Source organism: Ovis aries, chromosome X (genome assembly GCF_016772045.2).
Source record: "Ovis aries strain OAR_USU_Benz2616 breed Rambouillet chromosome X, ARS-UI_Ramb_v3.0, whole genome shotgun sequence".
Lineage (NCBI taxonomy): Eukaryota > Metazoa > Chordata > Mammalia > Artiodactyla > Bovidae > Ovis > Ovis aries.
Genome location: NC_056080.1, coordinates 56492622 through 56562546, shown reverse-complemented (window position 1 = coordinate 56562546; position 69925 = coordinate 56492622). Strand labels below are relative to the sequence as shown.

The 69925-nt window shown below is 46.2% G+C and overlaps 4 protein-coding genes across 20 annotated transcripts in view; all 4 read left to right on the top strand.

Moving 5' to 3' along the window:
• Positions 1–3030, top strand: part of FTSJ1 (FtsJ RNA 2'-O-methyltransferase 1) — a 9699-nt gene extending 6669 nt beyond the window's left edge. For 8 of the 9 annotated variants that reach the window (XM_060407596.1, XM_012106769.4, XM_012106771.4 and 5 more), the window contains one exon: positions 1371–3030. The gene's annotated coding sequence lies outside the window, so the exon portion shown is untranslated. The other variant, XM_060407598.1, reaches the window with a different exon arrangement.
• Positions 3031–36746: 33716 nt separating this feature from the next.
• Positions 36747–52759, top strand: PORCN (porcupine O-acyltransferase). Of its 7 annotated transcripts, none has more exons than XM_004022117.6 (16): positions 36747–36890; positions 37545–37717; positions 38890–39082; positions 39420–39463; positions 39864–40045; positions 40126–40256; positions 40372–40389; positions 41746–41760; positions 41859–41984; positions 42145–42245; positions 43283–43359; positions 43453–43516; positions 43642–43727; positions 44881–44991; positions 47044–48700; positions 49687–52759. In XM_004022117.6, exons 2-15 carry the CDS (start codon positions 37582–37584, stop codon positions 47143–47145), a joined length of 1386 nt encoding a protein of 461 aa, XP_004022166.1. In that variant the 5' UTR covers positions 36747–36890; positions 37545–37581; the 3' UTR covers positions 47146–48700; positions 49687–52759. The 7 variants fall into 7 exon arrangements, with proteins under 7 accessions (XP_004022166.1, XP_060264266.1, XP_060264265.1 ...); XM_060408283.1 differs by having other exon boundaries at positions 49638–52759; XM_060408282.1 differs by having other exon boundaries at positions 48973–52759.
• Positions 48652–52759, top strand: EBP (EBP cholestenol delta-isomerase). 3 transcript variants are annotated; one of them, XM_012106766.4, is made up of 6 exons: positions 48652–48700; positions 48973–49029; positions 49687–49998; positions 51137–51173; positions 51295–51425; positions 52046–52759. In XM_012106766.4, exons 3-6 carry the CDS (start codon positions 49698–49700, stop codon positions 52267–52269), a joined length of 693 nt encoding a protein of 230 aa, XP_011962156.1. In that variant the 5' UTR covers positions 48652–48700; positions 48973–49029; positions 49687–49697; the 3' UTR covers positions 52270–52759. The 3 variants fall into 3 exon arrangements, with proteins under 3 accessions (XP_011962156.1, XP_004022164.1, XP_027818898.1); XM_004022115.4 differs by lacking the exon at positions 48973–49029; XM_027963097.2 differs by lacking the exon at positions 48973–49029 and having other exon boundaries at positions 49638–49998.
• A 2576-nt stretch (positions 52760–55335) lies between these two features.
• Positions 55336–68143, top strand: TBC1D25 (TBC1 domain family member 25). The gene is made up of 6 exons (XM_004022114.5): positions 55336–55556; positions 57378–57487; positions 58505–58659; positions 65842–65969; positions 66114–66302; positions 66547–68143. The coding sequence occupies exons 1-6, from the start codon at positions 55437–55439 to the stop codon at positions 67906–67908; spliced, it is 2064 nt and encodes a 687-aa protein (XP_004022163.1). The 5' UTR covers positions 55336–55436; the 3' UTR covers positions 67909–68143.
• The last annotated feature ends 1782 nt before the right edge of the window (positions 68144–69925 follow it).

Genomic DNA, 69925 nt, shown 5'->3' with positions numbered 1-69925 from the left:
GGCAGATACCCTGGCCCTCAGAGCTTCTAGTTTAGGAAAGAGGTAATAATTCACAATCTAAATGCAGGAGTTTCCAACCACACATACACGTATTATTTATCTTGCTCTCTCTATGTCCACCCATATGTATATAATATGTAAAAGTAACTTGGGGTATGAAAAAATTTTAAGGTAAAGAGATAAGGGCTTCCCAGATGGTGCTAGAAGTAAAGAACCCACTTGCCGATACAGAAGACATAAGAGACTCAGGTTTGATCCTGGGTCGGGAAGATCCCTTGGAGAAGATCATGGTAACCCACTCCAGTATTCTTGCCTGGAGAATCCCATGGACAGAGGAGCCTGGTGGGCTACAGTCCATAGGGTCATAACAAGTCAGACACAAATGAAGAGACTTAGCACATAGCACACAAGAGATCAAGAATTCTGGGGTCTGGCAGTTTGCAGTTTTTAAGATGGTTACCATGGAAGGTCTCACTAAGGTGATGTTTGAGCAGAGACCTGAAGGAGATGAGGGAGGGAATCCATGTATTAATCTAGGTAAGAACATTCTAGGGAGAGGAAATAGCAAATGCAAAGGCCCTGAGGAGGAATGGTGGGGGGGGCAGTGAGGAGCCAGTTTGCCTGGAACAGTCTGGGCTAAACCTGTCAGTGCCGGAGGGCTTCTCATCCTCAGGACACCACTTTAGAGGACATCCCCGTCTGACAGTGGCTTTTCAGTTTATTCAGACCAAGTTTACCATTAAAATAAGTAAAAAAGACACCTTAAAAAAATGAAATGGCAGATCACAGTGGGAAAAGATATTTATAATCTGTACATGTATAGTATCCATGATATTTAAAAAGCTGCTATAAATCAATAAGGAAAAGAAAATTGAGAATGCCCAGTAAGTACATGAAAAGATGCTCTTCAGAGAAATGCAAGCCAAAACTAAAAAGATTAACAATACTAAGTATCTGAAAGGACTTGCAGCCTTGGAACCCTTGTATATACCAAGAGCAGCATATAATGGTGTAACTGCTAGATAATTGTTAGGAATTATCCGCTAAAGCTGCATGTGTGTTTAGTTCCACTAAGAAAGCAGTACTTGAATGTTTCTAACCAGCCTATTTGTAGTACCCCCAGACTAAATACAGCCCAAACACCCATTAGCTATAGGATGGATCGTTAAATCCTGGTTTATTCACAGTGGAGAACTACACATCAAAAAGAATGAACATTAAATGTTTTGTGCATTTTCTGTGTGTTATGGTTCACAATGAAAGTAGAGGGAAAAAACTGCACAAAAATGTAGCTGAGAAAACAATGATTATAGTAGAAGACAGTAGGAAACATATTTTGGTTTAAAACTTCTTTTACTTTGATCTTTTAGTTAGCTGGCAATCTGATAAGGACTCGGAAGCTGTTTGCTGTCAGGAAAACCAGAACTTGAGTTGATGAACTTGTTTTCAAATACCTCGTCAACCCATCCTAAATGTACAGGCTCTGAGTAGGAACCTCCAGCAACCACCACAAACACAAGGAAAGAAACATCCTGGCGTGTCCATCTGCACTGTAGAGGGGATTCTTGAGTAGGGTCTTGCCTTTCTCTAAATCTTTCCAGCCCTGTCTCTTGAATATGTCCAGAACTCACCCTGAAAGCAGGGCTTCTTAACCCTGGGTAGAAGTCAGGGGTATTTGTGAACTTGATGGAGGGAAATAGTTCAGTTTTACTAACTGAAATTTTAGCTTTACTCCAGAATCTGAATGCTGGCAGCAAATCAGTATTGTAAAATTACCTTTACAGTAGTAAAAGCAGTGCCTGCAACTTTCCCACCGATACATATCAAAGTTACTTGTTTATGTTGTTACAGTTGTCATGGGCATCTTAAAATATTGGTCACCACTTTGGATAAGATCTTTTTAAATTTATTTTTTTAATTGAAGGATAATTTCTTTACAGAATTTTGTAGTTTTCTGTCACAAATCAACAAGAATCAGCCATAGGAACACCCACGTCCCCTCCTTCCCAACTTGCTTCTCATCCCACCCTTCTAGATTGTCACAGCGCCCCTGTTTGAGTCATGCAGCAATTTCCCATTGGCTATCTATTTTACATATGGTATTGTAAGTTTCCATACATCTCACCCTCTCCCTCCCCTTCTCCCCAGCCATGTTCTTAGGTCTGTCCTCTATGTATGTTTCTCCATTGCTGCCCTGAAAATTAATTCATCAGTACCATCATTCTAGATTCCATATATATGCATCAGTACACAATATTTACATTTTCTCTTTCTGACTTACTTCACTGTGTATAATCGTCTCTAGGTTCATCCACCTCATTAGAAGTGATTCAAATGTGTTCCTTTTTATGGCTGAGTAGTATTCCATTGTATATTTGTACCACAACTTCTTTATCCATTCGTCGGTCAGTGGACATGTAGGTTGCTTCCATGTTCTAGCTATTATAAATAGTGCTGCAGTGAACATCGGGGGTACGTGTGTCTCTTTCAGTTTTTGTTTCCTCAGGGTACATGCTTACGAGTAGGATTGCTGGGTTGTATGGTGGTTTTATTCCTAGTTTTTTAAGGAATCTCCATACCATCTTCCAGAGTGGCTATCAGTTTATGTTCCCACCAGCAATGCAAGAGGGTTCCCTTTTCTCCACATCCTCTCCAGCATTTATTGTTTGTAGACTTTTTGATGATGGCCATTCTGACTGGTGTGAGGTGGTATCTCATTATAGTTTTGATTTGCATTTCTCTAATAATGAGTAATGTTGAGGATCTTTTCATGTGTTTGTTAGCCATCTGTATGTCTTCTTTGGGGAAATGTCTGTTTAGGTCTTTTCCCCACTTTTTGATTGGGCTGTTTGTTTTTCTGATTCTGAGTTGTATGAGCTGCTTGTATATTTTGGAAATTAATTCTTTGTCAGTTGTTTAATTTGCTGTTATTTTCTCCCATTCTAAGTGTTGTCTTTTCACCTTGTTTGTAGTGAGTAAGGTCTTATAATTTGATGTACTAATTAAAGTTCATTTATTGTAGCACCTCAATGTTGTTTCATTTTAATACGATACTTTTTCTTTTATTGGAACTGTAATTGACATATTGATATAATATGTGTAATTTGAAAGTACATAACATAATGACTTAATATACTTATATATTGCAAAATGACTCCCACAAGTTTAGTTAACATCTATCACATCACATAGTTAAGAGTTTTTTCCTTGTGATATGAGCTTTTAAGATTTGCTCTTGGACTTCCCTGGAGGTCCAATGATTGAGAGTCTGCCTGCTAATGCAGGGGACACGGGTTTGATCCCTGGTCCAGGAAGATTCTACATGCGGCGGAGCATCTAAGCCCATGCACAACTGCTGAAGCCTGTGCTCCGTAACTACAGAGTAGCCCCCACTCACCACAACTAGAGGAACCCCATATGCAGCAACAAAGACCCAGCACAGCCAAATGTAAACTAATTTTTAAAAGATTTGCTCTCTAAGCAACTTTCAAATATACAAAATAGTATTGATAAGTATAGTTACTATGCACTATTACATCCCAGAACTTATAACTGGAAGCTGTACCTTTTTACCACCTGCCCCCATTTTTAGATTCCATATTTAGTATTTGTGTTTTCTGACTTCATTTAGCATAATGCCCTTGAGGTCCATCCATGTAGTCACAAATGGACTCCCTCATAGCTCATTTGGTAAAGAATCTGCCTGCAATGCAGGAGACCTGGGTTCGATTCCTGGATTGGGAAGATCCCCTGGAGAAGGAAATGGTAATCTACTCCAGTATTCTTGCCTGGAAAATCCCATGTACAGAGGAGCCTGGTGGGCTACAGTCCATGGGGTTGTAAGAGTCAGACACGGCTGAGCGACTAAACCACCACCACCACCACCTTTTTTTTATGGCTGAATAATACTCTGTCATATGCATATGCCAAATCTTCTTTATCCATTTGTCTGTTGACAAGACACCTAGGTTGTTTCCATATTTTTGCTGTTGTCAATAATACTGCAGTGACATGGGGTGCAGATATCTCTTTGAGTAGTGACTTCATCTCCTTTGGATACAGACCCAAAAGTATATATGTGGGATCCAGGGATAGCTGGATTATATGGTAAGTTTTTTTTTAATTTTTGAGGAACCACCATACTGTTTTACTTGGTATCCATAATAATTCCTGTGTATTTGAGAGAGAGAGAGTGTGTGTGTGTGTATGCACACGCATGCTTTTAAAAACATTCTATGAAGGAGTTCACAGACTTGATCAGATCAGATGCCATAGGATTCCCTAGAACAAAGCTTTCTTGGGGAGGGGGTACTGTGTCACATGGTTTATGGGGATCTCAGTTCCTCAGTCAGGGATTGAACCTGCACCATAGCAGTGAAAGCACAGAATCCTAACCACTAGGCCGCCAGGGAACTCCCCAGAGCAAATTTTTCTTTTTTATGTTAAGAAACCCTTTCTTAAAGGCATGTCAGAAAGTTTGTCATGAGTGCAGTCCTGAATTTACATTTTAGCAAACAGGAGCTGACAGCTATGTAGGCAGGTCTGGTTTCTGCAGCTCACTCACATATCTTTAGAAAATCACCATCCTCTGTGCACACCCCCATCCACTGAGCTCAGGACTACTGACATCCCAGTCTGTAACCCCAGGTGTTTGTACCTGACTTTGTGAACCTGGGAGTGTCCATACCAATTCCAACCCCAGGGAGCCCACACCACAGCTCGTTAATGCAGGAGTCTTCTCATTCACATCAGTATGACCACAGGAATGTCCACACCCAAGTCTGTGTGACTCCAGGAATGTAAAACAGAAGTATCCACACAAAAGGTGGTGTAACGTCAGAGTATCCACCCCCGTCACCATGTATATTCAGGCAGCATCCACGTACAATCAGCAAGAGCCGGGGAGTATGGACAATCCCATTTGTATAATCCTAGGAGTGTCCATGTCTCCATTTCGAGGAGCAAAAACACAAGCCTTTGGGAACCTGTGAGCATACTCACCTCAGGCCGTGTCCCTAGTTATGTCCATCCCATCTATGTTACATCAGAAGTATACACCAAAAGTCTCTGATGGGAGCAGTGTCTAATCCCCAGTCTGCAAGCCAGCAGTGTCTGTACCCCCAAGGGTACAGCCTAGAAGGGGCCCATCTGGCCTAGGCCTGGTCTCTGACCTCTCCAGAGTGCCTACTCTCCACCTCTCTGGCCCTAGTCTTGTGACTTCAGGAGTGTCCACACCCCTCTGTGTGACCCCAGAATTTTCCACACTAAAGTCAGTTTGTCCACAGAGGTGCATATACCCCAGACTGTGTGTCCCCAGTGGAGTACTTAACATTAGTCTGAGTGACTCCTGGAGTGTTTCCACCCCAACCTGTGATGACAGTAATGTTTATTCTCCACTCTGTGTGATCCCAGGCTTTCCACAACACAACCTGTTTTACCACCGAAGTGTACACATTCTGTTCAGTTTGATCTCAGATTTGTCAACTGCCTGGACTGTGTAACAACAATGGGTGCCCATTCCCCTGTTACCATAACCCCAGGGGTTACCACACCTCAATCATTATCATCCCCCAAAGTGTCTACAGTGTAGTCCATGTCACCACAGGAGGGTATACACTTCAGTCCGTGTGTCACCTGGAGTATTCAAAACATAGTCTGACACCATAAGTGTGCATATCCTAAAGCTTCTGACCACAGAGCTGTGAAAACTAGTGTTTTACAACAGAGATGTCCACTGCCAAGTATGTCAGTCAGCGGCAGTGCCTGTGTTTCAATCTGGGTGACTTCACCAATGGCTGTATTTCTGCCTTTGTCACCCCCTGTGTGTGATTCCAGGAGTCTCCAGACCCCAATAAAATGGAGCAGGACCATATGTCCCTTGCCACACCCCCCACCAAGTCCTCTGCCTGCCTTTTGCCTGTGGAAAACTACAGTCAAAAAATTTAATCAGAGAAGTGAGAAATACTGAAATGAAAACAAAGGAGACTAAATAATAATAATGTAGTCATTCAGCATAGTCAGGGACCTTTAGTTCTCTCTCAAGGGCTATAGATAATATTTGCCATATCCTGTGAGCTGTCTTACTGATACCAAAACCCCAGGTGGAGAAGTTAACTACATGATGACCAGACTGTACCCAGAACATGAGCTGCCACAGTTCTGAGAATTGACTGCAAAGAAAGGGGAAAGAAAGGTTTCACTCTGGAACTATAGATGAACTGTACCTGAAACAACCAAGGTGATGCTAGTCAGGACACTGATGACCAGTTGAAGATGACTGTACTGTTTCTGCTTGTAACTGCCCCCCACTCTGTCTATAAAAGCTCTCCCTTTTTATCTTCCATCCCCTGATTGTCAGGGGGTGGAAATCTGCCTTTGCACAGATGTCTGCCACCCTCCCCCCCACCTCAGTTGCTGGCATGTGAAATAAAACATACTTTCCTTTCCACGAACCTGTCCTGTTCACTGGCTGTTGAGCGGCGAGCAGCCAGATACCCCCTCACACACTCTCCTTTCGGTAACACCAATGTGTGTCAGAGGGAAGCACACCCCTAGTCTGCATTATAGCAGCGTTGTCCACACCGCAGGCCTGTCACTGTTGACTTTTCACCTGCCAGTCAGTATCCCCTTGCTGCTGTTCAGTCACTCAGTTGTGTCTGACTCTGCGACCCCATGGACTGCAGCACGCCGAGCCTCCCTGTCCTTCACTATGTCCCGGAGTTTGCTCAAATTCATATCCATCGAGTCAGTGATGCTATCTATAACCATCTCATCCTCTGTTGTCCCCTTCTCCTGCCTTCAATCTTTCCCAGTATCAGGGTCTTTTCCAAGGAGTCAGCTCTTTGCATCAGGTGGCCAAAATATTGGCGCTTAGCTTCAGCATCAGTCCTTCCAATGTATATTCAGGACTAGTCAGAGCTAGAAGGACCTTTGTCAGCAAAGTGATGTCTCTGCTTTGTAATACACTGTCTAGGTTTGTCATAGCTTTTCTTCCAAGGAGCAAGCTGTCTTTTAATTACAGGACTGCAGTCACCAAAATGGAGCCCAAGAAAATAAAATCTGTCACTGCTTCTACTTTTTCCCCTTCTGTTTGCCATGAAGTGATGGGACCAGGTACCATGGTCTTAGTTTTTTATAATGTTGAGTTTTAAGCCAGCTTTCACTCTTCTTTCAACTTCATCAAGAGGCTCTTTAGTTCCTCTTTGCTTTCTGCCATTAAAGTGGTATCATCTTCATATCTGAGATTGTTGATATTTCCCCCAGCAATCTTGATTCCAGCTTGAACTTCATCCTGCCTGGCATTTCACATGATGTACTCTGAATATAAATTAGATAAAAAGGGTGGCAATATACAACATTGTCTTACCCTTTTCTCAATTTTGAACCAGTCAGCTGTTCCATGTAAGGTTCTAACTGTTGAAAACCCCATGAGCAGTATGAAAAGACAGTGTTCCCTAGGAGCGATCATTCCTCAGACTGAAATGCAAGGAGTATCTACACCCCAGGGTATGTACCCCAGGAGGACCCACAGTCAGCCTGTGTTTCTCCAAAAGTATACACATAATAATATGCATGACCCCAAGATGATCAACTTTCTGTATGACCACGAGTGGCCACCACCCAGTCTGCATGTCTCTAGGATGGTATACCCTTGATTGTGTGATCAATAAAGTCTCCGTGCCCCAGGATCTGTGACCATTGGGGTGTCACTCCCAAGCCTGCAATTCCAGAACTTTCCACCCAGTGTGGGAACAAGGAGTGTCTCCACCTCAATTTCTCTTGCCCCAAGCTCATTCACTACATTGTCCACATCACCCTAGGAGTAGCTGAACTCCAGTCTGCATGAAGCCATGTGTGTCCACATCCCAAACAATGTGAACAAAGGGGTGTCCACATGCTAGTATGTGTGACCACAAACACATCCTCCCCTTGTCTCTGTGACCCCAGATGGAGCCAGTGGGTTTTATCCTGGCTGCATCCACATCGCAATGTTTGACTATAGGAATGTCCACAGCCAAGCCTTTGTGACCCCCAGCAGTGTTCACCCCACAGTCAGAGTCCAGAAGCGGCAATAGCTTAGTCTGTGTGATCTTGGAAGTTTTTGCAGTGCAGTCTGAGTGGCACCATGAGTATGTGCATCTCAAACTGTGTGATCACAGAGGTGACCTCACTCCAGCCTCCACGGCCCAGGAGTGTCCACACCTGTTTTTGTGACAGAAGCAACCAGTCTTGAGTGTATGTGACCCCAGTGTTGTTCAAACCCCCCAGTCTGTATCTGTGGCCTCGATAGAATGTGTTCCTGTCAGTGTGACCACAGGAGTATGAAACCCATGCCTGTGACTGCTGGCTGGTCTCCACTCCGGTCTGGGTGACCCAGGGGGTGATAACCCCCCATCTGTGTGACAAAGGCGTCTACGTGCTCCAGTGTCTGTGACCACAGGGGCACTGGTCCCCCATTCAGTGTGATTAGAGGAATGTGTGTTTGTGCTGTGTTTAATTGCTCAGTTGTGTCCGACTCTTTGTGACCCCAAGGACTGTAGCCCGCCAGGCTCTTCTGGCCATGGGGATTCTCCGGGCAAAAGTACTGGAGTGAGTTGCCATGCCCTCCTCCAAGGGATCTTCCCAACCCAGGGATTGAACCCAGGTCTCCCGTATTGCAGGCAGATTCTTTACCAGAATGAGCCACCAGGGAAGCCCAATTAGAGGAATGCCTGCACGAAATTTGGTGTTTGTTACCACACCTGTGTCCACCCCCGTCTGTCTGCACTGAGAGGCATCCCTGCTTTAGTTGGTGTGATCCCAGCACAGACCACACTACAAGCAGCGTGACTACAGAGGTGTTGCCAGCAGAGCATATGATACTCCAGTAGTGGTCGCACCACAAGCATTTGACCGCAGTGGCCCCCCAGTGAATGTGTCCTCAGTCATGTCCTTAGTCCCAGTCTGTGTGATCCCAGGAGTGTCCAGATCCCAGAGGGTGACTCCGAGGGTGTCCAAAGTTGAGCCTAGGTGAAACCAGGAAGTACCTGATCATAGTCCATGTGATTGCAGATGTCCACACACCAATCTTGAAGGACTCTAGGAGAACACATCCCAGCCTGGGAACTTCAGGAGTGGTCATGCCCCATCCTGCATGACTTTAGTCATGTTCACATTGCAGGAAGTGTGACCACCTAGAGCCCTCACACCCAAGTATGTGACCCCAGGAGGTCCACATCCCAATCAGTGTGACTCCAGGATTGCTGGCACCCAGATCTAGCGACCACATGAATGTCTATATCCTCATCTGTTTGATCCCAAGACTGTCCACACTCCAGGCTATGCAACCCTGGGAGGGTCCATGCACAAGTCAGTGTGACCCCAGGAAGGGTTACACATACAGGAATAGTGATCCAGACAAAAGGGGAAAGCCTGTGCAAAGGCCCTGAGGCAGGAGCATACCTGGCATATTTGAGATACAGTGAGGAGACCAGTAGAGCTGGAGTAGAGTGAGCAAGCGGGTGAGTGACAGGAGGTGAAGTCCAGGAGGTGATGGAGCCTGGTCCTGTAGGGCCTCCTTGGCCACGGGGAGGACTTTGGCTTTTTCTCTGAAAGAAGTGGAGCAGGGGTCTGAGCAGAGGAGGGCCATGGGCTGCCTTGGGTTGTAATAGGATCCTTTGGCTCCAGTGAGGACAGGCTGAAGTCCTTAATCAGATCAGAGATCAGGCTGGGCCGTGGAGGGTGGGGGCCCCAGGGGCCAGGACCATGGCCACCTGACAGGCCTCCCCAGGAGGCTATACATTCTCTCTGGGGCATATGGCAGCCCTCCTCCTGTGTGCCAGAAACACCGGATATACTGAGGAGAAGCCATGGGGATTGAGTGGAAATGACCTCACTGTGAGACCTCAGGCCAGCCCCTCCCCTTTCCCTGGGCCCTGGGTTTCCACCTTTGGCAGATTAGTATAATAATTCTTCTCCTGCCAATCTCTCCAGCGTCTCTACTCATCTATTCTCTCCATCAACATCAGCCTCCTTGATAGTTCCTCAAACACACCAAAGCATTATTTCCACTTTAGGGCCTTTGGTGCCTGCTGTTTCCCCTCTGCTTGAACTCTCTTCCCAAGACATGTGCATCGCTCACAGTTATATGGCTGCCCCTTCGCTTTCTTATCTCTGCTTAAAGATCATCTCCTCAGGAAACCTTCCCTGACTATCCAAAATAGTGCCCCTGTATCCATGCATCCTTCTTGGTTTTTCTTCATAGCACATCCTAGTACATTACATATTTACTTGTTGAGTCAGCCAGAGCCCTGCAGTGCACGTGAGGACACACAAAGCACACACAGGTGGAATTTTGAAGAGACCTAAATGAGAGGACCATTACAGAGGTGCAGAGAGGGTTCAGGAAACCCTTAAGTTTGCCAAATTATCCAGGGACTAGCATCAGAGGGGTCCTGCCACCATTCCTAGGTCTGAATGGGCAAGAAAGGGAACAATCTTCCTGAAACCCAGGAAGGAAGAGCTGGAACTCAGCCCCAGCCGATGAATACCCAGCTTTCTCTGTCCTTGCATTCTCCAGTCACCTATCAGGGTCTCTCATTGGCCAGCCCAACTAGAAGCCAGATGGGGCAGGACATGGCTGATGACGTCACAGGGACACAGGGCAGGACAGGGAAGGTAGGAGAATGGATTGGGGCAGGAAACAAATAGAATACCCAGCATGTTAATATAGTATTTTTCATTACCTATTGAATAATACTGAGCATGGGAGGTTGCTAAAGACAGATGTTTATGCTTGCTGGGTTTCCTGTGTTTTTGGTACCTAGAGCAGTGTCTGGCACATTTAATGAATATTTGTTGAAAGTATAAATGAAAGAAAGGACTGATGCTGAAGCTGAAGCTCCAATACTTTGGCCACTTGATAGGAACAGCTGACTCAGAAAAGACCCTGTGCTGGGAAAGATTGAAGGCAGGAGGAGAAGGGGGCAGTAGAGGATGAGATGGTTAGAGAGCATCACTGACTCAGTGGACATTGGTTTGAGCAAACTCCAGGAGATAGTGAAAGACAGGGAAACCTGGCATGCTGCTGTCCATGGGGTCACAGAGTCAGGCACAACTTAGTGACTGAACAACAACAACAAATAAAGTAATAGGTATAAAATAATGCAAAAGTGAAAGCATGACTTCAATAAGTGGTTCTGGGAAAACTGGGCAGCTACATGTAAAAGAATGAAATTATAACACTCCCTGCTGCTGCTGCTAAGTCACTTCAGTCGTGTCCAACTCTGTGCGACCCCATAGATGGCAGCCCACCAGGCTCCCCCATCCCCAAGATTCTCCAGGCAAGAACACTGGAGTGGGTTGCCATTTCCTTCTCCAATGCATGAAAGTGAAAAGTGAAAGTGAAATTGCTCAGTTGTGTCTGACTCTTTGCGACCCCATGGACTGTGGCCCACCAGGCTCCTCTGTCCATGGGATTTTCCAGGCAAGAGTGCTGGAGTGGGGTGCCATTGCCTTCTCCGATAATACTCCCTAATAGCACACAAAAAAAACCTCAAAATGAGTTACAAGACTGGACATTATAAAACTCTTGCAGTAAAACATACACAGAACACTCTTTGACATAAATCATAGCAAGATCTTTTTTGATCCACGTCCTAGAGTAAAGAAAATAAAAATAAACAAGTGGGATCTAATTAAACTTAAAAGCTTTTACACAGCAAAGAAAACTATAAACAGAAGACAACCCTCAGAATGGGAGAAAATATTTGCAAATGAAGCAACCAACAAGGGATTAATCTCCAAAATATACAAGCAGCTCATGCAGCTAAATATAAAAACAAAACCCAATTTAAAAAATGTGCAGAAGATCTAATAGACATTTCTCCAAAGAAGATACACAGATGGCCAAAAAGCACATGAAAAGATGCTCAATATCATTAATTATTAGAGAAATGCAAATCAAAACTACAATGAGGTATCACCTCACACCAGTCAGAATAGCCATCCTCAAAAAATCTACAGGACTTCCCTGGTGGTCCAGTGGGTAATAAATGCTGGCTAGGGTATGGAGAAAAGAAACCTACACTGTTGGGGGAATGTACATTGATACAGCAACTATGGAAAACAGTATGGAGGTTCCTTTAAAAACTAAAAATAGAACTAGCATATGACCCAGCAATCCCACCCCTGGGCATATACCCAGAGAAAATCATAATTCAAAAAGATACATGCACCCCAGTTTTAATTGCAGCACTATTTACAATATCCAGGACATGGAAGCAACCTAAATGTCCACCAACAGAGAAATGGATAAAGAAGATGTGGTACATGTATACAGTGGAATATTAGCAATTAAAAAGAACAAAATAATGCCATTTGCGGCAACGTGGATAGACCTAGATATTATCATACTGAGTGAATTAAGTCAGACATAGAAGAACAAATACCATATGATATCGTTTATATGTAGAATCTATAAAAGAAGAGAGGGTACAAATGAACTTATTTACAAAACAGAAGTAGAGTCATGGCTATAGAAAACAAACTTATGATTACCAGGAGATAAGTGAAGTGAAAGTTGCTCAGTCGTGTCTGACTCTTTGAGACGCCATGGACTGTAGCCTGCCAGGCTCCTCTGTCCATGGAATTCTCCAGGCCAGAACACTGGAGTGGGTAGTCTTTCCCTTCTCCAGGGGATCTTCCAAACCCAGGGATCAAACCCAGGTCTCCCACATTGCAGGTGGATTCTTTACTATCCGAGCCACCAGGGAAGCCCAAGAATACTAGAGTGGGTAGCCTATCCCTTCTCCAGCAGATCTTTCCAACCCAGGAATCTAACTGGGGTCTCCTGCATTGCAGGCGGATTCTTTACCAGCTGAGCTATGAGGAGATGGGGTGGGGGGATAAACTGGGACATTGGGAATGAAATATGTACATACTATATATAAAATCACTTCCCAGGTGATGCTAGTGGTAAAGAATCCACCTGCCAATGCAGGAGATGCAAGAGACACATGTTTGATTCCTGAATTGAGAAGATCCCCTGGAGTAGGAAATGGCAGCTCACTCCAGTATTCTTGCCTGGGGAATTCCATGGACAGAGGAGCCTTGTGGGCTACAGTCCACAGAGCCACAAAGAGTCAGACACGACTGAGCAACTTTCACTTCACTTATCTCCTGGTAATCATAAGTTTGTTTTCTATAGCCATGACTCTACTTCTGTTTTGTAAATAAGTTCATTTGTACCCTCTCTTCTTTTATAGATTCTACATATAAATGATATCATATGGTATTTGTTCTTCTGTGTCTGAACATGAAAGAGCAACTGAACACACACACATATAAAATAGATAACTTATTTATACCTCTGTATAGCACAGATAACTCTACTCAATATTTTGTAATGGCCTATATGGAAAAAGAATCTAAAAACAAGTGGATATAGAGACTTCTCTGGTGGTCCAGTAGCTAAGTCTCCAACATCTTAATGCAGGGGGCCTGGGTTTGACCCTCATCAGAGAACTAGATGCCACATGCCAAAACCAGCGTTCACATGCTACAACTAAAGATCTGCATGCTGCAATGGAGATCAGAGATCCCCTGGGCTTCCCTGGTGGCTCAGTGGTAAAGAATCTGCCTGCAATGCAGGACATGTGGATGTGAAGGCACATGTCCCTGAGATGTGAAGATCCCCTGCAGGAGGAAATGGCAACCCACTCCAGTATTCTTGCCTGGAAAATTCCATGGACAGAAGAACCCGGCCAGCTACAGTCCATAGGGTCACAAAGAGTCAGACACGACTGAGCACACGCAAAGTGGAATGCCTGGGAATAGCAGACAGATCAGCAGTCACCAGGTGGTGGTTAGGAGTGGAGGGAGAGGCTGACTTCAGCATGGCCACACAAAGAACTATCTTGAGTGAGAGAATTTCTTTCCTACTAGTGGCAGTTAACCAATTAGCTTTTGTTTAGCAAGTCTCAGAGAACTGGTATGGTACAAAGGAGACATTTTACTGTATGTAAATAAATATACCTCAGTAAATGTGACTTGTTTTAAGTGCACTACTTCACAAGCAATAAAGAATTCTATGTCTACAAGAAGGGCTGTGATCATGCTTGTTGGTACTCCCCCTCTCCATCTGGTTTCTGCACATCTCAGGAACACATCAGAGGAAAAGAAGGAGTTATAGCCATCCTGCTGCACCTCAAGGTAGCACTTTGTTAACTGTTAGGACCTGAATTGTGTCGTCCCACAAATTCATAGGGCTTCCCTGGTGGCTCAGCTGATAAAGAATCTTCTGCACTGCAGGAAACCTGGGTTCGATCCCTGGGTCAGGAAGATCCCCTGGAGAAGGGAATGGCAACCTACTCCAGTATTCTTACCTGGAGAACTCCATGGAGAGAGGAGCCTGGTGGTCTACAGTCCATGAGGTCACAAAGAGTTGGACACAACTGAGCAACTAACAGACACACAAATTCATACGTTGAAGCCCTCATCCCCTGTGTGACTATTTCTTAAGATAGGGCCTTTAAGAAAGTCGTTTTAAAATGAGGTCATAAGGGTTGATCATAATCCAATAGGACTGGGGGCCTTATAAGAACAGGAAGAGAAACCAGCGAGTTCTTTCCATGTGCATGTGCACAGAGGAAGGACCATGTGAGGACACGGTGAAGAGGTGGCCATCTACAAATCAGGAAGAGATGCCTCACAAGAAACCAACTCAGATGGCACCTTGATCTTGGACTTCCAGCCTCTAGAACTTTGAGGAAATAGTATCTATTGTTTAAGCCACCCTGTCTGTGATATTTTGTTATGGCAGCCCTAATACACTGATCAAACTAATATATTGCCTCTCAGTTTCAGATTTGACTCCAGGAGACACATTTTGGCCATTGGGGAGGGCGGCAGGCATTTCAAATGAAAGAAGGAAAATTTGGCCCATCTTCCTTGTCTAGTTGAAGGGAACTCTGAAGCTCAGAGAAGAGAAACACAGGCTGAAATCTGCAGCACTCCCATGGATCAGATTCTGGGGGCTGCATCCACTAGACTATGAGGGCTACTCCACTTCTTCTAAGGGATTTTTGACTTTAATTCATCTGAGTGAAATTCGCCCATTCCAGTCCATTTTAGTTCACTAATTCCTAAAATGTCAATGTTTACTCTTGCCATCTCCTGTTTGACCACTTTCAATTTACCTTGATTAGTGGACCTAACATTCCAGGTTCCTATGCAATATTATTCTTTTTTTTAAATTTTAATATCTTTAATTCTTACATGCGTTCCCAAACATGAACCCCCCTCCCACCTCCCTCCCCATAACATCTCTCTGGGTCATCCCCATGCACCAGCCCCAAGCATGCTCCATCCTGCGTCAGACATAGACTGTCGATTCAATTCTTACATGATAGTATACAATATTATTCTTTACAGCATTGGACTTGACTTCCATCACCAGTCACATCCACAACTGGGCGTTGTTTTTACTTTGGCTCTGACTCTTTATTCTTTCTGGAGTTATTTCCCCACTCTTCTCCAGTAGCATATAGGGCACCTACCAACCTGGGAAGTTCATCTCTCTGTGTCATCTCTTTTTGCCTCTTCATACTGTTCATGTATGAAGAGGCAAAGCTCAACATTCAGAAAACTAAGATCATGGCATCTGGTCCCATCACTTCATGGGAAATAGATGGGAAAACAGTGGAAACAGTGTCAGGCTTTATTTTGGGGGGCTCCAAAATCACTGCAGATGGTGACTGCAGCCATGAAATTAAAAGACGCTTACTCATTGGAAGGAAAGTTATGACCAACCTAGATAGCATATTCAAAAGCAGAGACATTACTTTGCCAACAAAGGACCGTCTAGTCAAGGCTATGGTTTTTCCAGTAGTCATGTATGGATGTGAGAGTTGGACTATAAAGAAAGCTGAGCACTGAGAAATTGATGCTTTTGAACTGTGGTGTTGGAGAAAACTCTTGAGAGTCCCTTGGGCTGCAAGGAGATCAAACCATTCAATCCTAAAGGAAGTCAGTCCTGAATATTCTTTGGAAGGACTGATGCTGAAGCTGAAACTCCAGTACTTTGGCCACCTGATGCAAAAAACTGATTCCTTGGAAAAGACCCTGATGCTGGGAAAGATTATAGGCAGGAGGGGAAGGGGATGACAGAGGATGAGATGGTTGGATGGCATCACCGACTGAATGGACATGAGTTTGAGCGAGCTCCGGGAGCTGGTGATGGACAGTCCATAGGGTGATGACAGTCCAGTTGGTGATGCAGTCCATGGGGTCACAAAGAATCGGACACAACTGAGCGACTGAACTGAACTAATCCACAAGACACCCACAGCCACACTGCAAGATGGGTAAGAATTATTTGGGGAGCTTTTAGAACTGCTGTATGTTTCCTTCTAAAGCCCCACCCACACCTCGTTCATTCCAAGCTGTTCTCCCAGGGAATACATACGCAGTGTAGAGCCACTGGTGCTGTGGTTTGGGAGAGTAGTTGTAATGGTGTTATCTCAGGCTTGGTGGCAGCCCGAGGTTAGGGACAAATGTCTGAATCCCTCTAGAAGGCAGGAGCTGGTGAAAGCTGAGGTGGATCATCAGTCACAGCCCTCATCTCATGAGAAAGTTCTGCCAGATGCAGGAGCTGAGAGTACTTACCTGCCAGACAGGAGGTGGTGAATGAAAGCTTCCGCGGGTAATTGGGTGCACGTGCCTTCATGGATGTGTGTGTGTGCACATGTGTGCATTCCAGCATATATGAAGTAATATGCAAATGTGCCGGGTGTGCCTGTGCCTTGGAGTGCACATTTACAGTGTGCGCACATGCATGCGTACGTGGTATGTGGTGTACTCAGGATGTGCTGGTTTGGATGTAGGTGTGCATGTGCATTACACAGGTGCGAGTGCATTTTCATGGAGGTGCTAGGGTATGCATGAGCCCAGGAGGGACACAGGGGCCTGTACCCTGCCCAGGATGCTTGTGAAAAGCAATTGTGTACATGGGCGAGGATGTGCTTATGCCTGAGAGTCTGAGTTCAAACCCCTACTGCCACAGGTGCAAGCCTGAGTGTTTCTTTGTCTGTGTGTATGTGTATACCCCAGGGTGCACACACGTGGCTGTGTGTAAGTATACAGGTGCAGGGGAGCCCATTGGCCCAGGCTTGTGTGTCTAGTGTCAGTGTTCATATACCCCAGGTGCTTGGTATTTGCCAGTGTGATTGACCAAGTGCACGCATGGGGCTGATCCTGGGTGTCAGGACACACATACCCCTGAGAGCCTAAGCTGGGCATGTGTGTGGGCATGGATGCAGGTATTTCCATCGACCTGGGCATGGCTGGCTATGCTCATGTCCCCTGGGGGACTCATGAAGGCACATGTGTGTGTGGATGGACACACAAGTGCACAGGAGCCTGGACTGTGATGTCTGTGCACATGGACCTCCAGGCACCCACGAATGTGTGTGTGCACAGGGGCATATTGGTCCACAGGCCCTGTATGAATGTGCGTGCATGTGTGTGTGTGTGTGTGGTTACAGGTGTGCCCATGGTCCTGGGCCTCATTACCTGTGCCTGTGCAACTCTGGGGGCCCATGCACATGTGTGTGCATGGTTTCATGTGTGGATGTGGGCCTGGGTCAGGGAATGTCTGTACGTGTACCCCTAGGGGCCCAGGCACAGCACATACTCAAGTGTTCAGATATGCTCCTGAGCTTGGATCTTGGTGTCCGTGCACATGTCTCTTTGGGGGCACACATATGGCATCTGTGTGGGGGATGGATACACTGCTTCCCTTCCCCTCCACTTGGCTGGGGATTATAAGAGAAACCAAGAAAGGTGCTTTCTCTAGGAATCCAGGTTATGGCAGAGCCAGGTGAGCGGAATTCGTGACCATTTTGCTATTCTCCACCCTTGTTACTTGGGACAAAGCTGAAGCTGGGAAATCTCCCCTTCCTTCATTCAGCTGAGCAGGCTGTGCCCTAACTGGGGACACCTGGCCAAGGAGGAAAGTGGGGCCAGAAATGCCCTATGTGAGCTAGTGGCCCCCCTCAGCATCCAGATCTTGAAAGCAAACAAGTGAAGGGATAGATGAGTCAGAAAGCAGATATAACCCCAGGGGCTGGGCTTGCCTCAACCCAGGAATGCCTCTGAGCTGGAAAAAGTCTCAGCCAATGTCTAGTTCGGACCTATACATTTTCAGGAAAAAATGTGAAAGACTTTTAAAGGGGCAGAACTATTCTTAGGTGTTGTTTCCACGGAACAGTGGTGTGTCTAGGTGGCCTTTATGGCTTATCTGATCCATAGGGGCAGCACCCTTGTCCCTGACAGCACCATTTTGAAACTACAGAGACAGGAGTTAACATGCACAGACCTGCAGAGTCCCATTATTAAACATGCAAGTGAATTTTACAACTGATTTCTGCCCTGTAGAAAGGATGATTCCAAATATCCTAGCACATCGATTGGCAAATTTATCTATATATGTCTATTCTGCAGATTCTCCTTTGAGCTGATTGGAACATCTTACCCGTTCTCTCATTAATAAAAGCCCTAAGTAAAATCTTTGACATGTGTTCACTCTTTATGTGTATGAGTCATGATATTACCATTATGGAAATTTCCCTTCAACTGCATCTACCAGCTCATAGTATAGATGAGGTCACCGAGGTGGGAGGGGAAGGGACTCATGTGAAATGAACGTCAAGGGCTAAAGTGTGGAGACAGAGCTGAATGCAGGCCATCATGGGTTCTGCCCTGGTCCTGGAGGGAGGGGCTATACTTCACACAGGGTGTAGAATAGTGGGGGTAGGGGAGGTTGCTGTGATACTCCCCCACCCTGAGGATGTGGAATGACCCTCTGAGGTGAGTGGACGCCCCCCCCCCCCCGCGCATTGATACCACCTTCAGTGCTGTGCTCTGATTCAGATATAAGACACAGCAAGCTTCCCATTCCCATCTCGGACAGTGGCCGTCGAGGTGGGCTTATTCAGGACATGAAGATGTTCAAATGCCCCGTTGCCATCCTAGGCTGCTGGGCTGTTGACACAGGTAGGAATGGCTTTGTTCTCAGACAGATTATTTCAACTGCTGAGCCTCAGCTGTCTTATCAATGAAACCCAGGTAATATGGTTCCTGCCTTACAGTGGTTTGGAGTAGATTAACCAAGATAATGGATGAGAAGCTTTCTAAATAGTCCAGCACAGAGCAAGCACTCAATAAATGTCAGCTGCCAGTCATTAGATCTGTCTGCTTTGCAGAACTTACAATGGCCGACATCTTACAAAGGATACTTGGGCCCTCTTCTTAGCAGGACCCAGCTGCTCCATCCTGGGCTAAGACACCCAGCAAGTGCTCCCTGCGTGATGGATAGGTGAATCAGATCCTTGTCCTGTGAAGACATGTCTGGCTTGCAGTCTCTGGCACTCCCCTGGCTGCCACCAGGGGATCATGGGGCCCAGAGGACAAAGGGGAAAGGAGCACAAGGAAAGATGAATTCCCATCAGGTGACTGTGGGGCACCCTGGGAGAAGTTACCTCTTAGGGCCTTGGTTTCTCCATCTGCACAATGGGCACATTGGAGCTGAGAATTGCTGAGGACCTTTGTAGCCACCTTTTAGAGAATAGATGGTCTCTGAGAGCATAACAGCCAGGAGCTGAAGCTCTCCCTCACCCCAGGCCCTGCTTTCAGAGATAAAGCACTGCAGACCAGAGTGGGTAAGGCACATTCCCTCCACAACAAAGAAGTTGCCCAACAGGCTAAGAGACAGAACTGGCCAAGAGCCCAGGTGCCCAGGTGCTCAAGTCTCATGTAGAGGAGATTTTGGTCCAGGTCACTCCCAAGGCCTGCCTGGGGAACTTGTAGGGGCTGAGGGGATGGACTCAGTGGCCAGTTCTTGGACCTGAATCCTGGCTGTGGCATGCTCTGACCTCAAGCATCCATCTTGAAAATGAGCAGAGAATCTCACTGGGGCAGGGGAGGGTAGGAAGGTGGATGTATTCTTCAGAGATCTGTGGGTTGTAAGTGACAGAAAGCCAAGTCAAAGCAGCTGAAGGAAAAGGGACTTCCTTGGGTAACTGAAGAGACCTGGCCTGGGCAGAGCTAGTGTGGGGCCTGTACCCCACATCTGAGGACTCCTCCTCTCACCAGGAGTAGGCTCTGCTTCTTCTTTGACAGCTTTACTCTCAGCTGGCCACTGCCGGAGTCACCACCTCACCTCCACCTGAATAGCTAGGAGCCCCAAGGGGGAAAAAGAAGTCTTTTCCCCTGTAGTCACAGCTTTAGGTCATGTTGCCTAGCTCGGGTCACATGCTCATTCCCGACCCTGTCATCAGGATGACAGATTGCTCTGAACAGCCAAGCTAGTCAGAGGTCCACTTTTGGAGCTCTGGGCAGGGTTGGGGGTTATTAGCCCCATTAGAACTAAACATGCTGTGGTGGAGTGAGGTGTTTTGTCAAAAAGAAAATGGAAGGTAGTGTTTAATAGAAGAGGGGAAGGCTGCTGAGTTGACAAAAGGAATGCCTGCCTACTACAATTGGCCATGACTGAATTCTTAAATAAAATCACTGGCAGACTTAGTCCCCTCTCTGCCCACTGTTTGGAGGGCCTCAGGCTTACACAGTAAACTTACCTCGTCCCTCTCAGCCATCAGAAATTCTGCCTCTCGTGACAGAATAAAAGATTGTTGTTTGTTGTTTTAGCTGTTCAGTCTTGTCTGACATTCTTGTGATCCTATAGACCATAGCCCACCAGGCTCCTCTGTCCATGAGATTACCCAGGCAAGAATACTGGACTGAGTTGCCATTTCTTTCTCCAATTAAAAGGTATTTTATACTAAAATGTCAATGTCTGGACTTCCCTGGCAGTTCAGTTGTTAGGACTAGATGCTTTCACCACAAAGAACCTGGGTTTGATCCCCAGTTGGGGAACTAAGATCCCACAACCCACACAAGTGTGACCAAAAAAATAATATTAAAATAAAAAATTAAAAATAAAATGTCAGTGTCTTCAAGAAGCAGCGAGAATGTTTATGGCAGAGGCAAAGCTTCACTGGAAATGATTTGATCCAGTGGTGGAATTTAGGGCAGTATGGCAATAAGAAGGGGAGATCTCTGGGGAGACCTCCAAGTACACAGTGGATCTAGAAGCCCCAACGCAGTGCAAGAGGAAAAGAAAATTTCTTTCCTATCTTAGGTCTCCATGCAAGGCAGATGGCCCTCCCAGGCACTTCTGTTTCCTTCCTCTGAGGGCTCTGTCTGCCCAACTGTCAACCTGTCACTTCAGTTCTGCTCCAAAGCTATTAGGTTGATGTGTATTCATCAAGCACTAATTTCTACTGCTGAGGAAGTAAAAGTCTCTGAGTCATGTCCAACTCTTTGTGACCCCATGGACTATACAGTCCATGGAATTCTTCAGGCCAGAATACTGGAGTGGGTAGCCTTTCCCTTCTCCAGGGGATCTTCCCAACCCAGGGATCGAACCCAGGTCTCCTGCATTGCAGGCAAATTCTTTACCAGCTGAGCCACTAAGGAAGCCCAAGAATACTGGAGTGGGTAGCCTACCCCTTCTCCAGCAGATCTTCACAACCCAGGAATCGAACCGGGGTCTCCTGCATTGCAGGTGGACTCTTTACCAACTGAGCTATCAGGGAATGCTGAGGAAAAAACCTTCTAAAGAGGGAGGTCTGCTCTTCCAGACAATTACAGATAAGTTCTGTGTGGGAGGGTCAGAGGGGAGGCTCCAGAAAGCAGATAGGGCAGGTCAAAACACTAGTCATCACCCACTCTTCCATCCATCCATACACTCACCCATGACCCAACCACTCACCTAGCCTTACTCCCATTCATCCACCCATCGGTGACCCACCTACCCACTCATTCATTCACCCACTTATCCATCCACCCATCCACATAACTGGAGACTGTTATGGATCCAGTCCATACCATATGCACTGGGAGCACGGAGAAGAATCATGCCCACCCCCTTGCTTTCAAGCAGCCCCTAGTCTAGCTGGAGAGACAACCATGGGCATATCTTAATGCATGACTCTGTGATCAATGCTGTGAAGGCCTCAAGAGAGAGAAGAAGGAAGGGCATTCCTGGAAGTGGGAACAGCATGAGTGAATTCTGGAAGATATAAGAGAGATGACTGTGGTAGAAGAGTCAGGTGGATGAAGGGCCAAGGCAGAAGGTGACTCTGGAAAGAGGAGCAGAAACCTTTCATTCCTGGCCCTAGGAAGCCAGGGGTGACATTTGAGCAAAAGAGCCAGAACCCAGAGGGTGTGGCTAAAGACCTTTGGGTGACCAGCCCGCTATTGCTTCAGGCCCCAAGGAGACATGCATGTCAAGTCCAGCCTGCAATTCAAAGGAAAAAAAGACTCTAAATCTCAGAAAGGATGCCTTTGTGGGAACTGTCTCTGGGATGGATGGATGCATAGATGGCTGGTTGGTATGCAGATGCCATCATGAATTCTGACTCATGCCACATGTTCTGGGGACATGTGAGGGACCCAGCGTGGTTGAGGGCATTGGGCATGTGCACTGCAGTATACCCAGCTCTGCAGGGCTGAGGGCCTTGAAGGATGCCTGGCCACATCGCCAAGGGACAAGGAGGGAGGGGAGCACTGGGTGTCTCTAACCAGGAGGTGGAGGCCACTGCTAGCTGGGGTTCTAAATAAAAATTTCCTGGCGAGAAGCAGCTTCTGGAACTTCCTGAGTGTAGCTGAATCTTTATCTAAGAAACCATCCTAGGCCCCTTGTCAGGAGCACTGGTCTCTGTTGACTCTGTGGGATGGCATTGTCTTTCACAGGGAGAACAGTCGAGGATGTGCCATAGAAATGATATCCCTGGCAGGGGATAGGGCTCAATGGCTTAACAGACACCCATGCTACAGCCTTCCAGATGTCAGGCTCAGTTAGCACAAAGTGAAAGTGAAAGTCACTCAGTCGTGTCCAACTCTTTGCAACCCCATGGACTGTATATTCTCCAGGCCAGAATACTGGAGTGGGTAGCCTTGCCCTTCTTCAGGGGATCTTCCCAACCCAGGGATCAAACCCAGGTCTCCCTCACTGCAGGCGGATTCTTTACCAGCTGAGCCACTAAGGAAGCCCAAGAATACCAGAGTGGGTAGCCTATCCCTTCTCCAGCAGATCTTCCCAACCCAGGAATCGAACCAGGGTTTCCTGCATTGCAGGCAGATTCTTTAACAGCTGAGCCGCAAGGGAAGCCCACAGCTTTAACAGCTCAACATGAGATCAGTGCTTTCAGATCTGGGGCACCAGGGGGACCTGAGGTAAGGGACAGTGTGCTGGGAGGCCCTGGGGTGCCAGGAGCTATGGAGAAGCCCACATGGACTCTGGAAGGAACAGAGGCAGCAGCTGGCAGGTGGAGTGGAGCAGGAAGCGGAGGGCAGGGGTCCCTATGACTGGACAGGGAGCCTCAGTACCCCCATAAATCCAGAAGATCCTCTTGGCAGCCCTATCCCAAGCACACTCTGGGCAGACAGAGGCCCGCAGCACCTCCCTCCTTCACCCACACTAGTTGGCTGCTCGATAGAGTCCTGTAGTCAGTTGTTGCTGGACACCCCCTGGAAGCCCAGCTCAGCCCAGCACAGGCACTGGGGGCCCCAGACAGAACAGATGTGCAGGCCCTGCCTAGTGGGGAAACAGGCACTCTTGTGTGATAAGGCTTATGAAGGGAGTGTCTGCCCAGGGTGTGGGAGTGCCAAAGGCAGGAGGTGGGAACGATTACCCCCACACCTCACAGGTGATAGCAAGCTGGATCTTGAAGGGAAATCAGGAGAGCTCAAGGATGACAAGTAGAGGAACAGCATTCCAGGCAGAGGGCATGGCATGGGCAAAGGCAGGGAGTATGAGAAGGGAAACAGATGAGAATAAGGTATGCTTCCGGTGACTGTGAGGGACCAGGCTCTGCGACTCAGAGCAGCTGGACCAGGGAGGATGAAACCCTTTGGGCTGATACCTCACTGCCTGAAATTCCTCGAGGGCAGTCCAGAGGTGGGGGTTCCTTTATCCCTCACTTCAACCTGGGATCTTACTGTTCCAATATGCAGAGAGAAAGCTGGGTCAGGGAGGGCAAGAAGCCATCCTTCAGACACAATCACATTAGAGTGCTGCTGGGAGTTCTGTGGCCTGTGCTGAAGGCAGGGGGCGCTATTGACCTCCTCTTGGGGTCTGGCTGGGCCGGAATGGGCCTGGGGACAGGTCCCATATCTGCTAGACATATATCGCTTCCTGGGCCCAGCCACCATGGTTTCCAGTTGCCACCCAGCTACCAGCTCAGAGGAGTGCTTGAGGAAGTCCGTTCATCTGTCTAGACCTCACTTTCTCCAACTATTTAATGACATGACCAATACTCTAGCCACAAGGCCATTTAATTAAGAGTCCGTGGACTAGAGGTTCCAAAGAGTCCTTGAATTTGCTGTGAAATCTCTGCTGCTGCTGCTGCTAAGTCGCTTCAGTCATGTCCGACTCTGTGTGACCCCATAGACGGCAGCCCACCAGGCTCCCCCATCCCTGGGATTCTCCAGGCAAGAACACTGGAGTGGGTTGCCATTTCCTTCTCCAATGCATGAAAGTGAAAAGTGAAAGTGAAATCGCTCAGTCGTGTCCGACTCTTAGCGACCCCATGGACTGCAGCCCACCAGGCTCCCCCGTCATGGGATTCTCCAGGCAAGAGTACTGGAGTGGGGTGCCATTGCCTTCTCCGATTCTATGATTGGGTATCAGTAAATCTTATCTTGAAAGAGGGAAGACTGAAGTGAGTTCTATTTGGTGAAGAACAGCATTTGAACTAGGTTAGGGGATCACTTGGTCATTTTTATGACTTGGATAATGCACATGCTCTGTCTGTGTTCAGATGTGATTATGACATGGTCTTGTTTGTGTCCTGATCTATGGCGGCTGCAAAGTGGCCTTGTCTAAGGCAGATATGCTACAAAACTGTTCACATTCAACAGGAGGACACCAGGCTCTGGTTGTGAGTGTGAGGCCAGCTCCTGGGTGTGGGGGGCTGCTTTTCTCTTTCTCAGTGTGTTCCTAAGGAGAGAGCTTTAATTGGAGAGGGCTTTAATTAGATTTTCTAGAAGATCTTGGACCTCACAAAGAAACAAATCTCTAAAATCGCCTAGGGGTCTTCCCTGGAGGTCCAGTGGTTGAGACTCTGCCTTCCAAAGTATGGGGGCACAGGTTCGATCCCTGGTCAAAGAACTAAGATTCCACATGCTGCATGGTGTAACCAATAAGCAAATAATTTTTTAAAATCACCTAGAGCCCAGACAGGTTTTAAATCACCTTTCAAGATGGCCCCACATGTGATTTGTCATGTGTGACCTCAGTTGCTGCCTCTGGAAAATGAAATTGAAGTGAAAGTGAAAGTCGCTCAGTCGTGTCCGACTTTGCAACCCCACCGACTATACAGTCCATGGAATTCTCCAGGCCAGAATACTAGAGTGGATAGCCTTCCCTTCTCCAGGGGATCTTCCCAACCCAGGGATCGAACCCAGATCTCCCACATTGCAGGCAAATTCTTTATCAGCTGAGCCACAAGGGAAGCCCAAAGTGAAAGCATTAGTCACTTAGTCATGTCCAACTCTTTGTGACTCCATGGACCTTAGCCCACCAGGTTCCTCTGACCACAGAATTCTCCTGATAAGAATACTGGAGTGGGTAACCATTCCCTTCTTCAGGGAATCTTCCCGACCCAGGGATCAAACCCGGGTCTACTGCATTACAGGCAGATTCTTTACCATATGAGCCACCAGGGAAAGAAGCTTCTATAGCAGCATCAGGTTGTGTGGGGGAGGGTGCACCCACCTGCAGAGGCCCTGACAATATCAGCGAAATTCAATGACTGTTAAAATCAGTCTTTGGGTAATTAAATCCCTCAAATCCAATTGGACTATTGAATGGCTGCAAGAAAGATGATTTGGTTTCTCTTGTGAATAGTAGTTTTTCTTCTTTGTGCTTTTAAAACAACGTTTTTACAACCCCAGTGCAGGGGAACATGACATCTAACAAAAATGCACGTATGTTTCTCTTTCACCCTAGCAGCATTTGGCCCTAAAGATACACCTCCAACAATGTGAAAATACGTATGCATAAGGTTATTCACTGCAGCATGATTGATAATTGCAAACTCTTGGCAACAGTATGATTTCCTATACATAGACTAGTTGAACAAACTGTGGTATAGTCACACAACAGAGTCCTAGGTAGCTGCAAAAAGAGGAAGAAAGTTATGGATGGATGAGGAGTGATTTCTAGGACATACCGTTAAGTGGAAAAAAAGCAAAGTACCCAAAAGGATCTATAGTATGCAACCCTTTGTGTAATAAGAAGATGATATAAGAAAACACATGTAAACTTGCTTACCTTTACCAAAAAGAAACACACGGAGGCGAAACCATCAAGCATTGAAACTGGTTGCCTAGAGGGGTGGGTGGGAGCGAGCTGGAAGGAACGGGACAGAGAAATGCCACTTCTTGTTGTCACAACACACTTGCTGATATAGTTCTGACTTTTGAAACCATGTTAATATTTCACATACTTTAAAAAATAAATGAAGTTAACCAGGGTAGGGGAAAATCCTAAAACAGACAGAAACAAGTGAACCTTAATCACATTTCAAACACAGCTTCACTGAAGGGGATCAGGAAGAACAAACCCAAGTAATATTTTTTAACATCTTAGTTCCCCAAAGTGAAAGTGAAAAATGTTAGTCACTCAGTCATGTCTGTCTCTTTGTGACCCCGTGGACTGTAGCCCACCAGGCTCCTCTGTCCATGGAATTCTCCGGGCAAGGATACTGGAGTGGGTTGCCATTTCCTTCTCCAGGGGATCTCCCATGCCCTCTGCAGTGACAATGCAGAGTCCTAATCACTGGACCACTAGGGAAGTCCCAAACTGAAGCAACCCTTGAACAGGTATCCATCAGGCTACAGACAAAAAAGGACTATAAAAAATACTGACCTCTAGTTGGTAGACTTCTCTTCCACAGTGAATCAGGTTAGTAAATCTGAAACTACTGAATGTGTATTTTAGGGCTGAGCAAATAAGTAAAATTCTTGTGGCTAATAAGAATCAGGTTTCTTACTATTGGAGAAGGGAGTTACAAACAGAAAAGGGAAAGGCTCAGATGAACGCTCTGGTGTGTTGGATTGGTATTGTAGATGTCAGGAATTCAAGGATTTGAATATATAAGGAGAAAGATAGATGTGTGTATGGATTTACAAACATATGTATATATGGATTCATAACATACACATGTCTATATTTATATCCTAATTCTGTCCACTGAGAGGGCCTAGAGTCAGCAACATTACAGAAGAAATGAGCACTTTTAGTACTCAGATCTTGGTGTTGTAAGTGCCATTATCCACTAAAAAGAAATGAAGCTTCTTGGGAGAAATGGCTGACTCCAGAGCCAGGACTGGGAAAGTACAAGATGAGCCTGAAACCTCTTGATGTGATCTAAAGAACAGATGTGCTCAAAAAATGATGGAGACGTGTCAAAAGGACACAGGATCCAGCTTGAAGAGAACCCCACTGGCCAAAACTAGAAAAATCTGACCATTAAAATAAAAAGTGATAATTCTTTTAAACAAATGATGTTGAGAAAACTGGATATCCACATGCAAAAGAATGAAGTTGGATCATATTGTATACAAAAATTAACTTACAATGGATCAAACATATAAATGTATGGCCTAAAACTATAAAACTCTTGCAAGGAAACAGAGGAGAAAGCTTCATGGCATTGGATTTGGTAATGATTTCTTGGATATGACACCAAAATCACAGGCAACAAAACAAAAAATAAGTAAATTGGTTATGTCAAAATTAAGAATGCCTGTGCATTGAAGAACACAATCAACAGAATGAAAAGGCAATCCATGGAGTGGGAAAGAATATTTATGAATCATATATCTCTGATAAGGGGCTAATATCCAGAACATACAAAGAACCCTTACAACTCAACAACAACAACCATTTTAAAAATGAGCAAATGGCTTGAATAGACATTTCACCAAAGAATATATATAAATGGGGTCAATAATTACATGAAAAGATCATAAACATCACTAATCATTAGGGAACTACAAGGCAAAACCACAGTGAGATACTACCTCATACTCATTAGGGTGACTATTATAACAATAAATAAATAAAATAGCAAAAACAAAAACACAAGGATTGGTGAGCATAACCTTGTTGGAACTCCTGTGCACTGTTGGTGGGAATATAAAATGATACAGTTACTGTGGGAAACAATATGGCAGTTCTTCAGAAACCCAAAAATAGAATTACCAAATGATACAGCAATTCCATGTCTGGACATACAATATGAAAAGAATTGAAAGCAGGGACTCGGAGAGGTATTTATACACCTGTGTGTGTTCATAGTAGCCAAAAGGTGGAAGCAACTCAAGCATTCATTGATGGATGAATGGATAAACAAAATGTGGCATATACATACAACAGAATATTATTCAGTCTGAAGAAGGAAGGAGATTCTGACACATGCTACAATATGGATGACTCTTGAGGACATTATACTAAGTGGAATAAGCCAGTCACAAAAGGGCAAATACTGCATGATTCCATTTACATGAGTGCTTCAGTTCAGTTAAGTTCAGTCCCTCAGTCATGTCCGACTCTTTGGGACCCCGTGAATTGCAGCACGCCAGGCCTCCCTGTCCATCACCAACTCCTGGAGTTCACTCAAACTCACGTCCATCAAGTTAGTGATGCCATCCAGCCATCTCATCCTCTGTCGTCCCCTTCTCCTCCTACCCCCAATCCCTCCCAGCATCAGAGTATTTTCCAATGAGTCAACTCTTCACATGAGGTGGCCAAAGTACTGGAGTTTCAGCTTCAGCATCAGTCCTTCCAATGAACATGCAGGACTGATCTCCTTTAGGATGGACTGGTTGGATCTCCTTGCAGTCCAAGGGACTCTCAAGAGTCTTCTCAAACACCACAGTTCAAAAGCATCAATTCTTTGGCACTCAGCTTTCTTCACAGTCCAACTCTCACATCCATACATGACCACTGGAAAAACCATAGCCTTGACTAGATGGACCTTTGTCAGCAAAGTAATGTCTCTCTCTGCTTTTTATTATGCTATCTAGGTTGGTCATAACTTTCCTTCCAAGGAGTGAGCGTCTTTTAATTTCATGGCTGCAGTCACCATCTGCAGTGATTTTGGAGCCCCCCCAAAATAAAGTCTGACACTGTTTCCACTGTTTCCCCATCTATTTCCCATGAAGTGATGGGACCAGATGCCATGATCTTAGTTTTCTGAATGTTGAGCTTCAGGCCAACTTTTTCACTCTCCTCTTTCACTTTCATCAAGAGAGTCTTTAGTTCCTCTTCACTTTCTGTGATAAGGGTGGTGTCATCTGCATATCTGAGGTTATTGATATTTCTCCTGGCAATCTGCTTCCAGCCCAGCATTTCTCATGATGTACTCTGCATATAAGTTAAATAAGCAGGGTGACAATATACAGCCTTGACATACTCTTTTTCCTATTTGGAACCAGTCTGTTCGTCCATGTCCAGTTCTAACTGTTGCTTTCTGACCTGCATACAGATTTCTCAAGAGGCAGGTCAGGTGGTCTGGTATTCCCATCTCTTTCAGAATTTTCCACAGTTTATTGTGATCCACACAGTCAAAAGCTTTGGCATAGTCAATAAAGCAGAAATAGATATTTTTCTGGAACTCTCTTGCTTTTTCCATGATCCAGTGGATGTTGGCAATTTGATCTCTGGTTCCTCTGCCTTTTCTAAATCCAGCTTCAACATCAGGAAGTTCACAGTTCATGTATTGCTGAAGCCTGGCTTGGAGAATTTTGAGGATTACTTTGCTAGTGTGTGAGTGTGCTAGTGCAATTGTGTGGTAGTTTGAGCATTCTTTGGCCTTGCCTTCCTTTGGGATTGGAATGAAAACTGACCTTTTCCAGTCCTGTGGCCACTGCTGAGTTTTCCAAATGTGCTGGCATATCGAGTGCAGCACTTTCATAGCATCATCTTTTAGGATTTGAAATAGCTCAACTGGAATTCCATCACCTCCACTAGCTTTGTTCATAGTGATGCTTTCTAAGGCCCGCTTGACTTCACATTCCAGGATGTCTGGCTCTAGGTGAGTGATCACACCATCGTGATTTTCTGGGTCATGAAGCTCTTTTTTGTACAGTTCTTCTGTGTATTCTTGCCACCTCTTCTTAATCTCTTCTGCTTCTGTTAGGTCCATACCATTTCTGTCCTTTATCGAGCCCATCTTTGCATGAAATGTTCCCTTGGTATCTCTAATTCTCTTGAAGAGATCTCTAGTCTTTCCCATTCTATTGTTTTCCTCTATTTCTTTTCACTGATCGCTGAGGAAGGCTCTCTTATCCCTCCTATTCTTTGGAACTCTGCTTTCAGATGCTTATATCTTTCCTTTTCTCCTTTGCTTTTTGCTTCTCTTCTTTTCACAGCTATTTGTAAGGCCTCCTCAGACAGCCCAAATTCCTAGAAACCGAAAGTAAAATGGTGGTTGCCAGGGCTTGGGAAAGAAGGAAGGAGGAGTTAGTGTTTAATAGGTATCGAGTTTAAGTTTGGAAAGATGAAAAAAGTCCTGGAGATGGATAGTGGTGTTGACTGTACAACAATGTGAATATATTTAATCACCGAACTGTGCACTTAAAATGGTTAAGATGCTAAATTCTATGTTATGTGTATTTTATCACAGTTTAAAAAATTATGCTCAGTGAATGAAACAAGACACAAAAGATTTGTGATTGTATGACTTCATTTATATGAAATGTCCAGAATAAGCAAATCCAGAAAGAGATTAGTGGTTGCCTAGGGCTCAGGGACAGAAGGAGTGAATGCTAACAGTCATAAGATTTCTTTTGGGGTGATCGCCATGTCCTAAAATTAGATTTTGGTGATTTTTGCTTAAGCCTATATAAATATACTAATTACCTTTGTGTTGTACAACTAACTCGGGTGAATTTTATGGTATGCAAATTTTACCTCAAGCTACTTTTATAACTACATAACAATAATTTTTAACTATTTTAAAATTTTAACCTGTAAATTATGAGTCCCATACTGAAACAAAATAAACAAATGAGCTTGTTCAGTCACTAAGTTGTGTCCAAGTCTTTGTGACCCCATGAACTGCAGCATGCCAGGCTTCTGTGTCCTTCACTCTCTCCTGGAGTTTGCTCAAACTCATGTCCACTGAGTCAGTGATGGCATCCAACTATCTCATCCTCTGTTGCCCCTTTCTCCTCTTACCCTCAATCTTTCCCAGCATCAGAGTTTTTTTTTTTTTTCCATTGAGTCAGCTCGTTGCATCAGGTAGCCAAAGTATTGGAGCTTCAACTTCAGCATCAGTCCTTCCAATGAATATTCGAGGTTGATTTCCTTTAGGATTGACTGGTTTGATCTTCTTTCTGTCCAAGGAACTCTCAAGAGTCTTCTCCATAAGTCTGTTCTTTACATCTGTGTCTCCTTTGGTGCCCTACATGTGAGATTATCAGTACCGTCTTTTTAAATTCCATTTATATGCATTAATATACAGTATTTATCTTTCTCTTTCTGACTTACTTCACTCTGTATAATAGGCTCCAGGTTCATCCACCTCATTAGAACTGACTCAAATGCGTTCCTTTTTATAGCTTAGTAATGTTCCATTGTGTATATGTATCACAACTTCCTTATCCATTCATTTGCTGATGGACATCTAGGTGGCTTCCATGTCCTAGCTATCGTAAATAGTGCTGCAATGAACATTGGAGTACATGTGTCTCTTTCCATTCTGGTTTCCTCGGGGTGTATGCCCAGCAGTGGGATTGTTGAAAAGAACAGATTTTTGGACTCAGTGGGAGAAGGTAAGCATAGGGTGATTTGAGAGAATAGCACTGAAACATGTACATTATCATATGTAAAACAGATAACCAATGAAAGTTCGATGCATGAAGCAGGGCACCCAAAGCTGGTACTCTTGGCCAACTCAAAGGGATAGGGTGGGGAGGGAAGTGGGAGGGGGGTTCAGGATGAGGGGACACGTATACCTGTGGCTGATTCATGTTGATGTATGGCAAAAACCATCACAGTATTGTAAAGTAATTATCCTCCAATTAAAATAAATTAATTGAAAACAAAGAAAATGCAAAGGAAAAAAAAGTCTTCTCGAGCACCATCGTTCAAAAGCCTCGATTCTTCAGCTCTCAGCCTTCTTTATGGTCCAACTCTCACATCCATACATGACTACTGGAAAAACCATAGCTTTGATTATAAGGACCTTTGTCAGCAAAGTGATGTCTCTGCTTTTTAATATGCTGTCTAGGTTTGTCATAGCTTTGTCTAGGTTTGTCATTGACCCATCTTTCAAGGGGCAAGTGTCTTTTAATTTCATGGCTGCAGTCACCATCTGCAGTAATTTTGGAGCCCAAGAAAACAAAATCTGCCACTGTCTCTACTTTTTCCCCATCTATTTGCCATGAAGAGATGGGATCAGATGACATGATCTTAGTTTTTTGGTTTTGTTTTTTTTTAATGCTGAGTTTCAAGCCAGCTTTTCACTCTCCTCTTTCACCCTCATCAGGAGGTTCTTTAGTCCCTCTTCACTTTCTGCCATTAGAGTGGTATCATCTGCATATCTGAGGTTGTTGATATTTCTCCCTGCAATCTTGACTCCAGCTTGTGATTCATCTAGCCTGGCATTTCTCATGATGTACTCTGCATATAAGTTAAATAAACAGGGTGACACTATACAGCCTTGATGTACTCCTTTCCAAATTTCGAACCAGTCTACTCTTCTGTGTCTGGTTCTAACTGCTGCTTCTTGACCTGCACACAAGTTTCTCAGTAGACAGGTAAGGTGGTCTGGTATTCCCATCTCATTAAGAATTTTCCACAGTTTGTTGTGATCTACACAATCAAAGGTTTAGCATAGTCAATGAAGCAGAAGTAAATGTTTTTCTGAAATTCCCTTGCTTTTGCTATGATCCAATGAATGTTGGCAATGTGATCTCTGGTCCTTCTGCCTTTTCTGAATCCAGCTTGTACATCTGGAAGTTCTCAGTTCACGTACTGTTGAAGCCTAGCCTGAAGGATTTTGAGCATTACCTTGCTGGTATGTGAAATGAGAACAATTGTGCAGTAGTTTGAACATTCTTTGGCATTGCCTTTCTTTGGGACTGGCTATACATGTATTAATAAAAGAAAATTATCATATAGCCACCATCATAATACTAATTGCTTCAGGCAACAATCACCAATGGATGCAAATTTGGTGAGTGGAAGTTCTGAGGAAAAATAGGAGAGATATATAATCTCAAAGTATATCCCTACAAGATACTTCTTAGTGTTAATTACAAAGGAGAAAGAGTACATTTCGGTGGAGAAACCTGGAAGACAGCACCTTAATTGAATGATCAAAACTAATACCAACATGTCTGAGTTGGTATTAATTAAATGAGTTACATTGAGGAGAACACAGCGTCACTGCTGAGGAATTCCTGCCAAAAATGCATAATCCAAATCTAATCTTGAAATAACAGGAGATAAACCCAAATTTAAGGACATTCTTCCAAAGCACTGACCTATGCTCTTCAAAAACATCAAGATCGTGTCAGTTAATGGAAGAGCAAGATGTTGTTCCAGATTGGAAGAAATCCAAAAGACCTGATAAAGGAAGGCAGCTCGTGACCCAGGATTTCCTTTTCCTATAAAACAACAGTATCAGCACACCCACTAGGATGGCTAGACCCAAAAGAGTCAGATAACACAGTGCTTGAGAAGATGTGGAGAAATCAAAACCCTCATACTCTGCTGGTAAGAACGTAAGAAAACTTCCTTGTTTTTAGAAAATTCATACTGAATTTAATTGAAGGGGCATCACATCTGCAACTATGATTAAATACTTAAGAAAAAATTATAGATAGATACAGAAAGAAAAAGAGAAAGAGAGGAAAAAATGGTGTTATTCTGAGGCTTGGCAATTTTTTTGTTTTTGCCAATCTAGTAAGCTAAGGTTATGAGAACTAGACTGCAAAGAAGGTAGGGCACTGAAGAATTGATGCCTTTGGACCCCCCAAAAAGAGGTGACTGGCTTGAGAGGACAATTAATTAAAAGAAAAATTACCCACTTACGGACTTTTATAGTCAAAGCTATGGTTTTTCCAGTAGTCATGTACGGATATGAGAGTTGGACCATAAAGAAGGCTCAGCACTGAAGAATTGATACTTTTGAACTGTGGTGCTGGAGAAGACTCCCAAGAGCCCCTTGGACAGCAAGGAGATTAAACCAGTCAATCTTAAGGGAAATCAACCCCGAATATTCATTGGAAGGACTGATGCTGAAGTTGAAACTCCAGTATTTTGGTCATCTGATGTGAACATTGGACTCATTGGAAAAGTCCATGCTGCTGGGGCAGAAGGAGAAGAGGGCATCAGAGGATGAGATGGCTGGATGGCATCAAGGATGCAATGGACATGAACTTGGGCAAACTTCGGGAGATGGTGAGGGACAGAAAGGCCTGGCGTGCTGCAGTCCATGGGGTCACAAAGAGTCAGACATGACTGGGTGACTGAACAACAACAATAAGCAAAGAATGAGATCTCTTTGTTTAATTTTCACCTCTTTAATTACAGGGAGACCATTTAAAATGTCCTAGAACCCATAACCCATAATGACTATACAGGTTACAAAGTCTGAGAAGTATTTAATGAGTGTCCACTCTCTACTAAGTTCCAGTGGTAAAAATATAAAACATCACATCTAGCAGATATGAAATCATACCTGTTGTTTTAATTTTACAATTCCTTGATAGCTAAAAGGATTCAGTTATCTATTCATATATTATACATATTGGCCATTTCAGGTGTCTTCTGTGAATTACTTATTCATGTCTACTGTCCATTTTCTAGTGCATTGTTTGTCCTTTTCTTATTGATTTGTAGATGCCCTTTATATCTCCTAGAATCTAGAGACTGGTTCTTTGTCACACACATCAAAAGACTAGATGGAAACAATCAAGTCTGTGATGCTCAGGATACGCATAGTCAGGATCTTCCAGTTTTAAATGCCAGGTCTTGCAACCAAAGGAAATAGTTCTTGCTTGTGCTGTGGGTCACTGTTGACTTGAGTATGTTTGAAAGCTGAGGAAAAAATTAGAATGAAGTCTAATTCACAAAATTTATGGCCTGTATTCTGCTGTTAAGGAAAGGAATTAATAATTCTGCACCTGGCCTATGTAATTATTCATTACAGTTGACCACTGAACAACTGGGAGGAGTTTAATCTGTGTATAATTCATAGTTGGCCCTCCATACCCACGGTTCCTCCACACCCCAGGATTCAAAACACCCACCTAACAGTGGACCGCACGGTTCAAACCTGTGCTGTTCAAGGATCAACTGTTAAATACTTTTTATTTGTAATATATGTTATGTGTTTAAACTCTATTTAACTTTATGTTAACATTTTTTTAAGAGAGGAGACATACATTTTTTTTTCAATTGCCATTGGTATTTCCAAGTAAATAACTGCTAATCCCACTATTTTGTTTAACAGAAAGGGACATTGAAGCCTGGGGAATGGGCATGGCTTACCCAGCTCCGTACAGGCAGGCATTAATCTGATTAGAACCTGTTTGATTTAGCTCCTCAGGCCAGGGTGGGGTCCATCTTGACTTTAGCTTTCTTCTTCCTTCCACTTGATAGCTAAATTTGCAATCCGTACCCAATAAATGCTCCTTTGGAGGAGGGCCCTTCATCAGCCTAGGGGAAGGGAGAGGCAAACACCAAGTGCTGCATAAATCCTCAGAGTTGGTGCAGATAGAGCCCGAATCGCCAAGTCATGTCTGACTCTTTAGGAGCCCATGGACTGGGACCCACCAGGCTGTCTGTCCATGGGATTCTTCAGGCAAGAATACTGGAGCGGGTGGAGTGGGTTGCCATTTCCTTCTCCAGGCAATCTCCCCCACCCAGGGATCGAACCCGCGTCTCTTATGTCTCCTGCATTGCAGGCGGATTCTTTACCGCTGAGCCAGCGGGAAATAGGTGCTCTGTACTAGCCTCCTGGTTCATAGGAAACGCTCAGTAGTTGCTGGGGTCACCCTCAATGCAGGTGGGGAAGTCAACCTGCAAATCAGGTGAGTCTGGTGGGGAAGTCAACCTGCAAATCAGTTCTCAATGACAAGCTAAGTGCTCACTGGGAGTCCCTAGGGGAAAGCCTAGGCGCTTAATTCGTGCTCCCAGGTGACACAGTCAGTACTTGTGTTTCTGGCTGGTCTCTGATGGTGGGGAGGGTTGGAAATCCCCATAGTTCCCTCAAAGGATGGGTAAGGAGAGACCTCGGTTTATTTTCCCATCTGCGAAATGGGGGCATAACAGTGTCACGAAGATTTGCGCAGGTGGGCAGTTTCAGGGGCGAGGCGGATGAATGGAGGAACGGGCTTTCTCTCTTCCCTCCCCCATCTTTCCCATCTTGGCTTCCACGGTTTAGGAATTTGGTGATTGGACGGTTTCTTCTTGGATGGTCAGAAGACCTCCCGACACGACCCTTTAGGGACTGGCACACTGAAAGGTCGGAAAGTTGCGGGAGCCAACGTTCCCCTCGCCTACGTCCTCCGCGCCCAGCTCCACTCAACCTCCAGCTCCTTCCCTCAATCCTCCCGCTCCCCTCCTCCTTCGTCCCCGCCCCGCTCCCGTTCTCTTATTGGCCGACCAGGCCGGCCCGGGATTTAAAGGGCCCGCTCACCGCGCAGCCCTGAGAGCTGCAGCTGGTCCCGGCCTTGCGGCCTGCGGGGGAGGCTGCCGGGAGGAGGCAGCGACGGCGGCGGCGGCGGCACGTCCCCAGCCCCTTGGACCGCAGCTTCCTTACTGCCAGGTAGGTCGCCGGTGGTGCACGCTCGGCTCTCCAGCTTGCATCCTGAGCCGGCCTCCCCTTGTGGGTCTGCAGTGCGTGTGCTAGGGCCCCTTCTCCATCACCTTTCCACCTCCCCCTTCTGCCGTGTCCCCTACCGCCATCTCCACCTCCCTGCAGCCCCCGGGACTGGGAAGGGCTTTGTTGGCGGCCGGGTGGGGGTGGGATGGGGCGCGCGGGGGATACAGGACACCCCCCACCTCCGTTCAAGGAGAGATGCACACGGTCCCCGAGTGTCACAGGATCTCCCTCTCTGCCCTCCACACAGCGTGACTCTACCTTGCAAACCAGGGAGCCCTTCAATTTGATATACAGGCCTAGAATGTACACCATTCAATCACCATTGGACCCGGACTGTTCCCAGCGTACAAGAACGCAGATCCTTCATTCACCTCAGGTCACGGGCTGTGTATGGGCACCTGGGACACCCCTCCACACACACACACACACACACACACACACACACACACAGTTGGCATCTCAGTCTGATGTACCTTACACTCGCACCCTCCCCCCACCATACCCTAAGCTGAAATCTGAGTGCTCAAATCCATCCCTTGAGCATCATCTGCCCCATGGACATCCCAGCTAGCCTCCTCTGTGTCCCTCCTTTTTCAGGTCTATCCATCTGTCCATCCATCCGTGGGGGTCCGCAATGGCCACCTTCAGCCGCCAGGAATTTTTCCAGCAGCTGCTGCAGGGCTGTCTCCTGCCTACTGCCCAGCAGGGCCTTGACCAGATCTGGTTGCTCCTTGCCATCTGCCTCGCCTGCCGCGTCCTCTGGAGGCTTGGTAAGTGCCTGCCCCACCATGGGCCACCATGCCAAGCCATATCACACCTGCCACATTTATCCATACTAAGGCCCACTTTATTCTGCCATATCTTGCCAAGCCAGGCTCCTATGTGTCCAGCCTACCATATCCCACCAGGCTAAGCCTCACTCTACCACCCCACATCCTACTAACCCAGCCACCCTATGCTATATCACATCAAGTCTCATCCTGCCATGCCAAACCATGCCTTTCAGTATCCCTGGGTTCTGGGACTCTTGAAAGCTGAGGTTCTTAAATCTTGGGGTCTTGAAATGCCTACATCCCAAGGTTATAAAATTCTGAAATGCACATGTCACAGGGCTATGGAAAGTACCATGTATCCCAAAGTACCATGTTATAGGGTTTGGGGATTCTGACATGTTGAAATTCTCATATTCTATGCTTCCAAAATGCTGGCATTCTGGATTTCTAGAATTATAATAAGATTTCTGGATTCTAAGATTCTGAAATGTTTCCACAAACCGGGGCATGCCTTTATCTAAAAGATAAGATTCCAAGTCCCCAAGGTTCCTATAGGATGCTGAGAATTTTGGAAATCTGAGACTCAGAAGTTCTACACTTTCTTTTTTCTTGTTCTTTTATCTTAAATGGATGTTTTATTTTTCCCCAGGTTTATCATTTTGAAAAATTTCAAAGTTACTGCAAAGCTAAGTTGAAAGAATAGTACAATGAACACTCATATACGCATCACCTGATTCTCCAACTGTCAACATCCTGCCACATTAGCTCGCTCTATCGATCGCTTGATCATCTTCCTGAATCACTTGAATAACCTGCTGACACTTCACCCCAAATCCTCTTGCATGTGTCCCCCAAGAATAAGGACATCTTCCCCCCACAACCATAGCCTAAAGCATCACCCCTCAGGAAATTTAATCTCAGTGCTATAGTGTTATCCAATATAAGTTATTCAGATTTCCTCCAGGGTTCCCAAAATGACCTTTATAGATGTCTCTTTTCTTTAAACCCAAGCTGCCTCCCCAGCTCCCCAAAACCTGCTTTGTGTCACCTGCAATCCCACCACATTCCAACCTCTAAGCCTTTGCCTGAGCTGTGAACTCTGCCCAGGTTGCCCTTCTACCAACCCTCCTCTAGTTCCCTATCATGTTCTCTCTTTCTTTCACCCAAAGGGTTGCCATCCTACTTGAAGCATGCAAGCACCGTGGCAGGCGGCTTCTTCAGCCTCTACCACTTCTTCCAGCTGCACATGGTTTGGGTCGTGCTGCTCAGCCTCCTGTGCTACCTCGTGCTGTTCCTCTGCCGACATTCTTCCCATCGGGGTGTCTTCCTCTCCGTCACCATCCTCATCTACCTGCTTATGGGGTATGGGCATGAGTCCTCATCCCTGTACCATCAGCAGAAGAGTGGGTGGGGGCGGGGGGGGGGTCCCCAGGCCACCCCTCATGAGACTGTCCAGGACAGGGAGCGCATAAGATGTTTCTGGAGATGGTAGAAATCTGGGAGGCTTGTTCTTTCCAGAGGGCTACCCTGGACAGGTGGCACTTGAGCTCCCCCTGGAGGAGGGAGCCTTGGAGAACTCTTCCTCCTTGAGGTTGTGCAGGGCAGGGAAAATATGCTCTGTCTGCACCTTGGTTTCCCCCCTTTGCGGTGTCTGAGGCCAGGGGAGTCATAGGGCCAAGATCACCACCTTTTTCCTCAGTGAGATGCACATGGTGGATACCGTGACATGGCACAAGATGCGAGGTAGGCAGCCCTGGCTCTGTCCCCCTGCCCCAGCCCTCCAGCCCCACTCCACCTCTCCTAAATCCCCCCACCCTGTCTCTTTCCTTCCCCATGCTTCTCCCTCATCTGCCTAGCTCACTGGACACACAGCCCTCAGACTCCCCTCACGTCTGTGTTTCTCTCTACCATGCCTCTTCCCCCACCCCATCTGTCTGTCCCATCTCATGTCCGTGCCTGACTCTCTATAGAGTCAGAACATCTGCCAGTCCTGGGCCCACCTGCTCAACTACCTGTCTGACCCTGTGCCCACTTCTCCACCCTTGCACTCTTCTTTCCTACCACCTTTCACCTGGTGATCCCCACATCCCCCCATGGCTACCTGCTCTCTTCTCATCCACTTGACCATGGGCACCACATGTAGGGGCCCAGATGATCGTGGCCATGAAGGCGGTGTCTCTGGGCTTCGACCTGGACAGGGGCGAGGTGGGCGCAGTGCCCTCGCCTGTGGAGTTCATGGGCTACCTCTACTTCGTGGGCACCATCGTGTTCGGGCCCTGGATATCCTTCCACAGCTACCTACAGGCCGTCCAAGGTCGCCCGCTGGTGAGGCCCTGGGTAGACAGGTGGGCAGGGACTGTGGGAGCCACCATGAGGCAGTGTTCACGGAGCCTTGATCCCCATAGAGCCGCCGATGGCTGCAGAAGGTGGCCCGGAGCCTGGCGCTGGCCCTGCTGTGCCTTGTGCTGTCCACCTGTGTGGGGCCCTACCTCTTCCCGTACTTCATTCCCCTTGATGGTGACCGCCTCCTTCGCAAGTGAGCACAGCCTTCGAGGCCTCTGCCCAGCAGTGAGGGGGTTGGGGAGGGACCTGGGGTCTCCCCAGCTCTGAGCTTGTCTCTTAATGCTTCTATCTGTCTTCTGTTACTACAGCAAGAAACGCAAAGTCAGGTAAATGAGGGCAGGTGCTGAGGGCGAGTTGGGCTGACTGGGGGGTGGGGCATAGTCTGTAACTGAGTGGTTCTGTGAGTCTGAGACTGTCTGACCATCTACCCAGTGACTAGACAAAGACTGTTTGTCTGAGGCTTTGGTTTGACCATGATTGGCCCTATAACTCCATGTACAGTAGATACTCCATTACATACTGTACCTGTCTGTCCATCTGTTCTCCTATTCCACCATTAGAAGCAAGTTATGTGAGTGCAATAGAAAGCAACAGATATGTGTCAGTTGGCAACGCTGACCTGTCGTGACACTGGCTAGAGGTGTGTGTGGGTATCTGCCTGTCAGCCAGGGACTCCTTGTGTGGGACTGGAGTTCTGGCTGGCTGGCTGGCTGTGCGGTTGTCTGTGATGGGAGCATGTAGCTGTCACTAGATAGGATAAACCTGGCTTGTCTCTAATTGTGGCTGGGAATGGATCTGTGGTGTGTTGTGTGTGTGTCTGTGATGATTCTGCCTGTGGATCTGCCTTCTCTGGCTCCTCAGTATTGTCCAACGGAGGGGCAGGACTGACCATCCACCCCTGGTGTGACTAGGATTTCATCCAGCTCTTTGATTACATGAACTTCTCCCCTCCTCACTGGCTGCTGATTGTGTCTGATGCTGAATGAGGCTCTGAAAGGTGGGATGACTTGCCCATTGTCACCCAACTACAGCCAGACATTAATCCCAGGCCTGAATCCAGAGCCTATGCTTTTTCCAGTGGAAAATGTTTCCTGTCTTTGACCATGTCTGAGTGTACAACTGACAGGATGACTGTCTTTTTTTTTTTTTTTAATTTTTTTATTTTTTAAATTTTAAAATCTTTAATTCTTACATGCATTCCCAAACATGAACCCCCCTCCCACCTCCCTCCCCATAACATCTTTCTGGGTCAGGATGACTGTCTTAAGTGTAAAATTGTGTATGTGTACATAACTGGGTGCTTGACGATCTCTGAGCCTAACTAAAGGACTTCCATGTGTCTTATGGTCACTGAATCTGGTCAGAGAGCTGGGAGTCTTGATAGTATGTGTGTCTGCCCATGTAGCTGTGAGATCAGCTTCTAACAGTGGCTGGGTCTGGATGTCTGGCCAGGTGAAGCCGTGGGACCATGTCATATCATAGAGCAGCTCACACGTTAATTTGAGCCACCTGAAACTAACCAACAGGGTGTGGACGCATGGATGTGTGTGGCTATCGTAGCATGACTGTCACCTCTTTTGCTGCCATGTTTCTGTCTGTCTTGTCGATGAACAACTCAGACCAGCTTCCAGGGCCTCTCTGACTCTCTTTCCTTTCTTCTCTGCTGCCTTCCTGACCCCTAGGGGCACCATGGTAAGGTGAGTCTATGGAGTGGGGCCAGGGATGCTGGCAGTTGGGGGGGTGTCACGCCTGGACCTGGGCATGATGCCTCTCCCTCTGGCTCCTTTTCCCCCAGGTGGCTGCGAGCCTACGAGAGTGCTGTCTCCTTCCACTTCAGCAACTACTTTGTGGGCTTTCTGTCCGAAGCCACGGCCACGTTGGCGGGGGCTGGCTTCACCGAAGAGAAGGATCACCTGGAATGGTGGGGAGGGCTGGAGGGCTCTATCTCCCACGGGGTACTGCCTAGAGGAGCATCAGGGAGGAGGGGGGATGCTCCCAGGGGAGGGAACAACTAAGAACAAAAGTGTGACTCTCAGGTGGGTTAAATCCCAAATAAGTTTGCGTGTCTCTCTTGCCCACAGGGACCTGACAGTCTCTAAGCCACTGAATGTGGAGCTGCCCCGGTCCATGGTGGAAGTTGTCACAAGCTGGAACCTGCCCATGTCTTATTGGCTAAATAATTGTGAGTCACAAAGTCATCACTCCAAGAGGGTTGACAGTCATCAACCCACACCCCTTTTCACATTCATACAACAAGTTGAAGATAGTAGGGACCAAAAAACCTCTCAAACAACTCCTGTCCTTGTGGAGTTGACATTTTTGTTGGGGGGAGCAGTATAATTTTTAAAAATACACAGTAGTTCAGGTGGTGATATGTGCTGTGGTAAGAAAAATAAAGAGAGAAGGTGAAGATGATCTGGGAGTGTTAGGAGTGTGTGGGTGGGAGTGGATGCAATTTTAAATAAATCAACCAGAGCAAGTCTCACTTGAGGAGCTAGTCTGAGCAAAGACCTAGAGGTGAGAAAGCAATCAGTGCAAATATGTATGTGAGAAATGTAACAAATGGCAGGAACAGCAGTGCATAGGCCCTGAGGCAGGTGTATACCTGGCACATTTGAGGTACAGTGAGGAGACCAGTAGAGCCGGAGCAGAGTGAGCAAGGGGATGAGTGGCAGGAGGTGAGGTCTAAGAGGTGACAGAGCCTGGTCCTATAGCGTCTCTCTGGCCACGGGGAAGACTTTGGCTTTTTCTCTGAGAGAGACACAGCAGGGGATGAGCAGAAGAGGGCCACGGGCTACCTTGGATTATAGCAGGATCCTCTGGCTATTGTGAGGAAAGACGGGGTGTTGAGGAGGGAAATGGAGAGGTCAATTTTTGGATAAACTCCAAAGCTGGAACTGACAGAATATGCTAAGAGTTTGGTTATGGGAGTCAGGGGAGGAGCAGAGCAAAGGTGATAGTGAGGCTTTTGGTCCTGATGAATTGGAAGGGTTTAATTGATATTGGCCACACTTGGAAAGACTATAGGAGGAACAGGTTGGGAGGGACAATCAGAAGCTAAGTTTTAGGCAATGTGAAATTGGAGGCCATTATAGAGAGAATTCATCCTGGGGGCCCTGAGAGGTTGTGGATATCCTCACCCTGCCCTAATGGCCCCCCAGGAAGGGCAGGGGAAAAGCTCAGGAGACTCTTGCCCCGCCTCTCCCCGCCCCCCCGTAGATGTTTTCAAGAATGCTCTCCACCTGGGGACCTTCTCAGCCGTGCTGGTCACCTATGCAGCCAGCGCCCTCTTGCACGTGAGCAGAGCAGAAGTGGGATCAAGATGGTAGCTGGGTGGGGGTGGCGGGGCCTCCTGCTCACTCACCTCACTGCCCCCAACCCCACCCCAGGGCTTCAGCTTCCACCTGGCTGCAGTACTGCTGTCCCTGGCATTTATCACTTACGTGGAGCACGGTGAGTGCAGAACCCAACCCAGCAGATGGGACGGGTGGCTGGTGTTGGTTGGTGGCGGGCTGGAACCACTGCCACCTGAGGCTAACCTGACAGTCTTACCTTCCCCTCCCCCGCATCTGTCCTAGTTCTCCGAAAGCGCCTGGCTCGGATTCTCAGTGCCTGTGTCCTATCAAAACGGTGCCCACCAGACTGTTCACACCAGCATCGCTTGGTGAGGATTCAGCCTAGGCAGCCTTGTGGTCAACTCCCCACCTCAAAAATTATTTCTCTTTCCATCTTATATCTATCTCAGGGTGCCCAGCTTTCTCTTCCAGTCCTGAACCATGTTCATAACCTCACCTCTATTCACTGGCATCCATCTCTCTAGTAAGAATGTATCAAGCAACTGCTGTATACTCCCCTAGCGTTTATTTTCCCAATGAACATTTGTTGAGCACCTGCTGGTACTGGTGTTGGAGACACAGTGATTAATAAAATAAACCAAAATCTCAGCCCTCTGGGACAAACATTTTAACAGGGGAGACAGTAAATAAAAAACAAGTCAGTAAAGTGTAGTAGCTTGTTAGGTTGTGATTAGTGCCAAGGAGAAAATACATAAGGGAAGGGGAGAGGGAAGTATCAGGGGTGAGTGGTTTCAAGTTTAAGTGGGGAAGTGACTTTTGAGTTCTTTAACTGAAGGAGGTAAGGAAGGGGAGCATTTCAGGCAAAGGGAACAACCAGAGTAAAGGCCCCGAGATGGGAGGGTGCCTGAAATATTTGAGGAATAGTGAGGAGGCCAGGATGGCTTGAGCAGAGTGAGTCAGAGGGGGAGAGGTGGGCCCTGTAGGTCATAGTAGCGATTTGCTTTAGTTTGTGTCTTTTTTTTCTCATCCTTTTGGCAACAAGAAGTATGGAGAAATTCAGATTTCCCTCTAACCAGCCAGCCAATGTTTATCACCATAAACCCCCAACTCAAGGCCCCATGCATCATTCTTCCTCCTCTGCCTGAATGCTCGAATCTCCCCCAATTTGGACGTTCTCAAGCTAACAGTATCCTCATCCTTGGATACCCCTTGAGCTCCAGGAGGATCAGAACCATCTCTTTCCTACTCTGGCAGGGGGTGCCCTGGACATCCTTATTCCTGTGCCTAGAGTGTTTCCCTTGGAGAAAGCAATGGCAACCCACTCCAGTACTCTTGCCTGGAAAATCCCATGGATGGAGGAGCCTGGTGGGCTGCAGTCCATGGGGTCACGAAGAGTCAGACACGACTGAAGCGACTTAGCAGCAGCAGCAGCAGAGTGTTTCCCTGGGAGCACCTGCCCAGGTGGGATTGGAGGACAGTGATTAGGTCCAGATGCCAAGCTTATCCATCTGTCTTCCACAGGGCCTGGGGGTCCGAGCCTTAAACCTGTTCTTTGGGGCCCTGGCCATCTTCCACCTAGCCTACCTGGGCTCCCTGTTTGATGTTGATGTGGATGACACCACAGAGGAACAGGTAAGGTTGGGGGGTGGGACCTGGGCTGGGGGTCACCCAGGGATGTGCTACCTGCTCATCAGAACCATAAGAACAACAACAACAACAAAAAAGAACCATAAGAACAAAGGTGTGGAGGACAAGGCATGAGGACCTTGTGTCCAGTGTCTCCAGCTTGTGTAACCACTGCTCCTTTGTCCTTCTCTCCCATTGTCCCTCTGGTTGATTGATACTGTTGGGTCTTTTACTTGGATGAAGTGTGCAAAATGTGTTTATTTTACTTATAAAATTTATTTTCTATAGATAAATATAAAATCTGAGTTTTCCTTTTTTAAAAGTTAATTATTTCATCATATTGTTACTTAGGTAGAACTGGCAAGTTTTCTTTATTTAATTTGTTAAAAATAGTTTTACTTATATTGATTGTGCAAATCCTGGATTCTACTTTAAAAGTGTATGTTAAAATGTATATACTGTTTTTATTCAGGTAGAATGCACATTCCAGGTTTTACTTCTCTTTAAATGAAAAACAATTTAAAGTAATGTTTATTTATATGGCACTAACAGGATCCAGGTTTTGCTTCTCTTTTTTTTTTGGCCACGCCAAGCATCTTGCAGGATCTTAGTTCCCTGACCAGGAATTGAACCCTGGGCCACCACAGTGAAGGGACCTAGTCCTAACCACTGGACCACTAGGAATTCCCTTAGTTCAATTTTTAATTGAAAATAAAACTTTATGTTTTATATTTTGTCATTAAAAAACAATTTTTGATTTTTCATTCAGGTTGAATGTGTAAAATCTGGGTTTTGCTTCTTTTTAAATAAAATTGTTGGTTTTTTATTAAAACTTTAAAAAACAGTTAATGCAGGAAATTCCCTGGCAGTCCAGTGGTTAGCACATGGCACTTTCACTGCTGGGGCCCAGGTTCAATCCCTGGTCAGCGTACTAAGGTCCTGCAATCCTCGAGGCACAGCTAAAAAAAAAAAATAGTTAATGCATATCACATGGTTCAGACACCAGTGTACAAGATATTCAGGGGAAAGTCTTATTCCTACTGTGTTACCTCCATCCTCTTATGGGTACCCACTTTTGTTCATTTTATTGAACTATTCTTCTAAAATAAAAGCATAATAAGCAGATATAAATTTTTTTTAATTCCCTCCCCCTGGTTTCTACCCTAAAGGTAACATATGAATGACACTGTGCTGCATGTTGCTCTTTTCACATAATTCCTGAAAACTTCCCATATTAAGACACAGAGTAGGGACTTCCTTGGTAGTCCAGTGGCTAAGACCCTGAGCTCCCAATGCAAGGGGCCTGGGTTTGATCCCCAGTCAGGGAACTAGATCCCGCATACCGCAACTAACACCTGGCACAGCCAAATAAGTAATTTTTTAAAAAAAGACACAGAGTATCCTCATTCATCTTTTCCATTGTGATATAATATAGTTTGTCCCTTATCGGTGAACACCCAGGTGATTTTCTACTCCTTTTCTATTGTAAGTAATGCTACAGCAAGTAATAACGTCACATCCATGTGGATTCACAAAGGAGCAGACAGAACTGTAGGATCTAGTCTTGATAGCAATGGCGAAGTTACCTTTTCACCCTCCCACCAGCAGTGTGTGATCGTGCTTGTCACAACAATAAGTGCCTTTCAGACTTCACAGATATGTTTGTCAGTTTGAGTGGAGGGAGGTGATGCATGAGGCTATCTTTTGATATGTTTAAGAGTGATTTCATTTTTTTCCTTTTCTGAAAATGGCCTACTCACCTCCTTTGCTAATGTCTGTCTTTTTAAAAACTCAATTTCTAGGAACTCTTTATATATAAGGGAGAGTACAGGTCAGAGAGTGGGATCACCTTGTCTCGTATTTAAATTTTTAAAATAGGAGAAAACACAAAAGAAAAAAGACTAAGTCTGCTTACCTTTCATATGTACTCAATCTCTTCTCTGGGGCCTCACTCAGGATTTCAGTGGAGTCATAGAAACATCCTTGAGCAAAGGATGGGTTTTCCTGAGATCTTTTTATTCTTGCTGAGTGGGACCAACCATCACCTCTTTCCCACAGGGCTACGGCATGGCATACACGGTCCACAAATGGTCAGAGCTCAGCTGGGCCAGTCACTGGGTCACTTTTGGATGCTGGATCTTCTACCGTCTCATAGGCTGAGACACATCTGTGGACCATCACAAGCTCCCTCAAGACCCCTCCTCAGGGTGCCAGCTCTGATGGGTGATGAGGAAAGGCCCTCTAATTCTTGACCCTCTCTCCATCCTTGACCCCTCTCAACACCCATACACAAACAGACACACACACCATTTCCATGCCTGTCAATCCCCACCCCACCACAAGGCGGGAAGGGAGTGGTCCCTCCTGGGGCCTAGGGGTGGGGGATGCTTGGGGAAGCAGAGAGGGGGAGATCCAGGGCCTCCCCGCCTTCCTTGTCCCTTTTTATACAGTTTGTTATTATCAAATAAAAGTAGGAAATATACAAAAGCCTCTTTCTTCACTGTTCAGTGGGGAATAGAAATGAATTAGGAAGGGGACATAGCATGTATAAAGGTTTGGAAGCTAGAAACCATGAAGAGGGAGGTTGTGATTGGTTTATAGTTCATTTATTATCATTCATGATTGAATGATGAGCCTGAGGATAGTTCTGCTAGATTTGAGTGGGACCAGGACAGATTGGATATCTGGATGTGGGGGAGGCCTGATACTAATTGTTCCAATTGGCTAAAAAACTGAGGAATTCCCATTCTAACTGGTTGCCCTGACTGGGACAGTGAAGGAAAAGCAAGACTGATGAAGAGTTGATGTCTATTGGTCCTTAGGACTGAGGGGTGTGGATTCTAATTGGATAGAAGGCCTGGGTTGGGTCTGGAGACTGACTGAATAGTCTGGGTGCCCACTGGGTTAGAGTTACGGAATTTTGATTCACTCTTAAGAGTTGGCACAGGGGGTTTGAGGGCCTCCATGTCAATTGGTCAGCAAGGCTGAGGGGCTTGGGTTTTGATTGGTTGTTCTGACTTGAAGTCCAGATGGAGATGGCCTGAGGGAGAGACGGAGGCAGCAGTAAGATTTGATCTGTTAGTTGTATCCAACTCTCTGCAACCCCATGGACTGTAGCCCGCGGGTTCCTCTGTCCATGGGATTTCCCAGGCAAGAATACCGGAGTGGATTGCCATTCCCTTCTCCAGGGGATCTTCCCGACCCAGGGCTCGAACCCGCGTCTCCTGTATTGCAGGTGGATGCTTTACTGCTGAGCCACCAGGACTTATTTGTATTACGTTTCCTTGCCCATTTCCGGGGGGGGGGGGTTAGGATTGAAGGTTGATCTGGGAAAAGTTTTGGTTGCTCTGCTTTTACAAATGAGTGCAACGCAATGCTGATTCAACAGCAGATAAACACCCGATTTCCGATGGGATGGATAAGGGAAACTGAAGCCAAGACTTGCCACAGATTGGCTTCTGGCTGAAAACGCCCACCAACCGTGGCTTCTCCGCAGCAAAAATGGTACCACGCGTGAGGGCGGGGTCAGCGGCACACAGACAATAACTATTGGTTGAGAGCGGCACTGGCCTCCTTTCCAGCTCCTCCATTGGCCAGTTCCACAAGGCGGAACCTGTGAGGGGTTGGATTTGAAGTAGTGATATTTCGGAGCCAGCGAGCAATCTTAGTGAGACCCAGGAGCCTGTGGGAGAGGCCGCTGCAAACGCGCTGTTGAGTGAGTTGCCCTCCGCCTGAAATGCCTCTCCATCCCTTAGCTCTCAATTGCTAAATGGCCAGCCCTTGGCGCGCCTGCGCGAGACCCTTCCCCCGCCCCCACTTCTCCCTCCGGTTTGCCATCCTCACCACCCCCACGCGCCTGCGCGGGGCGGTCGGCTACTGCGCGGTTGTTGGGACTGCAAAAGCTCTGCCTTCTCATCGGGCAGCTGAACCAGAGGGTTCTAGTTCTGATTGGTGGTCTCTGTATTTGTCCCTCCTTTTCCCCTTTAGCTCCAGGCGCAGGACCCCTGCCCTCCACTTTCCTCTTTCTTGCGGGTTGGCTGCAGGGTGAGCAATTTCGGGAGGGGTGGGACACTGAACCTGAAGGTGTAGTTCTGAATAGTCATCTTTTTTTGTCTGTCCTGCAGTTTCCAGGACTATGGGGAGGGTAATAGCTTTCCATTGCAGGATGCAAGACAGTGACCCCTGCAAATCTTGTCGTTGTGTCTCCCCTAGCAGACCTGTGAGTCATGGCACCGGGTGTGGCTCCTGTGTCTCCCCCAGCGGACTGTAACCCCTGAGGGCGGGGATCAGGCCTGGTTACTGTGTCTCCCTGCCAGAGCATGACCAGTGAGGGCTGGGACCTAGTCTGATTGTCGTGTCTCACCACCAGACTGTTACCAATGAGAGCAGAGACTAGGCCTGGTTCTATCCCAGTGAGACCAATGAGAGCTGGGATCTGTTGTGGTCTACCATATCATATGGCTCCCAGAGGGCAGGAACAAGCTTTCGGTTTCTCTGTGGCCTTATATTCATGTTTTTAAAATAGTATATAATTAGATTATTTTAATTGAGTCAGTCTTAATCGGTTAATTGAGTCCACTTACATTTCTTGTCATAATAAACTATTTGGATTTGATTTTATGATCTCATTCTATGCCTTTGTATTTGTTCAGTTTTTTTTTTTGTTGTTCTCTTTTCTACATATCCACACACCACCATCAGCCTACAAAGACATGACCACCAACACCAGCCCCACGCACCCCTACTGGCCTCGGCATCTGAGACTAGACAACTTTGTGCCTAATGACTGCCCCACCTGGCATATCCTGGCTGGCCTATTCTCCATCTCTGGAGTCTTAGTTGTGGCCACATGGCTGTTGTCAGGGCGTGCTGCGGTCGTCCCACTGGGGACTTGGCGGAGACTGTCCCTGTGCTGGTTTGCAGTATGTGGGTTCATTCACTTGGTGATTGAGGGCTGGTTCAGCCTCTACCACGCGGACCTTCTCGGAGACCAAGCCATCTTATCTCAACTCTGTGAGTCCTGGGTTCTTCAATATGCTGTGGAAGGGAATTTCCTGGACAAGGATTGGTTTAGATGTTTACCCACCCACCAACTCTTACTCCATTTGTTTAAAATAAATTTTAAAAATTTATTTAACTTTTGTTGCATATATATTCACATGGGTCCAAAATAAAGCTATTTAGAGGTATGCAGTAAAAATCTACCTTCTATCCACCGAGTTTCCCCAAATAATTGCTTATGTTTCTTTTCAAGGTTTACACATAAATTACACACATAAACCTCAGTTTGCTCAGCTATAGAAGAGGGATAATAGTCATACCCAAATACATGTAAGACACTTAGAACAATGTTTGGCAGACAATGCATGCCATATAACTGTTTATTGTCATCATCATTTTAACTTTTCCTTTTGTATAAATGGTAGCATGCTTTTTTTAAAATGAGCTTTGCTTCTGAACTTTGTTTTTTTTTTTTTTTGATGAGGACACTCATCATAAGTTTATAAGGAGTTTTGAAAGAATAAATGTTACAGAACTTTCAAGAATGGCTGCACCATTTTATATTCCCACCGGCAGTATATTAGAGTTAGTTTTTCCACAGCCTGATCAACACTTGATATGATCAGGTGTTTATTAAATTTTAGTCCTTCAAGTGGATGTGAGTGATATCTCATTATGGTTTTAATTTGCTTTCCCTTAGTGATTAATGAGTACCTTTCATGTGTTTATTCACCATTTAGAATCCTCTTTTCTGAAAAACCTATTTCAGTCTCCTGTCTATTTTAATACTGGGTGATCTATCTTTTCCTTAGTGATTTCTGCTCACTCTTTCATTTACTCATCTGTTCACCTTCGAGCTCTGTCTCTTTCTCTCATTGGATACTTTCCTCACTCCATCATTTACACCTGCCTGATTTTATTCCACAAACATTTATTGAATACAAGACGATCACAGCAACACTTAATGTTCTGTGTCAAGTTTGCACTCGTTATCTTGTATACATATAAAAACAGCTGCCCCATTTCACAGATGAGGAAACTGAGGCATGGGGAAGTTATAAAGCCTGCCTTCTTACATGAGCCCTTGGCTCTCACAAGTCTGACTTCTTTTCTGCTGATATTCTTCATATAAGTTTCTTATCTTCCTCAGGGAAAGAGTATGCCAAGGGAGACAGCCGATACATCCTGTAAGTGTTTGTCAAGGGAGACCTGCATTGTTTTGGGGGGAGGTAAGTCAGGGAGCATTAAGGGGTGCCTTGTAGGTAGAGCACAGTGATGCCAGTGCCCCCTCCATCCTTTCTCTTGCAGGAGTGATAACTTCATGATATGCATGGAGACTGTCACGGCTTACCTGTGGGGACCACTCAGCCTGTGGGTGGTGATTGCTTTTCTCCGCCATCAACCCTTCCGCTTTGTCCTACAGCTTGTGGTCTCTGTCGGTGAGGAGAAGGCCCACAATGGGTGGTTGAGGGCTTGATGGGGGATCTACAGACATGGGGGCATTCCTGCGGGTGGGACTTCTCAATTGTGCCCATCCAGGGCTGAGTCAGACTGAATGACAAACTCCCTGAGGTTTTGGAACAGCTATGCCCCTCCAGGCCTGTGTTCTCAATCCAGGAGAGTTCATTTCTGCTCCCACTCCATCACAAAGTCTCTCATGAGGGTTACAGTTACATGAGGTGGCCCATGATGGTGGGAAACCCCTGCATTCTTCTGGATCAAGATTCTGAGCTTCCTTCATCTGAGATTCAGTCCTCTTATGTTCTTATGTTGTTAGCTTTCTGGAAATATGAGTTCTCTTTAGTCCTGGAATCCTGAGCTGTCTTGAATGAAAGGATTTGGAGCTTAAATTCTGGAGACATGAAATCTCTTGAGTTCAGAAAGTCTCAGCTTCTGATTTCTGGAATTCTCACATTTCTGATTTCTCAAATCTTCAGTCATGTGATTTCAGAACTTTTATGTCTCTGAATTTGGGAATCCTGAGCTCTAATAACTTGGAAAATGGCTTGGAATTGTTCCTCCTCCTTACAGAGTTTCCTTCTCCTTTTACCTCCCACAGGTCAGGTATATGGAGATGTGCTCTATTTCCTGACAGAGTACCGTGATGGATTCCAGCACGGGGAGCTGGGCCACCCACTCTACTTCTGGTTTTACTTTGTTTTCTTGAATGCCCTGTGGTTGGTGCTGCCCGGACTCCTCATACTGGATTCTATAAAGCAACTTGCTCATGCCCAGAGCATACTGGATGCCAAAGCCCCCAAAGCCAAGAGCAAGCAGAACTAAAGAGTGATGAACTAGGCTTAAACACCGGCTATTGAGGAACTCTCCACCTGCCAGAAGATTCCAATCCTTGCTCCCACAGGTTGGAAGGACAAATCGAACTGATCTGTCAAACTCAGGTTGATGGGTGGGCAGTGGGAAGAAAGGAGCTGTGTGGAGCCACTGTCAGGAACCAATGGGACAAAGGTACAAGAGAACCTAGGAAGTCTGTGATGGGGACAATTTTTTTTTTTAATTTTACAATACTGTATTGGTTTTGCCATACATTGACATGAATCCACCACAGGTGCACATGAGTTCCCAACCCTGAACCCCCCTCCCACCACCCTCCCCATATCATCTCTCTGGGTCATCCCAGTGCACCAGCCCCAAGCATCCTGTATCCTGTATCGAACCTAGACTAGCGATTCGTTTCTTACATGATAGTATACATGTTCAATGCCATTCCCCCAGGGACAATTTTTTTAATCAGGAAATAAAGATCTTGACCCTATACTGAGAGATTTCTCATTATTAACCCCAGAGATGCCCCATGACTGACCCTATAGATCTTTCCAGCACTCATTCCACAGACCACCATCCTCTCAGCCAGAGACCAGCATCATCATGCCATAGGCCTCGAACCTATGACCTCACAAATTTCCATCACTGACCCCACAGATTCCCCTGATGGTTAATTAGATCCATGAATCACATCTGTAAAGTCTTTTAAGGCATGATCATCCATCCACACCCTTGGCATTCTCTCCAGAATATACCCTTTCTTGTTTTGAAATATGGTCAGGCTGAGAAGTTTCCAAATCCAAGTTCTTCAGTTTACTCAGCCTCTTATCTCCTGATCAGGTATCCCACAAATACCCCATTACTAACTCCATATATCCCCTATTACTCACTCCAAAGAACCCCATCACTACCTTAAAGATTCCCATCACTCACACCAGAGACCCCCACAAAAGTCACTCCACTACCCTCCCATCACTCACCCCACATACTCCATCATTAACTCCTAAGATACCCATCACTGTCCCCACAAACAGCCTTTCATTTGCTCCATTGACAGAATCATTCCCCTCACAGACCTCCATCACTCACACTACAGACCCCATCACTTGCCCCAAGAGACCGTCCATCACTTAGAACTCTATGACTCACTCAGATCCCCCATCATGTATTACACAGACCTTATCACTCCTACCAAATGCCCTATCATTTACCCCATAAGTCTCATCACTCACCATAGATCCCTCAATCACTCACCCTGTAAATTCCCCATAATCACTTTGAAGAACCCATTTACCTTACATTCCCCATCACTCACCCTATAGATCCCCAATTACCCCACAGATCTTCCATCACTTACACCATATCCTATCACTCGTCCCACAGACATTCCTTTACTCACCCCCACAGACCACTTATCATGTACCCACAAATACCCATCACCCTACAGACCCCTATTGCTCATCCAGCAGTCTCTGTCTTTAACCTCCTAGACCTTCAGTCATAAAACAAATGGGTACTTGAGGAATTTTGTGGAGATGACCATGAATAATTAAACTGCAGATACCTGTAGATGGGCTCCAGGTGACCTGTGCAGAGCAGGACTTCAGTTTACTGCTTGAGCCTACAGTGTCACTTTTTGAGAAATGCCTCACTGTTAACCCAAAGCCATGCATTAAGTTCTCACCTCAGATCCATCACTTACCTCATTGTTTACTTAAGGCATGATGGTGCCCTTGCTCTCCCTCAAGTACAGCAGGCACAGCCCCACCTTCTACCCATTGCACTCCCTTCTCTCTGTGCCATTTACTATCCCTTTGACCTCGAGCATGTTTTCCCATGACCTTCATTCAGTGCTTTCATATGTAAAATGCTGATAATGATAGTACCTACCTCAGGATTTTTATGCAGATTAGATGAATTAATATATTTAAACTATCTGGTATACACTGTGTTGAATGGAAGAATGAACAAATGAAAGAGAAAATTCTCCCCTGCACTATGGCAAGGACCTCCTTTTTGCTCTCCTTGCTTCCAGTATATTGCCTTCCAGAGGTTTCTCCACAACCAAGACAGGGGCATCTGAACACATCATAAGCTTGTGCTCCAGGGCCCTCAGGATAAATTCCAAGTTCTAGGCTAATGTTTTGCTCATTCCACTCTATGATAATTTTAAGGAAAAGCGACTTTCAAACTCCTTGTTTCTATCAGAAAACCTGGCAGTGCCACAAGAAGTGTTTTAGAAAAGGAGACTTCTCTAAAAAGGTAACATTAAGGGTAACATCCGTACAATACTGCAATAGCTGAAGTCCAGGTACCTTACAGGACTCCTTGGTTAGAAATTACATTTTTAAGGGCAGCATGTATTTTGTCCAAACCATAGAGACGTTGTAAAGTGAGAATGGCTTTTTGCATTTCGTGGCACATAAACTTTCTCAAAGGAGTCTAAAATATGTCCAGTATTCAGCTGATATTTGGTGGGCACACACCGTTTAATAACAGGACTGACTTCAACGTGTTGTAAAGATTCAATAAAAACAGAGGCAAACTTGTCCACAGAGCATACAAATGGATTTTATCGGTAAATTATTGAAGTATAACATGCAGGCAGAAACTGCAAAAATCTAAATGTACAGGTCCGTGAATTTTCATAACATGTAAGCTATTTTTTAAAAGATTGTGGGAAAAGGATTATTTCATTCAGCAGATTCATTTGAAATGATTTTAAATAAATGACGTCATCTCTAAGCAGAGACTCGAAGCAACGGGAGGCAGGACGTGAGGCCTTGACGTTATCGCGCAGCAGCGTCCTTTCCCCGCCCACTTTTCTCGCCCCAATAGGTCGCCGCGTTAACATCCACCTAGGCGAATCCCGAAGCAAAGTGACCAAATCAAGGACGAGGGAGGCGGGGCCTCAGTAGGCGCCTGCACACTGGCTAAAGTGAGGCAAAATGCCCGGCTCTAGGGGGCGGGGCTCTTGGCAACAGCACACTCTGCGCAAGCGCAGAGGTGACCTCCTCCCTGTGCCAAGCGCGGGGTGGGTAGGGTCGCGTGGCGCCCTCTGCGCCTGCGCCAGGGCACAAGGTGGGGCCGCGGGCGCCCGCATTCTGGCGTGCGCACAAGGGTAGGGGGCAACGGTCAGCTGTCACCCTGAGGTGGGTGGCAGCAGGATGGCGACGGCCTCTGGGTCATCGGACTTGGCTGGCTCCGGAGCGCCCTCGCCTGGTGGGGGGGCCCAGGCGGCGGCAGCTGAGGAGGAGGAGCGAGAGGTGGTGCGGGTCCGAGTCAAGGTGAGGCTGGTGGCTCGTCGTTCAGCCCGCCCAGAGCTCCCGGGAGAGGGGAAGGTGGTGGCTGTCCTAGGATGGAGGGCGGGACTTGAGAATTGGGGTGTTACGTGAGGGGAGAGGCTAGAGAGCAGAATATTGGTGGCTTGGGTGGGGGCTGGGGGAAGGCTGGACCTGGGAATGCGGGGGCAGAGGGTGGGGCGTGGGGATTGCAAATAGAAGGGTAGGGCCCTCTGGAATGGATAGGAGGAGATTGTGGGTAGAGAGGAGGGGCTATAGGGTTGGAGGAGGGGCCTTAATGGAGTGGAGCCCTGAGAAATGAGGGAGGTTGTTGCTGTCTGAAAAGGAGGCGCTGACATCAGTTTACCATTGTGTTGAGAGTGCACTTTTGTGCAAATCCCCACCCTGGATGAGCAGACACACTCGTCGGGGAGACAAACGGCTAAATAAAGGAAATGCTTCAGACACTGGTGAATGTCATGGGGAGATAACAAAAAAGATTCCGAACTAGGGAGTTACTTTAGCCAAGGTCGTCCAGGGAAATACCCAGAAAGGTATTGAAGGAACAGAGACCCAAATAAAAAGGAGTCACCAATGTGCATATCAGGGGGGAAGAGTGTTTTAGACCGAGAGAACAGCAAGGAGAGTGTTTTAGACCGAGAGAAAAGCTGGGAGGTGGGGATGAGTTTGACATGTTCCTTTAGGTTTCCATATTGCTGGAGCCCAGAGAGTGAGAGGAAGAGTGGTAGGAGGTGGATAGGAGAGGTAAGAGAGGGGCAGATTGTGAAGGGCCTTTGGCATGTATTCTAGAGTAAGAAAGCTGTGGCAGTAGTTCCAGCAAGCAGTGATAGTGGCTCAGACTAGGGCGGTGGCACTGGTGGTGAGAAGAGGTTAGATTCTCGAGAGAAGTAAACATCACTTCAGTGCAATAGAGCAAGCTCAAAGGTAGAGGTTTGGGTGTTCAAAGAAAAGATGCTTAAGCTGTGAGTGAGCCAGTTAAAGAGTGGGAAGGACCTTCCACTCCACCTTCCTCCATCCTAGGACTGGGGGATCTCCACAAGCACAGGCCTGGAGCCAAAATGTGTTCAGAGTAACTTCTGGGAGTTTGGTAGTACCAGAGTGTAAAATTCAAAAAAGCTCCTGTTGGGAATCCTGGGGTTCCTTTCAAAGAGATTTAAGCAAGAGAGTTTTGTAGACAGACATGCTAGATTGGTTGCAGCGTGGAGGACTGGTTTAATAAGGGCCAAGCTGGACATGTCTTTTTGCCTTTTCATACTGTTCATGGGGTTCTCAAGGCTCATTGGAAAAGACCTTGATGCTGGGGGAGATTGAGGGCAGGAGAAGAAGGGGGCGTCTAAGGATGAGGTGGTTGGATGGCATCACGAACTCAATGGACGTGAGTTAGCCTGGCGTGCTGCAGTCCATGGGATCACAAAGAGTCAGACACAACTGACTGAACAACAAAAGATTGAACATGGTGATCTTGGCAACCATCCTTGAGGGGATGTAGAAGGATTGGGTGCCTGGACTATTGCAGTAGCCTCCTCCTCACTGGACCACTGCTTTCTCCTTTGTCCCCCATGGACTGTTCATAGAGCAGCCAGAAGGGTCCTGTTAAATCCTGAATCAGACCACATCCCTCCTCTACTCAGAACTCTCCCAAGCCTCCCCCCTCACTCAGAGCACAAACCCCAGTTCTCTCCATGGCCCAGAACTCCCGCCTTGATCTGGCCCCTGCCACATCTCTACCCTTACTTTCTGCCATATCATCCATGTAATTGTGGTGATGTGACCCCTGATGGCCTACCCCATGTCTTCTCTCCACAGAAATGTGAGAGCTTCTTGCCGCTTGAGTTTCGCTCTTTTGCTGTGGACCCCCAGATCACTTCACTTGATGTGTTACAACACATCCTCATCCGAGCCTTTGACTTGAATGGGTGAGTAATGGGGTGTGGGGCAAAACCAGTGGGCCACCCACCTTGACAGCAGTTGTTTGGCATTTTTATTGCTGTTGTTTGGTAGGGAAGGATGTTTGTTTTGTCATTAATATAAATAGTCCCATAATAAACAAATTAAGTTTCAACAGATGTTTCCAAAATGTTCAGGTAGGTGTTACCAATTTACCATCTCAGCAGCAGCCCATAAAGTTTCTGTTTTCCTCACACCCTCACAAACACTGGTTACTAAAAAACATTAGAAAATTTGCCAACCTGATAGATGAAAAATAGTGTCTCGTGGGGGCAAATGTGATGGTTATTTTGGTATCATTGTTATTTTGGAGGAATATATGCACATGGTAACAGACTCAAAGGGTACAAAAATGGTGGGTATTTGGGGGGGTTTCCATGGTGACAGTCAGTTCTGGCGATGGCTCAACAGGTAAAGAATCCACCTGCAATGCAGGGGACACAGGAGATGAAGGTTTGATTCCTGGGTTGGAAAGATTCCCCTGGAGAAGGAAGACTCCCCTGGAGTGGCAACCCACTCCAGTATTCTTGCCTGGAAAATTCTATGGACAGAGGAGCCTGGCAGGCTACAGTCCATGGGGTCACAAAGAGTTGAACACAACTGAGTGACTAAACATGTTCATGGTGACAGTAGTTATCACACAACATGCTTTGCATAGAGTTGCTCTGGTGTATCTAAAGAACAAGTTCTTAGTTGTTATTTGACTTTTTTACATAAACATTTTCTGTTGTGAAAAATAACAACCATACAGCTTGCTTTATTTTTTATGCGCAAGGCTGCTTGCTTCCCACTTCCATCCCTCAACTACTCAGTTACCCTCCCTAGAGGAGACCCCAGTACCAGTTTTCAGTGTATTCTCCACATACAAGCAGATGTGAATCTGTTTCTGTGTTTGTGAAACAAGCTTCCCAGGCTTCTTTTGGAAATGGTCCCTGAGGCTTCCCAGGCACAGGGGCCCTGAAAGCTGCGGTGTTTCCTCTGTCCAGGAAGAAGAACTTTGGTATCAGCTACCTGGGCCGAGATCGGATGGGGCAGGAAGCTTACCTCTCACTCTTGTCTGACTGGGACCTCAGCACGGCCTTCGCCACTGCCTCCAAACCTTACCTGCATCTGCGTGTAGATATCCGGCCTACTGAGGACAGTGAGTACCCGGTGCTCTGGGGGCACTGCCCTGTGATACCCCCATTTCCCCATAGGATGACTCTACTCCTCACAACACTCTTTCACAGTGGGCTAAGGAGCAAGGAATCCTAGGTCCAAATCCTAGCTTGGCCACTGGCCCTCAATTTCTTTATCTGTAAAGTAGAGATAATGGTATCTTAGGGCCATCATGAAGATTAAACAGGGAAATTCATGTAAAAGTGCCTGAAAAGGTGCATGGCTGCATAGTGAATGCTCAAAAAGTATTAGCTCCAATGACAATAATTATCATATTTATCATAGCATATAATCTAATGATAATTATAGAATGTAGTATAATAATAGAGCTATAGTATTATATATTTCAGTTATAATAATATTATAAATATAATAGTGCTGATTATAGTCATGTAATTGTATTTATTCATTCATTCATCCTGTACTCACTTTCATTGATTTGTTCCTTTGATCTCTCAGCCACTTTCAGTCTTCTCGTATTTGTTCCCCTAGTTTTGCCTGTACTGGTCCCAGGGAGCCCACAGATAAATTAAGACATGGTCCTGAAAATTTGATTATGAAGCATACATTAGATAATAATAGTGTCAGTGTTAAATTTCCAGAGAATGGTTACGGTATCATGGTTATTGAAGGAAAATATCCTTGTTCTTAGGAAATACACAAGTATTGAGGGGTAAGGTGTTATGATATCTGCAAATAACTTGGCAAAATAATAAATGTAAGTATATATATGGAGAGAATGAGATGAAGCAAATGTGGCAAAAAATGTGTACAGTTAGGGGAGTAGATGAAAGATGTATGGATGGTCAATGTATTCATCTTTTTAACTTTGTCATAGATTTGAAATTTTTTTAAGTAAAAAGTTGTGGAGTGGAAGACATGGTTTCCAGTCTCAGGAAATTCACAGTGCCTATTTGAGATACCTGAATAGGCATTTTATTGATGTCATAATAACATAAATAGCTAACATGTGTTGAACACTTGAGGCCATTCTATACACACAATATTTATTCACTGGATTGTCAAAACAATCCTACAGAGTAGGGATGACCATTATCCCCATGTTACAGATGAGGAAACTGAGGCTCAGAGAGGGGACAGGACCTGTCCGTGTCACAGAGACAGTGGAGGAGTGTGATTTGAACGCAGGTGGTGGCTGAACTGGCTTCAAGAGTCTTTGCTTTTAAACATTCGATTATAAAATGTGGGGCTTATTTTTAAAAAGACATTAGAGAAAAAGAATCAGAGAGAGAAACGAGTCAGAGGGAAAGACAGTGACTGAGCCAGGCAGAGAGACAAATGGAAGAAGGCTGGTAGCCAGAGACACAGGAACCTCTGCACAAGCAGCCCTGTGTGCTACTCTGTGTCAGTCACTTAGCTGATTCCCCCAGCCTCCATTTCCTTACCTAGAAAATAGACACAGTAGCACTATTTCAGTAAAGAAATAAAATCTGCTCTGCTAATAAACATATGAAGAAAACCCCAATATACACAAACTGAGAGGAATGCAAATTACAGACAGACACTACTCTTTTAGTAGTTAGGCAAAAGGACATTTAAAAGTTACCTTTATAAAGAGAATCAACTTTCCAGTTATTTCCATTCTATTTCTACCATTGTCTTATTTCCAAAACTCCTGCAAATACATGAGTTTGTTTCCAAATTCTGATTCTCTTACATTGATCTCTTTTGTTAAATGCTAAGCCAGTTCCATGTTGTTTTAATCACATAGTTTTATGATATGTTTTCCTTTTAAAAATTATTCCTGAATATTCTTGTGCACTTACTGTTCTTTTCATTTAATAGAATTAGATTATCATTTCATTAAGGTACTGTTGGGAATTTGATTGGAATTGTTTTTTTTTTTTTCCATACCACACAGTTTGCTGGATCTTAGTTCCCTGACCAGGGATTGAACCCAGGCCTCAGCAGTGAAATCTCGGAGTCCTAACCACTGAACTGCCAGGGAATTCCCTAATGAAACTAATCTTTAATTATCCAGTAAATACATTCTCCGTATTAGAAGTAATGTTGAGGTCTCTCTTGGAATCACTGTGCCTAATCTTGATCCCCTACCTTAGGCTTCACAGGTGGCACTAGTGGTAAAGAACCTCTGCCAATGCAGGAGACATAAGAGGCATGAGTTCGATCCTTGGATTGGGAAGATCCCCTGGAGGAGGGCATGGCAACCCAGTCCAGTATTCTTGCCTGGAGAATCCCATGGACAGAGGAGCCTGGTGGGCTATGGTCCATCAGGTCACAAAGACATGACTGAAGCAACTTAGCATGCAATACAGACCTATCTTTTTGCCCTGCAAGAATTACTTTGATCAGTTTGATGTGTAATCTTACAGGTCCTTTATTCACACACGCAGATACACAGAAATTAGTCCACATATAGAGAGATGTAAGTATATTTGTATTTGTATATGTACACAAATAGTATGTGTTTAACATAAATCATACTATGCATTAATAGGTAAGTGTCCAATTGATGGCACTGTTATAAATATTATTAATGGAATTCTTGGGATTGTGTTCATGAATGTGAAAGCAACAGGCATGTTGTGATCACTTAGATGGCCCAGTCCCTCTTTCTGGGAAGAACTCAGTTTCTGTCACCTCTTCAGTTGGAAGATTGCCAAGCCCAGATGGAATCAATCTGTGCATTCGTGATGTGAATTCCCTTTCTGTCATATGTATTGCAGATACTTTTTTCCAAGCTTATCTTTTTGTTTTGTGGCCTTGTTTGTGGTGCTCTTTTGGTCTTATCAAAAACTAATGTTTGTATGCAGTCTTGTACATATATCTGTCTTTTTCTGTATGATTTCTGAATTTCTCCTCTTTAGAACATCTTCCCCATCTACATGCTTATACAAATATTCTTCTATTTTATACAAATATTCTCCTATATTTTCTTCTAACACACTTATTATTTTCTCTTTTACATATAAGTCTCTACTCAGTCAACATTGTGATTAGTGGACCTAGGTTTTTTAAAACATTTTTATTTATTTGGCTGCATCAGGTCTTGGTTGCATCATAGAGGATCTTTCGTTGTAGTGCCCAGACTCAGTAGTTGTGGCCCACAGGCTTAGTTGCCCTGTGACATGTGAAATCTTCCCAGAACAGAGTATATGTACTTGGATTTATTTCTGGGCTTTCTATATTGAATTCTACCAAGGCAAGTGTTGCATTCCTCCCACAATTTTTTCAGGGTGGGGGGGGCTCTTCTTTTTGTTAACTATTCTTAAATGTGAATTCTTTCATGCAAACTTTAAAATAATTTTACCCGGTTTCAGAAAAAAAACCTATTTCTGGTTGGCAGAATATATAATTTAGCATTTGGGAGATTTGACAATTTTATCATAAGGAGGTGTAGTACATAGCACATATTGTGTATTGTGTAAGGGCCTGAGACAGCACCCTACAATGAACTTGAATGTTTCTTCAGGGAAATGTGTGTATAGTCATACTTAGTGGGTTACATAAAGACTAGCTATAGTCTCATTCAGTTCAGATCCAGTGTTGCCACTAGATGAGTTTGTGCTTGTGGAAATCCTTTGCCCATTTTATTAATGGGTTCTTTCTTTCTTTTTAAAAAATCAACATAGAATGTCTCTCTTGTCATGTTTTGGTCTTGAGCAGTGCTTTTTCTGACATTCACATAGCTGCTCTTGCTCTCTGTGTTTGCCAGGTATACCTTCAGATTTCTTCAATTTTTAACCTTTCTTTGTCACCTAGTTTTATTGTGTCTCTCACAAAAACTCCATAGCTGGATTTATGCTTTTTTACACCACTGAAAGTGAAATATTTTGACCACTTTTCCCCTCCGGTCTCCCCCACCACCACCCACCCTAGCCCTTGAAATGGAAGCTTTGGAACACTTTTCATCCTCATTCTTCTGGTCCCTAACCCTTAACTTTTGGGCTTTGTTTAGGCAGTATTGTTTTTTTTTCTTTTTCAATTCCAGGCTGTCATTCTCTTTTCTTTAGAGTTAGTCACTTAACGTTTCAGGAATTCTAACGAACAATATTATACTCCCAATGACAATCTCTTTGTCATTTTATGTCTAACTATATATTAATATTAAAAACTTGTGGCTTGTCACCATGTACCTTCCCTTTTGCCTTCCTCCACCCACCTTGAGCTCTTATAGTCATTCAATAGTCATGTCTTAGAGAACTTCTTTGTTCCCCTCCAGTAAGATGCATGGGTTGTTGTTGTTCAGTTGCTCAGTCGTGTCTGACTCTGCGACCCCGTGGACTGCAGCATGCCAGGCTTCCCCGACCTTCGCTATCTCCCAGAGTTTGCTCAAATTCAGTCCATTGAGTCAGTGATGCCATCCAGCCATCTCATCCTCTGTCACCCCCTTCTCCTCCTGCCCTCAGTCAGGCTCTTTTCAAGTGAGTCAGCTCTTTGCATCAGGTAGCTGAAGTATTAGAGCTTCAGCTTCAGTGTCAGTCCTTCCACTGAATATTCAGGGTTGATTTCCTTTAGGATTGACTGGTTTGATCTCCTTGTTGTCCGAGGGACTCGCAAGTCTTCTCCAGCACGAGTTCAAAAGCAACAATTCTTTGGCACTCAGCCTTCTTTATGGTCCAACTCTCACATCTGTACATGACTACTGGGAAAACCATAGCTTTGATTATACAGCAGTCCTTTGTCAACAAAGTGATTCTAGGTTTATCATAACTTTTCTTCCAAGGAGCAAGCATCTTTTAATTTTGTGGCTGCAGTCACTATCTGTAGTGATTTTGGATCCTAAGAAAATAAAAGTCTGTCACTGTTTCCATTGTTTCCCCATCTATTTGTCATGAGGTGATGGGGACCAGATGCCATGATCTTAGTTTTTTGAATGTTGAATTTTAAGCCAGCTTTTTCACTCTCCTCTTTCACCTTCATCTAGAGGCTCTTTAATTCCTCTTTAGTGCATGGGTTACATATATGCTAATAATCATAAACTTCTTTCTTTGGTTGTGGTGGATATGTACTGATGTGGCTAGATGGGGGCCCTTGGATCTCAGGCTTGTCATGTCAGTGCTCTGTGGATACTGAAAGTCACTATCTTGCTTTAGGAGTTGTGGAACAGAAGCCCTTTGGCAGTCTGACCTTCTTCCAGTTGTAAGCAGTCTGTTCTTTACCTTTGGAAGCTGGCAAGAGTTTGTCTTCATTGTTAGAATGTGGGCATTTCGCTAGCAGATTAATAAGAGTTGGGAGAGGCCCATGGTCTATGCTATTCATTGATTGATCCTATCTGAGACTTGCCAATCCACTTCTTCATCTCAGGGACACTTTGCTTCATATCTTGGTAATTGTCTCTGCCTGACCTCTTTTCTCCTCCTGCATTTCCTACTTTTTGCCTCTCAGGTTTCCTGGACTCTTCCTCCAGGTCTCTCTGCTTTCCTCTCATCATTAAGCTTTAGCTCTGTGCCTTGAAAAGGGTTTTTCTCTTTGGTCTTTCAGACCATTGGTGTGACCTTCTTCATTTTACCTGGTGAGTAGTGTGATCTTCTTCATTTTAAGTGTTTTCATGTTTTAGAAAGACCATTCTGGCATCTGTTGGGAGAGAGTGGAGAAGGAGGGGCAGAGGGGAAGCAAGGACTGGTTGGATGAGAGGCATGGTATGAGCTGAGAGAAGAAGTGGAATTGAAGTATGTTCTGCATGCACAAGCCATGGGTCTTGGCAACAGTTAGGCCCTGGGAGTTGAGCGATGTCTGTCAGGTTTGGGGCTTAAGCAGTTGAAGAGATAGAGACACTGTTCAGACTTGAGGAGCAGGTCATGTCTCAAATGGATCTCGGGCTCCCCTTGTGGACCCATTAGGTTTGCAGTGCCCAGTGGGACATCCAGGGAGAGGCAGTGACTTGTGGCCCAGGGTTTGCTTCCCCCTCAGCTCTGTGGGAGAAAGTATAGTGGACTTCATGGAAATGTTGCTTAGGGACAGCATTTGCCTGAAAATGACAGTGGCTTGAACAAATCCCAGTTGATTTGTTTCATATAATAGAGTTGGAAAGCCACTGGTCTTTGCTGTTGTCAGCTTAGCAGTTCTGTGGTGCCAGGGTAGACATCTCTTGAGTCTCTCAAACTTACTCAAGTGGCCATTGCTGCTTCAAGCCACATGATATTTGAGGTTGGCAGAAAGGATGCAAAGGGGAGTAAAGAAGAGAGAGAAGGGAGAGACCAAGGACCAGAACTGGATAAAATTAAGCATAGCATTGTCTCTTCTGTGTAATGTGCATGATGTACCTGCTCCAGATACAGATACTTTTGCTAAAATTTACCTGGCCCCTGGAGTAAGGTGAATGAGATAAAGATCCCAGTCCTACCATGTCCTTGGCCACTTACTAATTTTTCCAACCTTTTTGTCATGGTCTGTAAGACGAGAATAATGGTAGTCTATACCAGTTGTGGAAGGAGGACTAGTGGGAAGGTGAGATTCAGGGTTTGGGTTCTTGAGCTTTGGGCCTGACTTTCAAATTTCAGTTCTTTCACCCACTCGCTATGGGACCTTAGGCAACTATTAATACTAATCCTGGCTGTGCCTGTTTCCTCTTAGAAAGTTTGGTTATAATAATAGTGCTCAATTTAGAGAGTGCATGCGTGTATGTACTTCATACACAGTTGCTTCAGATGTGTCCATCTCTGCAATCCCATGGACTGTAGTCTACCCGGTTCCTCTGTCCATGGAATTCTCCAGGAAGAATACTGGAGTGGGTCGCCATTTCCTTCTCCAGGGAATCTTCCCCATGCAGGGGTCCAACCTGCTTTTCTTGCATCCCTTGCACTGGCAGGCAGATTTTTTACCTGTATGAATAGTAAATGAGTTGACATTTGCAAAGACCTCACAACACTTCCTGTCACTCAGCCCTATGGAAGTGTTGTCTAGCGTTCTTATTGTTTATATTGATGTTAAGCCCTGGCACATAGTGCTCTCAATAAACATTGCTTTATATTGTTAAAATATTACTATTAGAGTCGACCAGCCATTCTGTGAGACTGTTTCCACCAGAAGATTATTCATGGTTTAATTTTTTGTGTGATTAGAATGACAGAGGAAGGGAGAGTGGAGTGGCTTATTGCCTTGTGGGTGGCCTGGCTTCAGAGGGAGAGGAACCGAGTCCTGAGCTCTGGGGTTCTCATATCATGTCATTCTGTGTGCCCAGGCCCGCTGCTGGAAGACTGGGACATAATCAGCCCCAAGGATGTCATTGGCTCCGATGTGCTACTGGCTGAGAAGCGGTCATCACTGACAACAGCTGCCCTGCCCTTCACACAGTCCATCATCTCTCAGGTGCTTTCAGGGAGCCCCAGGGCCCAGCTGTTATTGGAGGGCAGTGCCTCCCTGGCACCCCCAATTCTGAGCCTGCCAGTTGGCACCTGTCCCTGGCCTACCCAGCTGAACAGTGGCCTCCCCCCACCCCTCCTTCTTTCACAGGTGGGCCGCACCTTGTCTAAGGTCCAGCAGGTGCTGAGCTGGTCATATGGGGAAGATGTCAAGCCCTTCAAGCCGCCCCTGAGCGATGCAGAGTTTCATACCTACCTGAACCATGAGGGCCAGCTCTCCCGCCCCGAGGAATTGCGCCTGCGGATCTATCATGGTGGTGTCGAGCCCTCCCTGCGAAAAGTGAGCCTTCTCCATCATTCATTAGGTCCAGCACTCTGGCACACATGAATAGCTCAAGAGATGCATGCTCTGGGCCGCACTCTCAGGGGATGGTATGGAAGTGCTCCAGTGCGTGCAGCAGTAGGAAGGCAGGCTTTTCCAAAGGAGAGCAGGAGCCCAGGGTGGCTGGGTGGTGATAGGTACACACAAGGGCATGGCAGCTCATCTGTAGACCCGCCGCCTCATCCCTTTCATCCCTGGCCAGGTGGTGTGGCGGTACCTGCTGAATGTATACCCAGATGGGCTGACCGGCCGAGAGCGGATGGACTACATGAAACGCAAGAGCCGGGAGTATGAGCAGCTCAAGAGCGAGTGGGCCCAGCGAGCAAGCCCCGAGGACCTGGAGTTCATCCGCAGCACAGTCCTCAAGGATGTGCTGCGCACCGACCGGGCCCACCCCTACTACGCAGGGCCTGAGGACGGCCCACACTTGCGGGCTCTGCACGACCTGCTCACCACCTATGCCGTTACTCACCCGCAGGTGTCCTACTGCCAGGGCATGAGTGACCTGGCCTCGCCCATCCTTGCTGTCATGGACCATGAGGGCCATGCCTTTGTCTGCTTTTGTGGCATCATGAAGCGCCTGGCTGCGAACTTCCACCCTGATGGTCGTGCCATGGCCACCAAGTTTGCTCACCTCAAGCTGCTGCTGCGACACGCAGACCCTGACTTCTACCAGTACCTGCAGGAAGCTGGTGCTGACGACCTCTTTTTCTGTTACCGCTGGCTGCTGCTTGAGCTCAAGCGCGAGTTTGCCTTTGACGATGCTCTGCGCATGCTGGAGGTCACCTGGAGCTCACTACCCCCCGACCCTCCTGAGCATGAGGTAGAGCTCGTGGGCCCCCCCAGCCTAGTGGTGGACATGGGCTTCGGGGGCCACCGGGGACGGCCCATGCGGCAGAGACACATGCTTAGGCCTGCCGGTGGAGGAGGTGGTGCCTTTGAAGATGCTGTTGACCACTTGACCACCAGCAGCCAGGGGCCTGGTGGCGGGGGGCGTCTCCTGAGGCAAGCCAGTCTGGATGACCTCCAGCAACTCAGGGATAGAACGGGCCCCAGGAGGGACCCCCTGATCCAGCTGCCCTACCCAGCTGCCCTCATTGGTTCCAAGTCTCTCTCTGAGCCCTTGCTGAACTCCTCAGACCCACTGCTTTCCCCCTCTTCCCACCCTGATTCCCCATCCTCCTCATCTCCACCATCCACCCAGGATGCCTCTCCTGCTGGTGACGTGGCTGCTGGATCCCCCCTGATGCCAGAGGTGGGCTCCCCACAAGACCCTGGGAAGTCCTTGCCACCCCCACCCCCACTGGGCCTGCCCCCACCCCAGGAGTTTGGCCGAGGGAACCCATTCATGCTCTTCCTGTGCCTCGCCATCCTGCTGGAGCACCGAGACCACATCATGCGCAATGGGCTGGATTACAACGAGCTGGCCATGCACTTTGACCGCCTCGTGCGAAAACACCACCTGGGGCGCGTCCTACGCCGGGCCAAGGCTCTCTTTGCTGATTACCTGCAGTCAGAGATGTGGGACTCAGAGGAGGGAGCTGAGGCCACAGCCCCATCTTGATCAGACTCCCTTCAGCCCTCCATCAGCCCCATCAGATCTTCATTCTTTGCCAAGAGGGCCTACACGTGAGACCCCACATCCCTGCCTGCCAGCCCTAGACCTGTGGGAGCATAGTGCCCTCTCTCCCCAGGTCCGAGAGTATGGGGCTTTGCTTTGACAGTGCCCCATGGAGGCCCTGGCCTCCTTTTCTGTTTTCTTGTTTTGTTTTTAACAACTGTACTTTGCACACATGAAAGTCACTGTGGTCTGTGTATTTCTCTGCCTTCTCCCTGGTTTGTGTTGTAAATGGAATCCCCAGGGCCTCTTTACCTGCTGGAGCTAAACACTGCCCATTTCAAGTGAAGGGTGGCTCCCATTTCCCTGGTGACAGGAGAATGGATACTGATAAATCAATTCTAGAAGGTGAGCCCAGGTCAAACACCTCTTGAGGAGGCCTGAAGCTATTTTGTGGTACATCTGTCTGCCTGTAAGGGTCTGGATGATGTCTGTAAATATATGTTTTTAGGACAGTCCCCTGAGTGAGGGATGGGAGAGAGAGTTCCTGACTCAGAAAGGGCAAGATTCGTTACAGAGACTGGGAAGTATGGGCTACTTAGAATCATTGGATGAGCTACCTCTAGCATTGCACATGTCACCATTTCTAAGATCCAGACCCTTCCCTGTAAGTCTTATGCATGAATGCTAGTGGTCCTGGGCAGGGGTCTAAGGTTCCTATTCTTGTCACATGCTCTGGGGACAGCCTTGCCATGCCTAGGGCTCTAAGCACTAAACTGGGTTTCCAGCTCATGGATACCTTAAGCATTTCATCAATGGAAACCATATATTTGTCTTCTCTATCCCATAACTGTGGACAAAAATATCAAGCTCTAATAAAGCTGAGGCCCTAAAAGAAGTCACCTACATATGTGGAGGATAATGATCCAAAAAAGGGCCTTTTTTTCCACTTACCTTCTCAAAAGGCTGAGTGCTGTCCCTGCACAGAGGACATGGCAGGTGGTGAGTGAAATAACAGGTCCTTCAAGTTGTAGCCTCTGTGCCGGATTCTGGCCAGAAGTTGCTGTGCTAGGCAATGCAGGCAGGTGGGCATCAGGGCAGCCATCCTCTCATCTGTCTCTCCCAACAATGACATAAAGCTAGGGATAACTTAAAAGGCTCCTATCACCACCACCAACCCCCCCCCTCCACCCAGGTTTGGAGAGTAAGCTAACCACCCTTCTCAGATGAGAGCTCAGTCACTGGAGGTGCAGGATCAAGACCATTCTGTGCCTAAGATCTCCAAGACTGTAGGTCTAACAAGTGAAAATAAGGGGCTCAGGCACCCTGGCCCCAGGGGCCATCCAAGATATGGGGGAATCTGACCTTTGTCAGTAACTGGCTGACACCCTCTGGGCGTATTCCATGATCAATGAGCTTAGCTATTTGGAAGGTCAACCAAGTCAATTCTGTATATGGCAGCTTGGGACCTCTGAAGACCAGAGAAGTCCTTTCTGTGAACATGAGGCTCAGATACCCTAAAGGACAGAAATCTCTATTAGTTTCCAAAGTTATTTGGGACTCCTGATTCCTGCCAAGGTGGCAGACAGCACAAGCCACTGATCCCCTTGCCCAGAAACACTCTGGAGAAACTACAGAGGGAATAGGAGTTCTAGAAACTGCATCACAGTGATGAAGACCCATGGGGAGTTGGAAGGTGGTTGTTAACTGGCCTGAGTTTTGAGTGATGGATGGCTGGAGGCAGCAAATACAGGAGGGGTTGGAGATTTAAGTTCTGGCTGTTAGCTCTCCCCTATGTTGCCTTGTCTGCCCCCTCACTGCAGAAATCATCCAAACCACTGGTCCAGGTGTCTGGGGGGAGGGCTAGTGTCGGTGTCAAGAACCCTGCTGAGAAGAGGAAATAAGCAGCCAAAGGAGTGATTACTCCTTCACTGTGCCCCTCCAGACACAAAGGCTGGTGGTACCACTTGGGAAATGACCCCCCCTCTTAGGGTTTAAAGATGAAACTACCAGCAGAATTGTC

What these genes read in the sequence shown, in the direction of transcription:
- PORCN (XM_004022117.6), top strand. Translation starts at nt 37,582, where the DNA reads ATGGCCACCTTCAGCCGCCAGGAATTTTTCCAGCAGCTGCTGCAGGGC. An exon ending in GACATGGCACAAGATGCGAG is followed by an intron (nt 39,464 to 39,863) that starts GTAGGCAGCCCT and finishes CACCACATGTAG; the next exon opens with GGGCCCAGATGATCGTGGCC. An exon ending in ATGACACCACAGAGGAACAG is followed by an intron (nt 44,992 to 47,043) that starts GTAAGGTTGGGG and finishes TCTTTCCCACAG; the next exon opens with GGCTACGGCATGGCATACAC.
- EBP (XM_004022115.4), top strand. Translation starts at nt 49,698, where the DNA reads ATGACCACCAACACCAGCCCCACGCACCCCTACTGGCCTCGGCATCTG. An exon ending in AGCCATCTTATCTCAACTCT is followed by an intron (nt 49,999 to 51,136) that starts GTGAGTCCTGGG and finishes TATCTTCCTCAG; the next exon opens with GGAAAGAGTATGCCAAGGGA. An exon ending in ACAGCTTGTGGTCTCTGTCG is followed by an intron (nt 51,426 to 52,045) that starts GTGAGGAGAAGG and finishes TACCTCCCACAG; the next exon opens with GTCAGGTATATGGAGATGTG.
- TBC1D25 (XM_004022114.5), top strand. Translation starts at nt 55,437, where the DNA reads ATGGCGACGGCCTCTGGGTCATCGGACTTGGCTGGCTCCGGAGCGCCC. An exon ending in TATCCGGCCTACTGAGGACA is followed by an intron (nt 58,660 to 65,841) that starts GTGAGTACCCGG and finishes CTGTGTGCCCAG; the next exon opens with GCCCGCTGCTGGAAGACTGG. An exon ending in CACAGTCCATCATCTCTCAG is followed by an intron (nt 65,970 to 66,113) that starts GTGCTTTCAGGG and finishes CTTCTTTCACAG; the next exon opens with GTGGGCCGCACCTTGTCTAA.